General features: G+C 34.8%; 5 protein-coding genes and 1 pseudogene across 5 annotated transcripts; 4 read left to right on the forward strand and 2 right to left on the reverse strand.

Moving 5' to 3' along the window:
• Positions 1–12,647: 12,647 nt before the first annotated feature.
• On the forward strand, positions 12,648–14,343 carry LOC143591160 (endochitinase EP3-like). Its single transcript, XM_077071454.1, has 2 exons — positions 12,648–13,087; positions 13,825–14,343. Exons 1-2 carry the CDS (start codon positions 12,682–12,684, stop codon positions 14,232–14,234), a joined length of 816 nt encoding a protein of 271 aa, XP_076927569.1. The 5' UTR covers positions 12,648–12,681; the 3' UTR covers positions 14,235–14,343.
• Positions 14,344–19,665: 5,322 nt separating this feature from the next.
• On the forward strand, positions 19,666–21,559 carry LOC143591158 (endochitinase EP3-like). Its single transcript, XM_077071452.1, has 2 exons — positions 19,666–20,074; positions 20,952–21,559. Exons 1-2 carry the CDS (start codon positions 19,666–19,668, stop codon positions 21,359–21,361), a joined length of 819 nt encoding a protein of 272 aa, XP_076927567.1. The 3' UTR covers positions 21,362–21,559.
• Positions 21,560–34,279: 12,720 nt separating this feature from the next.
• LOC143591161 (metalloendoproteinase 5-MMP-like) lies at positions 34,280–35,415 on the reverse strand (annotated as a pseudogene).
• A 1,026-nt stretch (positions 35,416–36,441) lies between these two features.
• On the reverse strand, positions 36,442–38,366 carry LOC143591162 (F-box protein SKIP16-like). The gene is made up of 4 exons (XM_077071456.1): positions 37,620–38,366; positions 36,865–37,083; positions 36,673–36,779; positions 36,442–36,582 (listed from the first exon to the last, which is right to left on the reverse strand). Exons 1-4 carry the CDS (start codon positions 37,926–37,928, stop codon positions 36,504–36,506), a joined length of 714 nt encoding a protein of 237 aa, XP_076927571.1. The 5' UTR covers positions 37,929–38,366; the 3' UTR covers positions 36,442–36,503.
• Positions 38,367–53,535: 15,169 nt separating this feature from the next.
• Positions 53,536–59,199, forward strand: LOC143591169 (5'-3' exoribonuclease 3-like). Its single transcript, XM_077071461.1, has 23 exons — positions 53,536–53,718; positions 54,475–54,580; positions 54,965–55,041; positions 55,118–55,309; positions 55,421–55,540; positions 55,623–55,685; positions 55,782–55,820; positions 55,909–56,016; positions 56,092–56,262; positions 56,354–56,431; positions 56,522–56,671; positions 56,732–56,800; positions 56,876–56,968; positions 57,053–57,148; positions 57,210–57,409; positions 57,486–57,562; positions 57,641–57,681; positions 57,773–57,847; positions 57,937–58,076; positions 58,153–58,212; positions 58,284–58,359; positions 58,440–58,516; positions 58,813–59,199. Exons 1-23 carry the CDS (start codon positions 53,536–53,538, stop codon positions 59,186–59,188), a joined length of 2,667 nt encoding a protein of 888 aa, XP_076927576.1. The 3' UTR covers positions 59,189–59,199.
• Positions 59,200–63,822: 4,623 nt separating this feature from the next.
• Positions 63,823–65,566, forward strand: LOC143591156 (endochitinase EP3-like). The gene is made up of 2 exons (XM_077071451.1): positions 63,823–64,310; positions 65,046–65,566. The coding sequence occupies exons 1-2, from the start codon at positions 63,869–63,871 to the stop codon at positions 65,453–65,455; spliced, it is 852 nt and encodes a 283-aa protein (XP_076927566.1). The 5' UTR covers positions 63,823–63,868; the 3' UTR covers positions 65,456–65,566.
• Positions 65,567–68,762: the final 3,196 nt, after the last annotated feature.

Genomic DNA, 68,762 nt, shown 5'->3' on the forward strand with positions numbered 1-68,762 from the left:
TTTTATTTCACTACACTGTCGTGTTTTTGTGTGAGTGTTCACAGATCCGGATTGAAATACAAGTGTATTATGATGTGGTAAATTTAGTCAGTAGCTCATTTGAATGATTGCCCATTCAAAAAACATAAATAATAATAAAACAACCACGTCCACGACCGTTATGCACGGTAGGGCAAAGTCTCGAGGTGAATATGCGAGTATGCGCTAATAAGATTGGTTAGCAGACCGCTATGTTGTTTGGTTTAACATGTTATCTTGTTTTACCTTTTGTGACTATTGAAATGTTTGGTGTTTATATATAGGTTAGTTATTGATGCAAGAAGAGATCTATGTGCATATGTACACAAAACTTAGTAAATGGGATTTGTTATGAGTTCACATATGAACTTAAATGTGTGCATTTAAAGCCAATAGTGCCTTTGAATGGCGTGAGACACATGTGATGAGACTCATCATGAATGTTAACTCAAATTTGCATTAGATGCATTTGGCGAAACTCTAATGTGTGTTCATATGAAACTTAAGTTTTCTCAATGGTAGGTTACCAGGAAACTCAATACTTTTATCTGTTTTATTGTTTATAGTATTCGTTTTTGATTCAACAATACCTTAAATATGATATGCAATTCTCCATTCACCATTTGCTTTATAGTGATTTGAATATTAATATTCACCTAATTATGATGTTAAGTTAGCCATATTAGTTAAATAAAAATTTTCGTTAAATTTAAATAAGCATCACTCGTTTTCTTTTGTACATCATGTTGTTAAACAATCGTGTTATGATTCGGATACAATTCTTTAGTTCCTTGAAATCATTGATAACTCACCGAGCAATGCAATCTTGTTAGGTGATTCTACATATGTTGCTTCATTTTATCGTAATGATTCGCCATGAAACCCTTTGCACAACGTCTGATTAATCAATGAGATCGAAACTGATCATAATACAAGGATCACTAATTTTGAAGCAATAAGTGTTATGAACCCAAAACGCACAAAGGTGTATAAGGAAAGATGGCATGAGTTGTAGGCTTGTTATGCCCTCAGTGTTTCTGATTCCAGTCGGGTTTGAGCTACAGACAACCCTCTTAGTGTTGTCACATCATCTCGGTCTAAAGTAAAGATTTTTATCCGAAGACTTAACGTTATTCCGTCATCATGAAGAATGGAACCCAACCACTTCATGGGAGACCCAACATTATACTTCTTAAAGAGATGTGGGAGTGTGTATGGGTTAGATATGGGAGAGAATGGGAGGTTAAATCCCGTATGAGTTCCCCATCATATAGTGTTAATTTGATCATCTAAATAGAGGAGTTGTTGCTAATTTTATAAACATGGACTGGTTAAACAAAACCATTTATAAACAAAAAGACAAAGTAAGTTGAGTATCATAAAATTATCCCAATTTTCAACTTTTTTTATATATTTTTTTAAAAATATATGGCCACTAATATAATAATGGAACGTGTACCATGTTCTTGTTTTTATAGTAGATATTTTTTTGTCACACAAGAAAACAAAAACCAGAGACGTCATAAAAAGAATATATAATTAACTATTGTGACTATTTATTTATGAAAAAAAAACAAAAAGAAAGTCTCTCCTGCCATTAATATCTTATTTTCGTGTACTTTTGATCAACCAAAAAGCAATTGTATGTAAGCAAGTAATTCAACTAAATCACCTAACTTCAACTCTTAATTATTCTCTATTATATATTTTAGTAATGAGAATGGCTTCATAGACAACTCTCATGTCTTGTTTTACGGTTAAGAAACCTTTTATAATTACTTTATCTAATACTTTTTTAAGAGTTTTATTAGGTTAGCACTCTTTCTATCTAACTTTTTATCATCCATTTGGTTTTAGACTTTTAGTCATTCATGGAACATATAGTTATCTTACTATAGCATTTGATCTATGTGTTTATACTTTTAACATTATTAAAATAAGTAACATATACTTATGCTTATGTTTGTATGCACCAGCATGCTTCAATAAGATATACTAAACGTAAACTTTGTGAATGTATTGACTTATACAAGTCGAATTCAAATCAATGTATTTTAAAATTAGGTTCTTACTAGATCTCGGGCTTATCTACCTACATATATACATACCTACCTACTTTTATATTATGACATATGTACACACCTATGTATAAGTGTCTAATTGAGTTATTTCAACTAGCATTATGAATTTTTTTCTCTTACCGATTCAAGTTGATTTGATGTTTGTTTAGCTCATGGTGAGTTTAATAAATGTCTTTTTCCATTTAAAGCTATATACATCTATTATTGCAATGGCAATTAGCCAATTAGGTAACAAAAAATAAGTAACATTGATGATCCCACATGATTGAAGTTACCTACATATATAATGTTGGTTCAAGCTCAACTGGCTTATAAGCCGAACATATATCAAACGGGATTTGAACAATCAATTACTTGAGCAGTGCTACTTGTAAAGGTAGGAATCGATAAGCTTATATACTTAATGATAATATCATGTCATACATAGTCTTAAACTACACAATTTGTTTTATCAATTTGAACCTATTATATATATAGTTATCCGTGGAATATAAGGACATTCTCTTCTTGACAATAGACTACCAATGCAACCTTTATTAAAAATAAAGTTGTGCTAGTGGATACCCTTTTGAATTAATTAACCAATAAGTACCTTTTTTCTCTAAATACCCAACATTTTATAACAAACAAAACTGTTTTGATGACCACACTATGAGGAAACAATTTTTGGACCCTTGAATTGACTTATCATAGGGTCAAGAATACTAATTAATAATAATCCGTGTTTCAATACCTGAGTATGTCTTTCTAATACATGATGTCAATTATCCATGTAGATTCTGACGTTCTAGGTTTCACTCTTTCAAGAGCATCATCAAGAAGGAGATCCATCACTATAGAAAAACACTCATAAGTCAGGTTTCGAATATGAGACATTTCAAGTCTTAACAATCATCCTCATGTCATTAGATTAATAGGTCAATGACAATAATCCGCCCATTTAAAATTCACTAGATTAATCAAAGTCTAGGATAGCATATACCAACTTACGCCGAAAAAGATATATATATATATATATATATATATATATATATTATGATTATTTTATAGTTTTAGTTTGGATGAGTTTTCAAATAAAGAGTTGATGATGATGACATAAAGTTTTTGATATATGATGGGTTTTGTCTTTGTCTCACTCTTTCCCCCACACCACACCAAAACTTTAGTCATTGTAATTTACTACTTGGGTCCCCTTTTCTATTTTGCAACTATATACCATATACATACTACAAATAAATGACATTTTGGGTTCAAATTATGGTTAATTCAATATGATGTAATAGCATAAATATAAACAATGTAATTTGATTCAAGAGATAGTTGATATGCAATTTAGGGTTCAACACTTTGAGTGTACAATACAAATATGAAATCCCTTGTTTAATTTAAGTAGTTTGGATTATTAATGAGCGATGGGTCGAATGTTCTCTATTTTTTCTTTCCGTCATATTCTACACTGGCCAACGCCCAAATTTCCAAATAAATTTCACGCTGTCTTCTCTCTTTCCTCTACCTAGATGCCAACTAGTTTATAATGACCAAACTATCACATTAAAGGTGTTCTTACGTATATGCTAAAGCTATTAATCGTTCAAAATGTACAACTCGTCATCAAATTGATACATTCACAAACTAACGAGCACATGTCACAACAACATCTCTATCACACTAGATAGAGCCATAGAGGAAAGATTTGCTCTCGTTTCACATTTTTCATACATGCATACCCTACTAATAGATATGCTATAAGTAAGATTCTACTGTGTACGTTTGTTTATATTTTTTGGTAAATGAATTAAATTGAAATAATAAGTTGATAAAAAGTTGTAAGATATGATGAAAAAGGACTAAAATGTCAAATTTTAAAATTAATATAAAGTATGAGAATTTTAATTACTTTAAGAGAAAAAAATGTATTCCTTTTTGCATAAATAAAACTTTTGCAATATGTTATTTTAGGGAAAAGCTTCTTTTCCATTAAAAACGGAAAAGAATACTGTACAAGCTATCATAGTCTTAAACTTCATTGAAAACGTCAAAACTTTAATACAAATATTACTTTATCATTTAACTAGTCTATATAAAAAATAGATGAATAATTTAACATGTTTACTTTATTCTCGTTAAATTGGCATAGTCCTTCTAAAGTACATTAGTACAATATACCCTTACTAGGTGGTCCATTGGTATTTGATTGTCTTTAAACACCGTGAGTCGTGAGGGTTTGAATGCTCGTCATTTATAAAAAGAGAAAAAACAATTATTTAAGAAAAATTGATTAAAAAAATCATTTGTGTGTATGATTTTAAATTAGTTAAGAACTAAATAGTTTGTAATAACACCATAATATATTTTTTTCTATAATAGTTCATTAGTTACATAATTGAATTATATATTTAGCATCGCTAGCTCCTTTTAAATTATAAAACCGAATATTTTAGAAACTACATTGTAAATCTTGTAGTTATAACATTACCATACATGATTCTTTAAACTCAGCTAGGTAACTTCACAACTTCATGCGTGAGAAATCTAGAACTATCAAAGGTTGTCAAATGTCAAGACTGGCTCTTAAAGTAGACTCCAATACTTACAAAGGTTACATATTTTAACGGATTATGGCAACAAGCGGTAAACTTTTTTTTAAGTATACTAGTTATGTTTATTTGTTTATTACTATTGTATTAATTCTTACTTTTTAACTATATAGGATCTTGTGAGAAAGAGTGTGTGTAATGATCTTCAAGTAATGCAAAATGCTATGAATGAATTCAAAAACATAATAATATAAGGGTGAATTTAAACGTGTCGAAGCATGGGAGGTTATGAGAAGGCATCCTAAATGGCTTCAAGTCCCATTGATAGGTGAATTGCCTGATACTCGCTCCGACAAAATAAAACGGTCATCCGAAGTCGGCACCTACACCCTAAGTTCATCCAACAAGGATTCAGTGCTCATATGTTGGACATCAATGATGATCCCTCGCTTTCAAGACCAGCCCTAAAAACAAAGAAAAAAAATCCGATTCATCAAAAACTATTTTCGTTGACACACTTGATTCCTACACATCGATGAGGAGCGAACAACACAAGGTGGTCATGGAAATGAGATGGAAACAAGGAGATGAAACTTTGCGCTTAATTGAGAAGCAACGTGAGACGGTGGCGCGACTAGAGTTTGACAACGACATGAAGGCGTATGGGAGTCACACGAAGATTTGACCGGTATACTGTTGGAATTAATTCTTAAGCGTAAACGTGAAATGTCAGAAAAGTACGGTTTGCCTTGTGATTTTTAGATTAGTTTTTTTATGTTTATCTTTGTTTTTTTAGTTTGAATGTAATTAATTTTAATAAAAGTTTTATTTTATTGTGATCAAATTATTAAAAATTAAATTCTTTAGGATAGTTTAGGGCAAAAATGAGATGAAAGTTCAGAATTGATCGAGACTTAGTATACTTTATACTTTAGGTATCTTTAGGGTTACAACCCTCTATCCTTAAGCTATGTGTAGTGGGGGGCAACAAAAATGAGGCGATTTGTATCATTTGACGCCTAGTCAACAAATGAAGAGTTTTTGTTTTAGGGATGTAATGTTGTTGTAGTCTTTATATATGTGTGTGTATATATTTAACACACACATTTAATATAATAATAAACATACAACACACGCCGGCGATAAAAACTCGTTGCCCTCCCCGCTTGTCGCCCCACATATCGGCCCAGGAGAGGGGGGGGGGGGCTGTTGGGTTGAATATCACCCATTTATTGGGTTATCGCCCGAGTACTTATACCCTTAGACCACTTGTTTAAACATTGAATTATTTGTTGAAACTTGTGGGTCGTTGCGTAGGACCAACATGGCATGATTATGGGCAATATCTCAATATCAATGATGCATAAAGCCCATCAAAATTATTACTACTTATTAATATTTTCAATTTCATCTTGAGGTTTGTAAAGTTTTGGGACCATTGGAGTGGTTAAGTGGGGACGAAATTATGTCATTGCCCTTCAATAACTTTTTTTTTCCAAATGTACCACAAAAACTTTATTTATTAAAAATATATATCTTTTTTGGGTTTATATCAAATTATATGGTTTATATTCACATAAACATACCTTATAATTGATGTTTTGGTTTTTAAATTTGGCGCGTTTAGTTACTTTAGTCATTAAAAAAGATGATTCGATTACTATTGTTAATCATCAGTTAACCGAGTGCCTTTATACGTAGATGGACTCTAGTTAATATCAATTGATAAATTGACTAAAAAAGATGATTCGATTACTATTGTTAATCATCAGTTAACCGAGTGCCTTTATACGTAGATGGACTCTAGTTAATATCAATTGATAAATCAATTTTTTTTAATGAAATAGCAACCATTATTTAAGTTTATAAAAACGACTACTATATTGTTAAATTTAAAAATTATAATACATTTTCCAAACATTATATATTATTTATAACAATAAATTATATAAATGTTGGTTTTAATATAGGTTAGGTTAATCCGGGTATTCATATATGTATAATCAAATACGAATAGTATCATAACCGGAACATCAACTTCTTAATATGTGACGTTATTTTATTATTTGATTTTTTTGTTTGATTATGATTTAATTATTGGGTTTTTTATTTACACCTAAAACAAGTAAACAACCAAGGGGCGATTATGACATTTGTGATTTTTATTTGATATTTTTAAGGCTATGATAAAATTTATATTTAGCCAAACTATTTGATGATAGACAACACATATATTGTGTCCACTACTTTTAAAAAGATAACATTATTATTTATTTATTTATTATTTACGTGACATAACTTATAGATAAGTCCTTAGGTGAAAACTGAAAAGAATAGATGAAAGTGACACTTCATTTTCTTAGTGTGAAGCGTGATCACCAATACAACTTATATTATTTTCTATATTAGCGAGACTGAGTTTTACCGTAGTAGGTTTCGGACTCCTCGACAGTCGGTTTTCATTAAAATTGATGGTGGGCCGGGTATATGCAATCGTTGGTATGGGTGGCTCTTTACCAATGGATGTACGTTTACGACGTACCTAAGTGGTCATGCTTTGTTGGTGATTCGGATATAACAAAAGATATTTTGGGTGTTTTCATGATTTTATGTGTTAAGGCTTATTTACAAAATTTATGTTTCTTGCAAGATTTTTAGCATTGAATATTTAAGAAGAACTCAGATAAAGAAAAAATGATTGCGTTGAATTGATTATTATATTTTAGAATTAGTATTTTAGGGATATTAAATTTTAAAGACCACTTGCATTTAAATTACAAGTGTGATAATAAAAATAATGACATAGTATCAAACAACTTAGTAGAAGGGGATTGTAGGTTCACTCTTGATCATTTTATTTCTTGAATGTGAACATGAAGATATAAAAAATGTTATGTATTGATATTTTCATTTTTCCATCCCATATAATACACGAGTTTTAATCTAGAAACATTAAAGATACTTGTATAGATGCAATACATTTTTTATACATACATTTTGTACTTATTACTTAAATTTATTTACATTTTTATTATTTATATCATTCCGTCTATTACATGAATTCTAAAGCAAGTGCTTTTATAAACACGAACTAATAGGTTCTTTTAAGGGCTTAAATTATTACAAGTAGAAAGATATAATATTACCCTAATATATATTTGATAGTCCCATATGTATTACAAACTAAAATATAGTCCCATTTGATAGTCCCATAAATTATTACAAGTAGAAAGATATAATATTACCCTAATATATATTTGATAGTCCCATGTCTTTATATGCAACTTGCATGTCTTCTTGCATCATCAATAATGGTTGTTCATTGTTATGTTTCTGATGGATTTTGTTGATCTTGATAAAATAAAAAAAATGCAATTAAGATAATGATTATAAATATTAAAGTTAATTACAATTATTACCCTGTTTTTAATTTCTTTTCATAAGTTCTTAACATTAACATTGTTTTTTTTTCTGTTGTTAACTCTAAGAGTACAAATATAATTTATTTTTTTAAGTACAAGTTCTTAGTGTACTTGGTTCTTGGTGGTTAGTTATATTTTCAAAACAAAATTTTACTTTTGTCAATTCATATAAAATTGTTAACCATATATACAAACTAACTTAATCTCAAAAACTGAAATGACAAGAATCGAAAACCTCATAGTGTCATAAACAACACGTCGTATATAGACTGTAATGAGAGTTTTGTCGTTTCTTTGAAGCTTATGAATAATCATAATTAACTCTAAATATTAACTAAATTGACTTTAACATAAAACACTTAAACAAAGTAAGGTTAATAAAATTTGAAAGCTAGGTTATGATTTAAGTAATGATGAAATTTATAAGATTTTATTGAGGATAAATTCTTTCACTAAAATCCAAGCACGCCAAAAGGACTTGACCAAGCCAAGATGATTACCAAAGACTTTGAACCTTTCATCCAATTATTTGGTTTCAAGAAAATGATGTGGGTTGAATTGGGACTATATTAAAATATAATGAAATAATTTAGAATCATATATTAAAAAGTTTGTGATACCAATTTGAAAATTATAAAGGTAATGCAAAATAAAAATAAAATTAAAAAAAAGAAAGAAAAAATCTATCAAAATTATTAATTATTACGTTGTAATATACTATGGTTGTTAAATAATTGTATAGGAAGTTAATGTTTGTATAATAAAATATTAAGTACTCTAACCTAACATACGTTTTAAAACATGTTTCTATTGACTTCATTTAAGTGTAGCATAGCAACTGTTGTATTTTTTAAACTTAATAATAATAATAATAACAACAACAGCAACAACGAAAAAAATTAAAAGAAAAATCACCTTAAAAGAAAAAAAAAAGAAATTATAACCACTTAGTTGGGCTTTGCTGGTTTCCAAAATTTCATTGTATAGGGTCCAGCCCATTTTCTTGAGACCACAAAGGACAAATGGGCTAACCTGTTCACCAATGAAAATAACAAATGGGCTGAAACGAATATTACCAAAAAAGGCAAAAACTGGTTATCCATAAGTTCAAGCCCGGGCACCACATAGGTATGAGTAGGCATGTTCAAAACGGTTTGGGACTAGGAACCGGAACCGGTTCCTAACCGGTTCCTATATTCAAAACCCCCTTTTAAACCGGTTCCAGGCTCGAACCGGTTAGGGAACCGAACCGGTTCTCCCACCCTCGGACCCCTAACCTATCTAACCGATTCTTACCGGTTCCTTACCCGGTTCCTGTTCGATCCAACGGCTATTTTTGACCCCAACGGTCAAAAAAACGGCCAAAAAAAACGATTTCCAACGGCTATATTCGATCCAACGGCTAGAACCGGTTAGGAACCGGTTCCGGTTCCTACCCGCCCCCACTCAGAAATGCAAGAACCGGTCACGGATCATCGGGTTGAATCAGATAGGGTCCGGTTCCTACAAAAAACGGGTAGGAACCGGTTCGGGTCCGGTTCGGGTCCACCGGTTCGGTTCCAGGAACCGGTTTTGTTGAACATCTCTGGGTATGAGATCGGGACCGTACTTGAACCTGTACCCATCTTGAAAGTACCCGTATCCAAAATCAGTAAATCTTGGTACCCATACCCGTACCCGAATTTTATGGTACGGGTCGAGTACCGGTACCGGTACGAGTACATGTACTTTGGGTACGATACTTGCTTTGGTACCCCTTTGTTCTTATTTTGTAAAAAAAAAAAAATCTTCACTAAACTAGGTACCGGTTTGGTTTGGTACTGACAATCAATTATCTATAATGCCAAAACCGTAATACCACAACCAAAACCATAGTATCGCAACCAAAACATAATACCAAAACTAAAAATGAAACAAATCAACCATAATATAAAATCCATTCAAAATCAAGTAAAGAATACCAAAACATACAAAGTATTCAAAAAAAAATAACAAAATGTTTAAAACAAAAGTAACTTGTACAAAGAAAGTCAACATTCGTTTAATCTTCGCTAGTCATCTTTCCATTTTTCCTTTTAATTTTATTTTGTTTATTGATTCCTCAATTTCTATAAAAAAAACAAAAGAGAAAGTTAATACATGTTATTTAATAATATACACAATTACACATAGACCGTGACTAGCTAACTTAAAGACTAATTAAAAGTCGTCCACCACTTAGTGGTCATTTATTTGTGACATCAGTATACGGGTTTTTAAAGTCTTCAGTGGGTTGTGAAGAAAACATAAAATTGGTGGAGTTAATAATGACTTATTAGAATGTTTATTCAAGAAAATATAATTCGTTGTAGTCGGGCTTTAAAAGTCAAGTTAAAACGTCACGTTGTTGCCGTATAAGCAGCGGGGGCTTTAACTAACACACATCTTTAATACCGTGTTGTGGTTTAAAGCCCCACCATTTTCTTGTAAAATCATTTGGGCCCCACGATTTTATTGTTAAAGCCCCGTTATCACATTTAATATCTGGGCCGTCTCCGAGAATTTAAATACCTCGGCCGAGCTAATATAAAATGGCCTGTAGGCCTTAACAGAAAATTTTTATTCGCTAATGTACATGGATAAACTTTTATCGACTGATTTATTATAAGCAGAAATCATTCTGTGCATGTATTTATCTTATTAACCATTGCAATAAATCTTATTTTAACACCAAAAAACATATATATGTAATATGTATAAAAAAGTTTATGCCCCCCGAACCTTATGTGCCCCGGCCGATGTTGCGGCTCGTACACCCTCCGAGCCTCCCCTGTTTCAGATACCTCTTTACAGCCGAGACCTTAAGGTCCTGATACAGTATTAAAACCCTGTTACCACATCGCACCACTTTTGTCACCCATGTTGAAGTCCCACAAGAAGTAGACTTATATATAAGTCAAGTCTTTCAAAAAGTATAAGAAGGATATTACTAGGTGGGTTTTGGCTAGGGCTGTTCACGAACCGAACCGAACCGAATCGAACGTGGACATGCTCATACTTGGTTTGGTTTGAAAGCGAGCCGAACCAAGCAGATTGAATTTAAAGAAACGAGCGATATCTTAATGCTTGAACTTGATTCGATTTGAAACCGAGCGGCTTGGTTCGGCTTGGTTTTGCTTGGTTTCGTATTAAGTTTCCAATTTTAAATTTCTTAAGCTTCAAAATATCATTAATTCAAGACTTTCAACTCTAAATTGTCTAAAGTTTCACCTTTAAAATGTATAAAACTCAAAGTTAACAACAAAACATATATAAAACGAGCGCCTATGGTTTGAATTTGAACTTTGAATTCAACACAAAAAGATTTAAATTTTAAAAACTTTTAAAAAATGTTATACTTTTATATATATATTCATTAAGTTTATATATAAAACTAATAAATAAAAAATAATTCGAGCAAAACAAACCGAGCGAGGCTTTGCTCGTGCTTGGATTGTTTTTAAACCGAACCGAGCATAACGGCTCACTTCCAAACCGATCCGAAATCAAACGAGCATTTTTTGAGCAGTTTGAGCGAACGACGAACGAGCGGCGAGCATTTTGAACAGCCCTAGTTTCGGCCAAACGATATAGCCAGTAATTTTTTATTATATAAATAAGTTACATTCAAATGACAACTTCACACACAAGATAATAAACAAGTTTCTCAAGTTTTACTAAAGTTATTTTAATCTTTTCTTTACCTTTAAAATCATTGGATTTCATTAGATGTGCTATGATTTTGTTTTTAAAATGTTACTTATTCAAAATAAAGTAAGCTGAATAAAACATACGAATCCTAGTTACTATTTAGTGATTATACTGTTTAAATTAATTTGAAGTAAAAGATAACAATGAATAAAACATGCAAATTCAACAAGTATAATAACCAAATTTTATTATTATTCATTTTAAGTTAAATATGAGTAAATAAATCACTAAATATTAACTGCTGTAAATGTATGCTACGTTTAGGTCCTTAACTGAAGTTCACGTCATCGTACTTCGTAATCCCATCAATAGCAAAGTTATGATAGGGTCTGCGGAGGGTAAGATGTAGATAACCTTACCTTTACCCTGTAGGAATAGAGAGGGCGCTTCTGGTGAGACCCCCCCCCAACCGACTCGATAGTAGTTTTACATCAAGCCTTGGACATAAGTCACATAGCACTCAACCATATGGACACTGATCGATTGGTGCATGTACCCTTGTCTTTCGGCCATCAATGCCACTACATGATGCATGATTAATCTTCCGTCACTTTTAACGTTATTTTCACGAAATTAGTAAAATAACGTCGAAGTTAGTGTAATTTCACTTTACACCCCCCCCCCCTCACGGTTATATATACAAATATGTGCACATATACAATATATGTGCATACAGCAAGCATAACATGCCTTAAATGAATTGTTTTTTATAACGTCATAAAACATATGAATAACTTAGTATTGTATGAAATCTTTCTATCAAATGTTCTATATATATATCATTTCCAACCCATAAAATAAAAAATAAAAAAATGTGCATAATGGGAGACTTTCACCTTATAAATAATACACCTCTCAATGTCCAAATGTCTACCTTCAAACCCACACAACAAAATGAAACCAAACCTATCAACTCTTCTATTTAGTGGGATGTTACTTGTGGGACTCTTTCTTGAGCCAGTTACATCCCAAAAGTGTAAATGTGCTCCAAACATGTGTTGTAGCAAGTATGGTTATTGTGGCACTTCTAGTGCTTATTGCGGAAAAGACTGTCGAGGGGGGCCGTGTTCTTTGCCCGCTCCAAATAATAATGCCAACGTCGCTAGTATAGTGACCGTTTCCTTTTTTAACGCGATTATTGGCAGGACTGCTAGAAATTGTCCCGGAAGACGTTTTTACACACGAGATGCGTTTCTTAGAGGTATCAAGAACTACCCGCATTTTGGTAGATCTGGTTCGATTGCGGACTCGAAGCGTGAAATCGCAGCTTTCTTTGCTCATGTTACTCATGAGACAGGACGTAAGTAATGAACTTAATTTCTTACCTTTGAAATTATTTAACTTTTCGTTGTTATAATTAATTTTAATATAGAAATGATAGGTTAGCAATTTTTATTCGTCTTTCAAAAGGCAAATTTTGTTTATGTACATAACCGATACACGAACGCATACAAAATTAATATTGCATTACTCTCGAGAAAATATGACTTAAAAACCCTATCACGCATAACTTGTGCTTTCAACCCTAACTGGCTAACTCGGTTGCATCTCATGTGTTCTAGTGTCTAACCATAACTCGATTTTTACAGAATAACCTAACTTGCTAGCCAAACATATTTTAATTAGGAAACATAACCAACTACGACCTACTTGTCAATATTGGTCTCTCAAATTCACCGAATTAATTATGACATGGATTCTGAAACTACCAACAATGAAACATATAAGTGTAAAGCTAGGTTTTTTTTTTTATTTTCATAAATATACACATGTTTATGTAAGTTTGAAACTTTAAAAGATATAAAGTATGGATGATAAAAATTAAATAGTTTGGTTTGGTTTTACATTTTCTGTAATAAAATTTATCGTAATGGATATAGTAAAAAAAAATATATTTGTATGTTACATGTGCTATTTCTAACAACCCTAACTCCTTAAAAAATAATAACAATTTTTATTAAACATATATAAGTTAATAAATATGCATTACTAGTTTGATTTTTTTGACATTATATTATTTTATCTATGCATACACAGACTTATGTTACATAGAAGAAAAAAATGGTCATTCAAGAAACTATTGTGACAAGACCAAGACCCAATATCCATGCAACCCTAAGAAGAGTTACTACGGGAGAGGCCCGATTCAACTCGCGTGGAACTACAACTATGGTGAAGCCGGAAAGAGCCTAGGGTTCGATGGGCTTAACAACCCGGATATTGTGGCTAGAGACCCAGTGGTTTCGTTCAAGACCGCCTTGTGGTTTTGGATGGAAAATGTTCATTGGGATTTTGCTTCGGGTAAAGGGTTTGGAGCTACGATTAAGGTTGTTAATGGAAATGAATGCAACGGTAAGAACCAAGCCGCTGTAAGCTCTCGTGTCGCATACTACACGGGTTATTGTAAGCAGTTTGGTGTTCAAGCTGGGACGAACCTTAGGTGTTAATGTTGGTTTTTAAGACTTTTAGTTACAATGAGAATTCGGTATTGGCATAAAATAATGGTTACAAGAGTGTAAGTTAACCTAATCAAATAAAAGTTATAAACATAACGTTGTGAGTTACCGCTTTAACACCGGTAGTGAAAAATACTGATGTGTATTACATAATCAAAAAGTTTATTTACAAGTTTGATTACACGGAACTTGCCTTGCTCATCCAAGAAAATAAAGTCGTAATATGCCCAAAAGGATACCGATACGTGTTTTATGTACATTGATCAGAATTATAAAATAAATACCGATAGTGATAATACTGACACCAGTAACGACGTTGTTTTATAGAATTAATATCAACATATTGAAAAAAAAAATTAATCACAGTCACGTATTTGGATCTTTTCCCAACTATTTATAGTGTTAAGAGCTTAAACTGAAACTTTGCAGTAAATGACTCGTGGTAACACAAGAAGAGCTAAGTTAATATTCATTAATCATAAGTTACATTTTGTAATATATATCATATAACTTTGCTTGAAAATAGTTTGCTATGTATCTCATTGTGACATGTATGCTATAAAAGTATTACTTAATGAAACACAAATATCACTATCTAAATACGAATTTTTTGGTAATGATAAAATTCACTGGTGAAACTATTCAAAGTAATGATTCGGCGGTTTAATGTCGTGTGATGTCTATTTAGAAGCTGATTTAAGAATTAGCATAGGACCAGCTGGACAGAGAGAAACATGATACAAATGACTAAACCTTTTAACAAATATTACTTGGTATACGACTAGAGTTACATGGTCCACAAGCAGCGTATAAGGGTTTCCACAAGCCCATTCATGTGATAAACGTTATACGCAGTTTGACCCAACTATCACCCTCTCTAGGAGCTCCACATTCGTCGATTTCCCTTATTTTTTAGTCGTTTTGAAGTATTTCCTTATCAGTGTGACATGCATAAATCACATGTAACCTTAATTTACACGTCTATTTAAGTCTTTAATTTCAACATTTAATTACATGTAAATTCGTTAATTTGGTGTACATGTCTAATTTAGGATTATATATACACCGGTACAGGGTGGTACCTCGTGTAAATGGTTTACATAATAAATATGCTCTCACTTTTTTTTCTTAAGAATTGCATCTTAGTTTATTCTATGTTTTCGCTCGTCGTCACACTACTAGAAAAAATGCCTTTAACGACATACAATGCGTGTCATTAAAGGGTACATATGACACGCAAATGCGCGTCGTTGATGGCCCAGTCATAAATTGAATATGACATGCATGTGCGTGTCATGTTTGATGACACACATTTATGACATATGTTTATGACATACATGTATGACATACATTGCGTGTCATCATATAGTTTTTTAATGTACTTTTTTTCTTGCATAATTACTAATTTTACATTAATTACAATTAAATTCTCATAATACAAATAAAATACATAATAGCAAAATTATCCATTTCATAAATTAGCATCTTTAGTCAAATATTACAAATATACTCAAGTTAATACAAATATTGTTTGTCAATACAATATATCACCAGAAAACAACCTATGCGGCAAAACTTGACCATTTTTCGCGAACTCCGTCAATATCCGCATCCGCGTATTCATCTTTGCCTCCCACAACCTGAGAAGAAAAGTAAACAAAGAAAATGTTAGTACTCATGGCAAACATTAAATTCTTTATTTTAATAAGGTCATGGCAGTTAAAGAAGATGAAGCAAAAGTCAAAGTTTATACCTAAAAATCTAACATTCAAGCAATACCACATTGTATTCGCCTTATTAATCCCTGTTTACAATATCCTTGAGACTCTTTACCATCTTCCTAAAACCACTGCAGTAGCAAGCTCGAATAAGCAAAACATTATTGTGGTTTTGACCAAACCAACTTAAATATATACATGGGTAATATAACTGAAACTAAAAACGTATATTGTGGTTTTTAAAAAAGCAAACTTAGGTGTCAGCTCAATCTAAATTCAAAACAAACAATATTATAACTTTTGGCTTTATCATGTTTTAGTGAAAATAAAACAAATTGTAATATATTATAATAAAAAGAACAACTTACCTTAGTGATTAATAGTAGGCACCAAGCTTTTCTTCTGCTCAAAATTTAGTGCAAGGTGAAAATGGTACATCAAAAGCATGGCATATTCTTCTGTAAGTGTTGTTGTGGAAGATGTAGCGCTTTCTAATGCTACAACCCTCATTTGCTGTTGCACATGGGATAACCAAACTCAAAATCTAACTGGTCACTTGTGCTAGGTTTATCCATTATGAAATTATTTCAAATCGCCAACACTACACTCAGTTGCCACATGTGCAGCCCAACCGAGCAAAATAATTCACCAAGGAGTTGACACTAAACAAAACAAATATACCAAGAACAAAGCTACCAAGTTAAACACCAAAATATATGCCTATTTTACAGAAAACCGCAACAGATGACCGCTGAATTTAACAAAGATACAACTGTAGATGAACCTGCGTATCTTCTTTGATGACTCCTGCATAGTATATTATTGGAGGCCTTACTATGAAAACACCTAAGGCCAGCTACAACACACGAGCATGAACATGAAACTTGTATTTGCACGTTGACATAAACACACTCGTTTAACCTGAAAACAATATTCGTATGTATGAAATTGAGGATTCAAAAAATAAAATATCAGCGAGGATTCCATAAAAGGTTAATCTTTCGTTTATGTATTGTATTTGGAACACAATACCTGTTGACATGCTCTTGAATTGTTGGGAACATTGGATTGACAAAGACGTTTGTCGCATACGCGGATTCCAACTGTGTTAAACCTGATTTTATACTTTACTCCTTCATTTGATGTATAAATATAAAAAAAAGTGTTATCGTTTTACTTATTTTATTTTCAACTTATTATTTGTAATTATAGCTATTAATAATTATCCCTACATATGCAAGAGGCACATGATTCCCATACAAATCCAAATCACAAAATCTTAAAAGTGAACACTGATAAAATAATATTTAGTAACGTTTTCTTTCAAATGGGTTATAAAGGTGATTCAAAATCAAGCCATATATTTTTAATTGTGCATCCAAATGTATACAAATACACCTTAACATATCAGAACACACGTAATCCAATTGCAACCCTAAACCCTCTTGGTTAAGATCGAAATGCAGAACCCTAACTAAACAAATCAAAAAAATTATGCAGTAGATAAGTTATCTTTAACTATATTTGCAAGAGACCCAGCCCCAAATCAAACCCAATAAAGACCTAATACAACAAAAAAAAAAAGTGAAACAACCAAGAGCTTATAATAACAATCGTAGTACCTTAGTAATTATCCTAATTTCAATTGCAGTCGGCCTTAATTATAACCTGCAACAATAGTCGAAAAGATCTATAAGATTATAAAAAAACCCTAATTAGAATGAAACCCTAATAGCGGGAGATGAAGATGAAGAAGGAAGAAAGCGTGATTACCTGGAACCAAATGATGGAGGAGGTTATACAGGGAGGTAAAGTGGTTGTGCTGATTCAAGGTTTAAATTTTAGAATAACCTAGGCGCGATTTTGAAAATTGGGCAGGTTTATAGATTTTATTGGTAGATGACGTGCTCTTTTTTTTAATTGCAACTTTTTTTCACGACACTAAATCGATGACACACAAAAATAAGTGTCGTAAATCTTATAAATTTTAAAATATATGACATATTTTCAATGACACGCACATTTGCAGGTCATAAATCATCGCATGTCATAGCGCGCATGTCATTAAATGCATTATTTCTACTAGTGTCAAGTTATAAGTGACGGGCATGTATTCTTATGGGGGATTTAGAGGTTACCGTTAGCTTGTATGATTTTTATGCATATATGTTATTCTCTTAAAAGTTTACAAAGAACACAAGTACATGAAAACTAAATTAAGATTAATGTAGTTCATCAAACTATATACACATCAAGTTCTATAATAGAAAATATGTAGACTTAAAAGGTCAAATTATTGGGTGGATGACTTATAACAAATATGTGGACTTAAAAAGTCAAATTATTGAGTGGATGACTTAAGATTAATAGTCTTTTGACTAGTTTAAAGGTATAGTCTTCTTCTACCACCAATTGGTGGTGACTTTTGACAAATTCAAATTTCAAGTGATAGCCATTAACATGGTCATTAAAGTCTAAGTGGGTGGTAAAACATTCATAAGACTAGTGTAGTTTAATAGTTTTTTTGAAGCGCGCTGTATAATATTTGCGCAAGATCTAGGAAGGAGTCGGATTGCGTCGCGATCTGATGTACGTCACCTTACCCTACTCTTTATGCATAAGGCTGTTTCCTGTGGCTAGTAAAATAACAAAAAAAAATTGTAACGATTTGTAAAAAATAGACGGTTTTGAGTTGATTCAACCTAAAGTAACAAGAAATTATACGTTACAACATCTAACACGTTCATTTTATATCTCAACTAAAGTGCGTAACTATCATATGTAATTACAATGCGTAATTATTATAACGACGAATAAAGCCATATACCCCTTGTCATACTGCATGTGTAATGTGTGATATCCTGATGGCGTCCTACACTTCTAAGGTTAAAACACATATGTACTATTTATCTTAACTCTCAAGTAATAACTTTAACAAGTTACTTAACAAACCCATGGATAGTTACTTCTAATTCTAGCCCTGCATTAACACGGTACAAAATATATATTTCACTTTTTTTCATAAGTATGCCCTATGAATAAAACTATATTTATAGCGAGGACCAATAAAGGTTTGGAGGTGATCGACGACTGAGATTTGAGATCTTTATGGTCTTAAATGCTGTTTGTTTATATCTGAATGGAACCATTCAGATGGAAACATCTGATTCATTCGGACTTCAGTCTCTGAATAGTTAAAATTAGGTATGAATTAGTTAGACTCTTGTTGTTGAATAAGACAGAGGCTTATTCAGATCTGAATGAACCAAACAGTCCCTTAAGTTTTAAAATCTGACTCAATGGGGTTTTCCCATTGATGATGTTCCTGAGTGAGTCGTGCCGGGAGTGTCAAAATTTTTATGAACAGTTAAAATCTCATTTATGGAATACTTGAGGGTAGTTCCAAACACTATTAAAAAAACTATGACCAATTAAGGTGGAGGAAAGTTATGGCTTTAATCAAAGGGTCCGTATGTTAGTTTAATCTATTGGCATGATATACACTTGGTTCATTTTGTTTGGGAGGCAGTGAAATTTATTTATTTTTACTTATAAATCAGTAAACAAATACCAACCAATGTAACTCTATATACCTGCTTTGCACCACCTTTTAAATGTACTATTGTACGTAGTGGGAGACTTTGTAGTAGACTTTCACCTTATAAATATTCCTTTTCACCCTTTAATTAATCAAAAAAAAAAAAATGAAAACAAAGCTCTCAACCCTGGTATTCCTTGGAGTGTTCCTGACGGGAACACTCCTTTCCGAGCCAGTTACATCTCAGAAGTGTAACTGTGCTAGGGGCTTGTGTTGTAGCAAGTACGGTTACTGTGGCACTGATGATGCTCATTGTGGAAGAGATTGTCGAGGCGGCCCATGTTCTCTACCGGCCCCTCAAAATAATGTTGATGTCTCTGGTATTGTGACACAAGCGTTTTTTAACCAAATTTTTTCCGGGGCTGCAAGCAATTGTCCCGGAAGAGGTTTTTACACACGAGAGGTGTTTCTTAAAGTCATTAGAGACTACCAACATTTTGGTAGATCTGGTTCGGTTGCGGATTCAAAGCGTGAAATTGCGGCTTTCTTTGCTCATGTTACTCATGAGACAGGACGTAAGTTACTGAGTCATATATTTATCTTAACATGCTTGTTGTTATTGTAATCGTTTGGTACTTATAACGTGGGATTATAACGAAGATTTGGTCTAAAGGACTTATGGACTAATCCCCTAAAGGAAGCCTATAATTGGGCCTAACAATGGGCCTAATAAGCCCGAACCAGTTATATATAACTTGGGCCCAATACAAATAGGTAAGCTTTTCAAAAATCTAAAAATCCACAAACGAGTCATTGAGCAATACAGGACAGCACATTTATACCATTTTCAAATTGAGCCGAGCCGAGCCCGAGCTTGAGCTTGTTTGGGCTTGAGCTCAGATAGCTAGAATTTAAGAGGGTTTGAACTTGAGATTGGCTCATTTAAATTTATAACTTTAAAGCTTGAGCTCGGCTCGTTTATTAATTACCAACTATTTAAATTTTTTGATGTGTATTTTATAACTATTTTCTCATATAGTCATGGTTATAAATTTTGTATATAATATAATATACAGTATGTATATATTTTTATCATATTAATATACATAATAATAGTTATTACATAAATACATTAAATAAAAATTATACAAATAAAAAGCTCTTTTAGGCCCGAGAGCCAGTTCGAGCTGGGCTTGAGCTTGTTTATTAAACAAACATTAATAAAAACCGCAAACTTGTTTAAACGCGACTTTATTCAATTTTTTTAACTAACTGAACTCGAGTAGCTCAAAAGTGGCTCGACTCATTGACAATTTGCACCCCGAATCCAAAGGACCAAAATACTTCTATGGTCCTATATACACATTTATTAAAATGAATACAACACAAGTATAATAATATACATACAATAACATTTTACTTTTGATTTTGAATGTATGCATGCATACATAGACTTGTGTTACATAGAAGAGATTAATGGTCACTCAAAAGACTATTGTGACAAGTCGAAAACCGACTATCCATGTAACCCGAGGAAGAGTTACCACGGTAGAGGCCCGATTCAACTCTCGTGGAACTACAACTATGGTTCAGCGGGTGAGAGCCTAGGGTTCGATGGGCTTAACAACCCGGATATTGTGGCCACAGACTCAATTGTTTCATTTAAGACCGCGTTGTGGTTTTGGATGGAAAATGCTCATTGGGACTTTGCTTCTGGTACCGGATTTGGTGACACAATCCGAGCCGTTAACAAGATAGAATGTGATGGTGGGAACCGAGGCGCTGTGAACTCTCGGGTTAGGTACTATACCGATTATTGTAGGCAGTTTGGTGTCGCGACAGGAAATAATCTTATGTGCTAGACTTATGTTGTAACTTGTATCGTGTCATATGAAAATGGTCTTGTGTAAGTCTAGCTAATTACTAATTATGTAATATATGTATTGTATGGAATAAGTGTTCTCATGGTGACAAATATTGTAATAAATAGACATATAGTTGCTTCAAACTCGATTGGTATCAGTTCGGTATGTTATGATATCGGTTCGTACTATGTAACTTAATGGTACTTGAATGTTAGCCAAATTAAAAATGTTAAATTAGACTAGAACGTAAAACATAGAAAAAAATAAATAAGTCGAATAGTTAAAGAATGTTACACATATAAAAATAATTAAGTTGAAACGATAAATAACATTATTCAAGCGGGTTTGACTTAATAAAAGTATATAATAATAAACAAATTTATAAAGTATATGATTTATTAATTGAAATCAAATGTATAAAGTAGAGTCATAAGTGTTCTCGTGGTGACGAATATATTGCTTTAAACATGTGCGTTGCAACATAATCTCAGTTGGTATTAGTTCGGTTTGTTAGGATACATGTTCGTGTCATAAGGTTCTTTGTGTAACTTAAGAAACCCGAGGGTTACCAGATTAAAAGGTTAAGAAATTAATTAATTATATTATATTATAGGAAACTGTTCTAAAATATTATGAATAGGGTTACAAAATATTTACAAAATAGGAAATGATACAACCTTGTCTCATTTACAGAAAATAAACTATACAACGCTAGATTTGCACAAAATAAACAAGGGCATTTTTGTAATTTCAGTATACCAGCTTATATTTATGTCATCATTCTGCTTGTTTTTCTATTTATTTTCCTGTTTATTTAAGAAGGCCAGCTAGCTTGTTCTTTCTTATTCTTCATTACTAATTTACTATTCAAAGAGTTTAATATCATTATGTTCCAAATGCATACAATCTTGCTGGATTCACCGCTTCGTAAACGTCATAAATCATCGGTTTTACAAGAAACTAATGAGGTTTTTGTTTATGTTTTTGTTCAGCAATTTATATTACTGTGTATATTGTTTCTCGGAATGATAAAGAGTACTAGGGTTTATTGTTATTATTATTATATCCAATTAATGTTTCTTTGATTTTTAATTCAAAACCCAACTATTTGAATTTTTTTTCTTTTTTTTTATCATTAATTAGGTTTCTGATGTAGTACTTAAAATCTAAAAACTTGGATTTTATTTATTTATTATTATTATTATTATTATTATTATTATTATTATTATTATTATTATTATTATTATTATTATATATTATTTTTTTTGGTATCTCACATAGTTGGGTTTGGGCCAAAATGGGTTCAGGTTAAAACCGCTATTTCACGAAAATTATCAATTTAGTTCGGGTCATAACGGGTTCACCTTGAAAAAGATCTTTATCTTAGTTCAATAAAAAGTATCAAAATTGTGTTAGTAAATTTTATAATAGCGACTCAATTTGACCCGTTTAGAGTTTAGACTAAAGTTGACCCGTTGTATAACTTGAGTTGACCCAAACTGACCCGTTATAAATGCTATAAGTGTAGTTATATCTTTTGATTTAATATTTGCAGTGGAGCAATGAGTCCTCGGACTCAAACCATCCGCTTAACGAGCCCGGTCCTTTGGGCTTAAAGCTAAAGAAGACTCCATCAGAATTGGAGATATATAAAGCACATCTTTGTGCAGCCAGTACTGAGCAAAGCAAGAAGAAACGAAAGCCAAGAGCCCGAGCCTCGGGCCCTGCTGATAAAAAGGCATCCCATTTTCGACCTCTACTTTTAAGAATTGGGAAATGGGAGGTACACGTTCTTTTATACTTTGCATATTGTTTTGCGTAGCTGAGCGGGTTAGAATGGGTACGGGTCAAGGGTCAAATATTGTGACCAAATTTGAAATTATATAAATATATAAAAAAAAAAGTTGAAACATTGGACAGAAAAGTATGGATGGGCTGGTTCAGGAAAGTAGCTGGTCAGAATGCTGCAGTGGCGAAGCTTAGACTAAGACACCGGGGGGGGGGGGGGGGGGGCTCAAATGTATACAAAACTTCACAAACGAAGGGGGCCGGACTCAAAATTTCGGCCAAAAACAGCTAAATTTTACACTACGTATAAAAAAATTCGGGCGGAAAACGGTTAAATTTTACACTACGTATAGAAAATTTCGGTCGAAAACGGCTAAATTTTACACTGTGTACAAAAATTTCCGGACGAAAACAACTAAATTTACACTATGTATAAATAATTTCGGACGAAAACGGGAAAATTCACACTTCTACGTAAAAAAACAGGGGGGCGGGGCCCCCTGGACCCTAAGAAACCTTCACCCTTGTCAGAATGGGTAGGCTCAAAACATGTCATTTTTTAAAAAATATGTCAAATTTGTTTGGGTCGAAACTAGCTATGATCAAATTTGAAATTATGAAAAAGATGTTGAGAATTTGGACATAAAAGTTTAGGTGGGCCAAGTCGGGCCAAGTAACGGGTCATTAAAAAAATATCAAACTGGTTCGGGTTAAAACCTGTTACCGAATCTAGAACTATAAAAACCAGTTAAAACTTTTAACTTTTAACTTTTAACGTGTTGTTTGTGGCAGTATAAGTCGAATAAAGCGGACAATTTAGTTGCAAAATTTTACTTTGGACAGCATAAGATTGTATGGGAAGTTCTTTACGGCGGACTTAAGAAAAAAATAGAATTCGAATGGGAAAATATCGTGGGCCTCAAGGCCCACTGTCCAGTTAATGGGCCTGGCACCTTGTCTATTGTGGTATTCACTATTCACCTTCTTCCATTTATATATTTATTATAGGGGTGTGCGTGATGCGGTTCGATTCGTTTTTCCAGCTAAAACCAAATCGAAAACCATAACTTTGGTTTTCAGAGTTTTAAAAATTAAAACTGTTCGGTTTTGGTTTTTTTCGGTTCCGGTTTTTCGGTTTGGTTTCGGTTTTTTCAGTTACTGCCATTTGAGCTTGAAAATTTTAGGCCGAAAAAAAAGCTGGCAAAAAATAATGAATTTAGGTACAAATATTTTGTTAATTGTAAAATAATTGACTATTATATATATGACCAAAAATATTTGAGTTACATGTTTATTAAATTCTTATAAATTACTTAATATAAAATATAAAAGAACAAAAATTTAGGAATCCGGTTCGGTTTTATCGTTTTTTATTATATGCAAAACCAAAACCGAACCGTTAGTTCAGTTTTTACAAAAACGTAACCCAAACCATCGTTTTTGTTACGGTTCGGTTTATTCAGTTTGGATTTTTCGGTTTTTTTGTTTCGGATCGGTTTTTCCGGTTTCTAGCACACCCCTAATTTATTATGCTATTTCTAAACATATTATTAGTTCTTAAATGAACGTGTTGTATACCCTATTATTATTATTATTGTTGTTGTTGTTGTTTATTGATATGGTAATTTTTAATTTATAGCTTAATAAAAAACCAAAATTCTTCGGAGAGACCAATTCGGAACCTAGAAAACACACGGTTTGGGAAGAGATTTATGATTTTACTAATGAAGAAGCAAGTCGAAACATGTATGTATGTGTACTTTTAAATTGTATATATAGAGCCCTTACGTAACCTTATTGACGCGCGTAGGGAGCATTATCTACTATGTGAACCAGGGGTGCTAAATCAACATTATGAAAAGTTGATGTATAACGATACACGACTTAACTTACTTAGCCAACAGGCGTCAAAAGAATCAGTTAAAGATTCAAATGCGTTAAACGATAATGGTTCTAGTTCGGCCCATGGTGATATTTCGAAAAATGATGGGCTTGTAGAAGGTTGGAGTATCGTGCAGTCAAAGGATACCGCGTTGGTCAACACAACTATGTCTATGCTTAATATTGTAGCTTTGGCAGAAATACCCGCTCGGGTCAATGAAGTCAACCAAAATGAGTTAGTCGAGGATATTTCTCCGATTGTGTTGACCGACACAGGGTTGACCGCACCTTCGGGTGAGAGGAATCCTGTGTTGGGAGTCAACTCACTATGTGGTATTGTTTTGGATGGAAATGACGGTCTCACCCCTTGGTGTAACCCGACACCAGTGAATGAGAATGTTGGGATGCCAAAGGCCGACTCGCATAGTGATTTTCTAACTTATCAGCCTCCATCGTTCGAGTCCATCGAGGAATGGCTTGGTGGAAATGACGGTTTTACCCCTGGGTGTAACCCGACACCTGAGAATGAGAATGTTGGGATGTCGAAATCCGACTCGTGTAGTGATTTGCTAAATATGCTTTTCGTCGACACCTCTCAAGGGTACGATATCATGGGGTTCTAACACGACTCGGGTGTTAGGGGTAAATATGGAACTAGATATTTGCATATATATATTTTGTTTATTATGTTTGGAACATTTCCAACCATAATTGATTATTTAAGAACTAATCATAAGCTTGTTTTATTTTTTATTTTCCTATTATGACTAAGTTATGAATATTTGAATTCATTTTGGATTTTACTAATGATGTATAATACATGATAATATTGTTGGGTTTTATACAAGATTATCAAAGTTCAAGTTAACCATATTTAACAAGAAAACGCAACGGAAGCTTAGATTTTAAAACTTGTTAATGAACATACCATTATGTTAAAACTAAAACCCAAAGCCAAGGATCAAAATTACAAGAACAAGATGCTCACAAAATGTAAATTGTACCTTCTTCTACCTTTAGAAGAACAAGTGGGTTGTTGAAGGGGATGGTGGATGAATGACAAGCCTCCAAAGAAGAAGACCTCAAGAGTATGATACCCCAAGCTATTTGTGACAACACCAAGTTGTTTTGCTAGGATTTATGAACACAAAACAAGCTCACCAAGCTCTCTTTTTTCCTGCTGCTGCTGCCGTGAGTTTATTAGAGAGGAAGAGAGAGATATTGAAGCTTGAATACACTTGAAAGGATTCAAAACAAGACACAAATGCATGTGTTGTGAATGGAGGTTTATCAAGTGGTCAACTTAAGAAGACAAGGCTTTTGATTGGACCAAAAACCTCCACCCACATGGGGTGGACGGTTATTATTATTATTATTATTATTATTTTTTTTTTTGTTTTGTTTTAACCATTAAAACATCTCCATTCATTTTATAAAACTCATTTTTATAAAATGTACATACATTTATATAATTATTTAACCAATTAAATAATTAATTTATATAAACAAATTATCTAGATAATTTATTTAAATCCTCAAGTGTGTTTGTTTAGAAAACCAATTTTCTAAATACTTAGTGTTCGGTATTCGTTTAAATGATCAAATCATTAAAAGAATACATTTGGTGTTGTCTAGCTTGTTATTGGGTATGACCCGACTTGGATCAAACACAGTTAGCCACATTAATATAAATATGTGTCTCGGGCATATGAAATTCCAACAACCTCCCACTTGCACGAGATACATAGAAAATTAATGCAAGTGCTGAATACCGCCTAACAACGGTTCACCACCCTTAATGTGTTTGACGAAGTGCCATTCAATAACATCATCCCTTCAAGTTCCTTACTTGATATGATTTAGGTGAATCTATCATTATATCCCTTTGTTACTAGATGTCATGTTGGATCTAAGAGACATAGGCGATCATTCTCTTTACAATTCAACTTTATCAGGCCTTAGACATCTAAACTCTCAACACATAAGAGGAACAAATTCCGTCTTGACTGTATACGCCTCTCACTATCACTTTATACTCCACCCGAGCTCATCCTTATGTACCATCTTTTACGAATAGCGAAGGGGAGAGTCAAAGTGTAATACTCGGTGAAAATCAAGACCCAGTATACATCTCAGGTCTAAGGATAATATGAAATTCTCCTTTACTCAAAATTACTAATGATCAGGTCCAACGACTCCATGTAGTAATATTGAGAGCGGGTCAGTCCAATATTTGTATCCCACAAATATCTATGAACCTTGGCAGCAAACCTATGCTCCATATTCATTCCTTATGAATATCCACCAATCTTAGTTCATAATAGTCTTGCTTCATATTTGTTCCCACAAATGTGATCGACTACGGACTTTTAGAATAAGATAACTTATTCATGGATTAAACATGCAAAATTAGAATTTAACTCAAGATTCCATAATCATATAAAAGAGTTAAATTACAAAAGTCTTTTAAACGTAAATACAAAATAGATCAAATCCAATTACTAGAATATCGGAGTCCTAAGCCACTCGCATGACGCTCATGTTTCGGTCTTTCTAGGAGCTTCGTGAATGGATCCGCAAGATTTTGATCAGTTCCAACTTTGCGAATACATATCTTTCCTTTTTCAACTTCATCCCTTATGTAGTTGAATCTCCGCTCTATGTGCCTTGTCTTTTGGTGCGAACGAGGTTCCTTGATTTGTGCAATCGCACCCTCGTTGTCACAAAAGATTTCTAGGGGGTCTTGAATGGTAGGGACCACCCCTAGATCAGTAATGAATTTCTTCAACCATGCAGCTTCCTGAGCTGCCAATGAAGCGGCGATGTATTCTGATTCTGTAGTGGACAATGCTACCACTTCCTGTTTTGAGCTCTTCCAAGAGACAGCTCCTCCATTAAGAGTGAACACATACCCAGACTGTGATCGAGAATCATCTCGATCAGTTTGGAAGCTCGCATCCGTGTAACCTTTTATAGCGAGTTCCTCCTCACCAGATCCATATATCAGAAACATATCCTTAGTTCTCCTAAGGTATTTCAATATGTTCTTAACAGCCATCCAATGACTGTTTCCTGGATTCTGTTGGTATCTGCTTGTCATGCTCAAAGCGCATGACACATCCGGTCTAGTACATATCATCGCATACATAATGGATCCTATAGCAGAAGCATATGGGATTTGTTTCATCATCTCTTGCTCATCCTTTGAGCTTGGACATTGAGCTAAACTCAATATGGTCCCTCTTTGAATAGGTACAAAACCTTTCTTGGAGTTTTCCATCTTGAACCTTTTCAAGATCTTATCAATGTATGTACTTTGGTTCAAACCTATCAAGCGCCTTGACCTATCCCTATAGATCTTTATTCCCAAAATATAGGCAGCTTCACCAAGATCCTTGATGGAAAATCTACTTCCAAGCCAAGCCTTAACGCTTTCCATGGTTGGAATGTCATTTCCAAATAGTAGGATGTCATCGACATACAATACTAAGAAGGTAATTATACTCCCACTAGCTTTCTTATACACACAAGCCTCATCAGCATTCTTGATGAATCCAAAATTTTTGATTTCTTCATCAAAACGATGATTCCAAGTTCTAGATGCTTGTTTCAATCCATAGATTGATTTCTTTAACTTGCATACTTTCTTAGGATGTTTCGGATCGACAAAACCTTCAGGCTGAACCATATAGACATCTTCTTCAAGATATCCATTTAGGAAAGCGGTCTTGACATCCATTTGCCAGATTTCATAATCATAATGTGCAGCTATGGCAAATAATATCCTAATAGACTTTAGCATTGCCACAGGCGAAAAAGTTTCATCATAATCAACCCCTTGAGTTTGAGTGAAACCTTTAGCTACAAGTCTCGCTTTATAAGTATCCAAGTTTCCATGCATATCAGTTTTTCTTTTGAAAACCCACTTACTTCCAACAGCTTTGGAATTGAGTGGTGGTTCAACCAATTCCCAAACTTGGTTGTCATACATGGATTGCATCTCAACGTTCATGGCTTCAAGCCATTTGTCACAATCATTCTTGGACATTGCATCACGGTATGTGGTTGGTTCATCCGAATCTACCACGTAGCAACCTTCTACAAAAAATCCATATCTTTCAGGTGGATTGCTAACTCTACCAGATCTGCGAACGTTTTGTGTGTTTTGATCAACCACTTGATCACTTTCAACAACCTCTTGTTGAGTGCTAGTATCAACCAATTGTGTATCATCTTGTGATTCTTGATCCTCATCAAATTTCACTGTTCTACTATTAGTTCCTTCCTCAAGGAACTTAGTTTCCAAGAACTTACCCTTTCGAGCAATAATAACATTTTGCTCACTAGGATCATAAAAGTAATATCCTAAATCATCTTTAGGATAACCTATAAAGATACACTTAGTGGATCGGACTTCTAATTTGTTTGGGGTGTATTGCTTTACATAAGCTACACAACCCCAAACTCTTAAGAATGATAGCGATGGAGCCTTTCCATGCCATATTTCAAAAGGTGTCTTCTCCACTTTCTTGGTTGGAGCCATATTCAATATGCGAACAGCGGAAAGTAAAGCATAGCCCCAAAATGATAGAGGTAAAGTGCTTCTAGCCATCATCGATCGAACCATATCTAATAGGGTACGATTTCTCCTTTCAGACACACCATTATGTTGTGGTGTTCCAGGTGGAGTAAGTTGTGAAATAATTCCACAACTCTTAAGATGATCTTGAAAAACACCACTTAGGTATTCACCTCCTCTATCACTACGAAGTACTTTGATTGTGGTTTTGAGTTGTCTTTCTACTTCAGTTTTGAAGTCTTTGAACATTTCAAAAGCTTCATCTTTGTGTTTCATTAAGTACACATAACCATATCGACTATAATCGTCAATAAAGGTAATGAAGTATCTTTCACCATTCCTAGTCATTGGTCTAAAAGGACCACATACATCCGAATGTATGATACCCAATAATTCTTTTGACCTTTCAAAAGTTTTATTAAAGGGTTGCTTTGTCATTTTGCCTTGTAAACAAGATTCACATACATCAAATGAATCATACTCATTTGTTTCTAGAATACCACTCTTGCGAAGAGTTTGCATGCGATTCTTGCTTATGTGTCCAAGGCGACAATGCCAAAGATAGGAATCACCCAAGTCCTTCTTGAGTTTCTTGGTGTTGACATTGTACATTGAACTACTATGTGACGTACCAATTTGATCTATTTCATATATACCATTCATGGGTATAGCTTTAAAATAAAATATGCCATTCATCAAAACATGAATATCATAATCTATAAATTTAAGATCAAAGCCACATTGTTTTAAAAGAGACACGGAAATAATGTTTCTCCTTAACTTAGGAGCATACAAAACATTCTTCAAAATTACTTCCAAACCACTTGGAAGCTTTAACAAGTAGTCTCCTTGGGCTTGGACTTCAACTCTTGCTCCATTGCCCATAAAGAGACTAATGTCCCCTTTGTTGAGTTGTTTACTTCTTTTGAACCCCTGCAACAAATTGCAAATGTGAGTTCCACATCCGGTATCAAGTACCCATGTATTTGAAGAAATAACATTTAGTTCAATATGTATAGTAAAGATAATACCTGAGGTATGCCCCGCATCCCTCTTATCTTTTAACGCATTGAGATAGGTCGGACAATTCCTTTTCCAATGACCTATCTCTCCACACTCAAAGCATGGATCTTGCGCCGCAACCTTTTGCTTCTTTTCCTTCGGTTTGATGGGCGTGATGGCTTTCCTCTTTCCCTTTCTTTGGACGTGGCCCTTGCCCTTAGCAACACTTGCTTTGGGGTTGGAGTTATGTCCCCTTTTTCCTTCATTGATTGTTAGAACGGGTAAAACCCTTTTACCCATTCCCGCTTCGGCCGTTCTTAGCATTGCGTGAAGCTCACCAATGCTTTTGTCCCACCCATTCATGTTATAATTCATGACAAAGGTTTCAAACCTTTTGGTCAAAGAGTTGAGGATCAAATCCGTAGCCAACTCATTAGACACGGGACAATTCAACCTACGAAGCTTTTTGATGTAGCTTTTCATCTTTAGGACATAAGATGAGACGCTTTGGGTTTCCTCCATACGACATGCATGAAACGCTCGAACCGTTTCGAAACGTTCCGCTCTAGCTTGTTGAAGGAACATTTCCTTCAATTGAGTTATCATGTCGTATGCCCCATGATGCTCGAAATCCTTTTGGATTTCGGGAATCATAGTCCCTAACATGAGGCAAGAGGCTTGCGCCGAATCTTTGGTGTACTTGACCCAATTGTTATACGCCTCCTCATCTTCCACGTTAGGCTCATCGGGAATGGGATCGTCTAAGACATATGATATCTCTTCTTGCTTGAGAACTATTCTCAAGTTGCGATACCAATCCATAAAGTTATTATGGTTTAGACGATCCTTTTCAAGGATGGTTCTTAAGGATAGGTTCCGGGTGTTATGGGTAGAGGTGTTTGCATTGTTAGCGGCCATCTACAAAATTTAACAAAGTTCTATTTAGTATTATAATTAATTTAATTATTAATACCCTTTTATTCCAGATTTTAAAATAATAATTAAATTCTAGAATCCAACGATAAATCAAACTTCGGTTAGGTGACCTTTATCCCGTTATTTGATTTAACAAGGTAGTCAACCTTGACAATTGCAACCCTTTGCAACTTCTAGAGGTATGGGACCATTCGAAATCCTTATTTCGTGTTGGCATGTTTATCCCATCAACACCATTGGATCTCATGCTTAGGTGACCTTTATCACATGGTTTCCAATTCAAGTCGTCCTACTTGTATAAACATGTAAGATTATCATACAAGTGGTTAGGTGACCTTTATCCCACAAATATGTTAATATTACCCTAAGTATATTAGTTTGCTCAAAATGGTTAGGTGACCTTTATCCCATTTAAAGTTCCCTAATACGTTAAGTGTCATACAAAAGGATGGTGTTAGACTTGTTTCCTTGGTAATAATGAAAAATTTTTTAAACATTCTAGTTGAAAAATATTATGCCATATCCTAACATGCATTTAGAAATATGGCGATTTTGAAAACCAATTTTCAAGGTTCTAGTTATAATAAAACCAATTTTATTATAAGTGAGTGATCGCTTAGTTTTAATAAACCCATTTAATTAAACTAATTGACGCGATATTACCAAGTATATATTAGAACCCGTTTTATGCTTGTTGTCGTTCCTATGTGACGGTTTGGATATCCTAATATCTATCAACCACACATTACATTAAGTAAAACAAACAACCAAGCATACACATGCAAAATATAGTCATAACCGAAACCCGCTAAATTTGACCATACTTGTTAGCCGAAACAAGTATAGGTCATAAGTCACACCTAAGGGACAAAACATGACACAAGGATGGAATGTTGACTCCCACTTGACCTTGCATCCAAATGCTTCAAGTATCCTCTCCAAGTTGTTGTGTTCTTGTTGGGCTTGTTAATGGGCTCCAAACTTCCAAAAGTCTTCTTGGGCCCAAGAGTGAAATTTATGGGCCTAATGGGCTTGAATCCCATGATGGGCCGGTGAGGCCCAACAAGCCCAAAATTTCGGTCCAAGGCCCAAATCCACCAATTCTTGCATCTTCAATTTTTACAAAATGTATCCTAATACATATTTTTCTAAAAAAAAGGAAAATGCAACTAATCTATTTATTACATACCAATTTATGAATAAATAAATTACACAAGCCTAAGATTATGAATTATTACAACCATATTGAATAATAAACATAATCAACATACACAAACAACAATCAACACATCCAAGGTCTAGGTTTCGGTTATGACACATCCAAACATACCAAATGTTCTAAGCATGCAACCTAAGCAACCAATGCCCAAAATATCACAAAGACAAAAGGTGCCCCCCCCCCCAAGAGGCTACGGCCACCCCCCCCCCCCCCCCCAAAAAAAAAAATTTACAATTTTGATATTTCAACATCCAAATGTTAAATGGTTTCCTAAGATCTTTCCATGCATGTCAAGATCTTACAAAACCATGAGGGGTAAAATCCACCAAATTTTCGGACCCCTTTTTTCACCCATGAAAAAACCCGAAATTTAGGAACATGTAAGGAGCATAAGTCCTTGTAACCGGCTCTGATACCATTGTTGGGTTTTATACAAGATTATCAAAGTTCAAGTTAACCATATTTAACAAGAAAACGCAACGGAAGCTTAGATTTTAAAACTTGTTAATGAACATACCATTATGTTAAAACTAAAACCCAAAGCCAAGGATCAAAATTACAAGAACAAGATGCTCACAAAATGTAAATTGTACCTTCTTCTACCTTTAGAAGAACAAGTGGGTTGTTGAAGGGGATGGTGGATGAATGACAAGCCTCCAAAGAAGAAGACCTCAAGAGTATGATACCCCAAGCTATTTGTGACAACACCAAGTTGTTTTGCTAGGATTTATGAACACAAAACAAGCTCACCAAGCTCTCTTTTTTCCTGCTGCTGCTGCTGCCGTGAGTTTATTAGAGAGGAAGAGAGAGATATTGAAGCTTGAATACACTTGAAAGGATTCAAAACAAAACACAAATGCATGTGTTGTGAATGGAGGTTTATCAAGTGGTCAACTTAAGAAGACAAGGCTTTTGATTGGACCAAAAACCTCCACCCACATGGGGTGGACGGTTATTATTATTATTATTATTATTTTTTTTTTTTGTTTTGTTTTAACCATTAAAACATCTCCATTCATTTTATAAAACTCATTTTTATAAAATGTACATACATTTATATAATTATTTAACCAATTAAATAATTAATTTATATAAACAAATTATCTAGATAATTTATTTAAATCCTCAAGTGTGTTTGTTTAGAAAACCAATTTTCTAAATACTTAGTGTTCGGTATTCGTTTAAATGATCAAATCATTAAAAGAATACATTTGGTGTTGTCTAGCTTGTTATTGGGTATGACCCGACTTGGATCAAACACAGTTAGCCACATTAATATAAATATGTGTCTCGGGCATATGAAATTCCAACAAATATATGTTATACACATTGCTACATATAAACCACCGTATTATATGATATACTAGACGATTGTTCATGTGATAAAACAGGAAACATAGACCATGATAATAACGTAATAATATATATGGTTCATGTGTTTTAACACAAACAAATGTATATTAAGAGCACTACACAACAAATCACAAACATCAAACATGTCATTTTGTTTTATTTTATGAAGGTACAATGATAGAAAACAAACATTATTACATAGTTCCACTTTTAGTTATAAGCAAACTAATAGCAAGAAATCACCTTTTTATTATTCCACTCTTAGAACAATTTAACTAGTAACTACCATAAAGAGCTCGAAGCCCTCGGATGTCGTCTAACGTCAACTCTTTCGATACTCCCGTGCTAATAGTAGCCCACATTATCGCATTTGGATATTGGCTATGACCAAGGCCAAGTAGATGCCCTATTTCGTGCAATGCCACAGTCTCAATATCATAAGCGTTAGAAACTGTTCCAATCGACCAACGTTCGTCCACGTCAAAGTGGAGCCTTCCATCCGTGGGGGCAAACGCATGGGCCATAACTCCACCAAACCCGTCAAATGAGGTCACATCTCCATGGGCTCGACGTGCAAAACTAAACTTTAAGTCAGCACTTTGACGATTCCTGGCTCTTGAAAATGTGAAATATTGAAAAGTAGTAGCCCATCGGGTAAAAGCTCGTGCGACCAGAGGCATGAATCGGGTAGGGAAACGTGAACCAAAATCGTAAGTTAGATGACGTTTTCCTTTAGGCCATTTTGTTCAACTTGTAGATAATCGATAATGGGAGACAATACGTAAAGATTTATCATCTTTGTCGGGAAAGCCACAACGAGGCTTGACCATCATGGACATTGTTGGTGTGTCAAGTCTTCCGGTGACGTTGAGATGGTAATAGACTTGGTACGATTTGATGGCGGCCTCAAGAACGTCGTCAAAATAATCTTCTTTAGGGTTTGTGACATTGGTTTGATAGTTTAGGTATCCAAAACGACTAAGATAGAGTTTGAGACCGCTTAAGCCTTTAGTGTTCTTACCTTTTCGACACCCTTTCAAGGTTTTAAGAAACCCGAAAGGCGATGTATATGTGATGTTATCCGATAACTTGTTTTGTTGAACATGAGAGTATTGGAAACATGATATTGCAGGTAGAAGAAAACAGAAGAAAAGAAAGAAAATGCATGAAAATGAAGAGTGTTTTGATACCATTTCAAAGACTAATCTTCAAATGTTGGAACAAGTTGTAAAGCTTTCTGAGGTTTATTTATAGCATTAACACCAAAGGTATTGAGTTCCTTATGTCCATCTAAAATCTTGCTAGTGAAAACGTGTAAATCTTTTCTATATTCAGTTTTTGAATTTGTGAATACCGTTCAGTTTCGGTTTTTCAGTTTGTCTTCGTTCGGTTTTGGCTTTTTCACGTTTCCACTTTTCCTGAATCCACAGTTCTCTTTTACATTTTAACTAGGGTTGTAAATGAACCGGACGAAACCTTGTTTGTGGTCGTTCGTTATACTTTTGTCAGACAAACGGACGGTTCACAAACGCTACCGAACATATATTCATGTATATGTCCGCCCATTAAGGAATTGAGTTTGTCAGTGTCCATTTGTGTCCTTTAGTTAATATTGTAAACTAGGGATGAGCAAATTCGGTACAGGTGCCGGTACCGAAATCGATACCAATTTGGTACCGTCGGTATCGAATTGGTACCAAAGTTTTGAGTTTCGGTATCCGTACCCCTAGCTACCGGTATTTCCCATTTTTTTTACCTTCAATACCGGTACCGAAAATTTGCGATTTTCGGGACCAAGATCGGTCGGTTCCGGTACTGTACCGATCTCATTCCTATTGTAAACTAATGTTAAAAGACAAACAAGCACTAACAGACCCTAACAGACACTAATGAACATTAATGGACAAACATACAAAAACAACTCTAATGAACAAAAGAACATAAACGATTACATATTAATTTCAAAAATATAATCATTATTGGACGGATGTTACCGGACTCTCACAAACACCATTGAACAAACACGGTTTTTGTCCACTTACCGAACGAACTTTTATTGTTCAAGTTCGGTTCATTTATTAAACGGACGAACATTAACGAACTTCTCGTCAAACAGACGCCTGGTTCGTTTACAGCCCTATTTTTAACCAACTCTATAAATCAACCCATGTAAAATTAAAACCAAACAACCCTTCTATATATATATATTTCAAAAGTCTTGGATGTTACTTAGCACACAAGCACCAAGTGATATCTGTCATCAGACTCATCACACCATATTTATCAACATCCTTATTATAAACTAGACAGAAAAACAGCAAGCAAACAAACAAATGGTTTTAAGCTAAAGATAGTTGACCATGAAGAACAAAACAGTTTCATCAGAAGATGTAATCTGGTAACACCAGAGGAAACCTAGGAACTTCAACCTCAAAGGGGGCTCCTTTTGATTCAGTCAAACTACAAACATGTTATGCAAACATATTACTTTCTACCGTAACGAATCTTAACCAAAACAAACGTTGAAAAAAAAAAGATAACGCAACATACCTGCCCGGTATAAACGTGAAATAACCCTCAATTGATCCTGGTGAAGCAGGTGACGGTGTGCAACTTTCATACACAAACTCCTTCTGCCCCGGTCGTAACAATGGATACTGTAAAAAAAAAAACTAAACTTTATTTTCTTGAAAATTACATAGTATCATCAAGATAGATTGAACTGAGATAAAATAATGTTACCTGGCCTATCACAACTTCACCATTAGGATCTGCCACAACATTATCACCGGATTTAATAATCCAATGTCTCCAGTAGAGCTGGCACGAATCAAACTTCATACCGTGGACAAAACACCCCTCGGGTTTAAGCGACATACGGATCGAGTAAGCAAACATATATTTCCTAGCTTCATCCATAAGGTCACTAAACTCGGGTATAAACACAGCCGAAGCACGAACCTGCGACAATATAAGCGAATTATTATAACGTTAAGAGTAAACTGCGGTTTTCGTCCTTATGGTTTTTCACATACGCAGTTTTAGTCCAATAGTTTCAAATTTGCGATTTTCGTCCATGTGGTTTCATTTCACTTGCAATTAACCCCGAACTTACTAACCCTGTTAAGTCTAGTCGTTGAAAAACCCGTCAGCGGGCAGTTTTGTCCTTTTTCTACCCACATAAAACCACGCCCTAATTCGCAAGCACCCTCACGTGAGGGGCTGGGTGTATTTGGCGGAAAAAGGACAAAACTACCCCTCACGTGAAGAGCACGTTGATGGGTTTAACGACCAGACTTGACGGGGTTAGTTGGGTAAGGTTTAATTGCAAGTGAAATGAAACCACAGGGACGAAAATCACAAATTTAAAACTATTTGACTAAAACCGCAGATTTGGACAAACCACAGGGACGAAAACCGAAAACCACAGTTCACTCTAACGTTAAAGTTAAATTATTAGAACTAGAAATTGTATTGTTTTTATAATTTAACAACACCTGAACACCACATGTTGTAGCCTCTGAACACACTGGTGGTTGTTCGTGAAACAAACTGATGCTTCGTATATTTTCTTCTTCGCATAATTTAATAATCCCATTTTCAAGGCGGCGAACATGTTCTTCTAGCCATAACAACATCGCATCTTGCTGGGGGGCGTTTCTTGAATCATGCACCGAGGTTATTAATTCATTCGGTACACACGGCATCATTTCACGATTAAGTAACAGGTTCTTAGTCCCGACATAGAGTTGACCAACCTCACAGTCAAGAAAAAACATCTTCTCGGTGTAATAAGAAGCCGCCATTACAATATACTTCGGTCTGGTAAACTTAACTCGGCGTGTGATATCTCTCGTCTCGTTAATTATAACGTTTAATGGTAACAAGTAAACGTTTACAAGAAAGTTGTAGTAAGAGTAACCACCAATCAACCCGCATAGATTTCGTGCTATTGTTTCACTTGATTCATCTATATCACAGCATGGGTTTTGACCGTCACAGAACCGATAGAGGACTCGAGTCGGAAGAGGTAGTTTGACTTTCAAAGACTTCTCTAGCTCGTTTAGTTCGGCCTCTGATGCACCTTTACGAAGGGTGGGCAAAACCTCTGGGAAATTAGCGGTTAACCATGTTTTAATTCGGTCCCAAACGTGTTTCACTCGTTTAACTTACGGCCATGGATACATACCATAAGCTTCCCTCCATGCTCCATAAGCTGCCTGGAATGTTAAAATACGCATCAATTTGTGATTTTTTGCACGAAATTATGTAACCAGATAATATTTAGAAGAAGAAAACATACACACAAGTTATAGATTCAAAGCTTCAATTGACTAATTATCTGAACATTCAGATAAACTACAAATTACCTAAGCATTCACAAGTTCAATTGATTAATTATCCTAACAATCACTTCTAAATAGGGCTGTAAATTTCTAAAACGAACCAGATAACATGACACGAAACTATATGGAGTTAAACAAGTTTGGGTTTTAGCTTAATATGTTGTGTCGTGTACCCTGTTCCTAACAGGTTCGTGTTCGTGTTCGTGCTTGGAAAAAATGACACGATTAGTTATCGTGTCATGTTCATGTCTCGCACCACAAACAATCGTGTCTTGTCGTGTTGTGTATGTCTTATTATGCCAGCCCTACTTCTAAATACACTGACTCTAAACAGGTCGTGTCATGTGACCTGTTTCTAAACAGGTTAATGTACGTGTTTAGCACCACAGGCAATCGTGTCATGTTATCGTGTTGTTTGACCAGGTATGCCAGCTCTAAAGATCTAATTTAGTGGTGACCAATAACCAAAGTTACCGAACCATAATTAACCAAAAATTGGTAATGGTTATTTTTTGTACCCTCAGTTAACCAAAATTAACCAAACCGAACCGTTCATATATATATATTCTAGCTTTTATACCTCCATTTCATGTATTTACACCAACATTTCATGTATATATGCATCAATTTCATGTAAATTTGAATTTGGTTATTAACTAAACCAAACGAAAACCGAAAATTTAGCCAAGTAAACCGATTAACCAAACGGTGCACACTACAATTCTTCGGTTTCCCCCCTTTGAATCTCAAATTGATGTCTAAATTCATTACCAATTCAAAATCAGTTAGGGTTGTTCACAAGTCGAGCCCGAGTCGAGCTTGAGCTCGAAACTAAACAAGGCAGCTCGGCTAGGCTCGTACTTGATCTCGAAGTTAAATAAGCCTAAGATCTGGCCAACAAGCCGAGCCATGAGCCGAGTCGAGAGTCGAGCTTCGCTCGGTTACAAAAATGAGCCAACTCAGCTCAGGTCGTTTCAAATCAAGTTTTCTTTAGCTAGTTTTACTTGAGCCATGAGATATGTATTACGTATACCGCAAATCCCCAAATTCACCGGTTATTTTTTATAACCCTCGGTTAACCGAAATTAACCAAACCGAACCATTCATATTTTTTTGTAACCCTCGCATGCGACTGCAGCTACTTCCGATGGTGAGAGCTTTGATATTATTGTGTGTAAAGCCAATCCGCCTATGGCTTCTAACTCCATTGATGCTGTTGTCGCCATTGGTATCGTTATTATTGATCATGAAAATGATTTGTTATTAACTTATTATTGTTGTTATGTTCGGTGGAGTTGTGGACCGGGACTTTATTGTTACATTGTCGTGTCTTCGGACGAGTGTTTATCGGCGTTGACATTAGGTGAGGTCTTCGGGCGAATGTTCATCGGCATTGACATTAGGTGAGAGATTTTAATAGGATCCTATTGTTTTTATTCTTATTCTTCTTATTATTATTATTAGACAAAATGGCAAAACATGTCCTTTATGTTTATAACCCACCATTACCATTAATATCACAACCAGCCACCATCCCATCTAACCTCCCACAAGCACATACCCACGGGTAAAAACCCCTCTTCTATAAACCCTAGTCCCATCAGGAAAATTCACATACAAATTCACCTTGATCATAATAATTACCACCACCACCACCCGATTTCCACCCGTCCGATGCGATTTGAAAGAACATCGCGTCGCGAATCGAGCTTCCGACTCCAATTTCGCCTCTTGGTATTTTGAATCCAACCGTTCTCCTGCGAAGTCTTGGCGAGTCACCGGCGGTAACCCGATTAAATTCAAGAAATTGGTGAATTCTGGGTGCTTGAGGCTCGAAAAGGGAACCGACCCACCGTGTCCGTACACTCAATCGGATAATAACTCCAGTGATGAATCAATTTGGCGTTTTGTTAGGGTTTGATAAGATAACAATTTAGGGCTTTTAAGCTTTTTAACACTATCTTCAAACATAGCTAAAGCACCCAGATCCTCCTTCCCGCCGGATAACATATACGGCATTGCCGGAACTGCAATCGCCGGTTCGATCATGATCACCGTAGAAGGGTGTTCTCCGCCTGCTGGTGATGAACGGTGGACGACGGTGTGCCGGTGATGAACGGTCGGGTGGAGGGGATCAACTGGGTCTGGTGGTGGTTGATTGGTGTGATGGTGGTGGCGATTAACTGGGTCTCCGGTGGAGGATAGTGGTGGTGGTTTAAACACAGAGAGAGAGAGAGAAAAAAAGAATGGAGGGAGAGAGAGAAAGAGAGAGAGAGAGTCTTTTATATATATATATTATGTTTTATTTTTAGTTATTAAATCTATTTATAAATTTACAAATATACTCTCATGTGCACATGACCAAATTTAACGAGATTATTTAATTGAGTTAGAGTTAAAGGACAAAACGTGATAGAGTTTTCAAATATAAAGGATGTTTTCTGCCATTAAGTTTGCTAAATGACGTCTATTAAAAACCGTGCAAACATAAAGGACCTGTTTTGCCATTTTGTCTTATTATTAACTTTTATTTAGTTTTTTATTATAATCAAATAATGTTTTATTATTGTTTTATCTTTTTTTATATTTATGTTTTTTTTCTATATATGGTATTCTCGTTTAAGAAAAATAAAAGAAATAATTATTATTATTTTGGGTTATTTTCTCTTATTCTCTTGTGTTATAGGGAGATTGACGGTTGTCTCGAATAAACCGTTTCAGTTTTCCTTGGACCGAAATGCGGGTGTATTCCGATGCAGTGAATTTAGCTAGTATCTCTTTTGGATGATTCATTAGTCGTTCAATATATATGCACACGCACACACACACATATCGAACTCATGTATTTTAGCTCAAATGTATAATCGTTGATTATTTATTGAGAAACCCCATAAAAGTAAAACTGAATGGTTTTCATAAACCAAAAAACAAAGTTTCAGGTTTTTATCGGTGTTAGCTCAGCACCGACTCAAATCTGATTTTCTTTATATCCATTGTGTTTCTAGGACTCTCTCAAATGCACATTTTATGACCTCCTGACCTAAGTGGCAACCAAATGTTTTAGCAAGCAGTGTCTTTTTCTTCTATTTCTTGTCATAATTGCATCACATTCACACCAACAACTTATTTACTTATGCAAGATTATGTTAGGATTCCTAATTATGTTGTTTCATCTTACAAATTTATACATATTTCGATCTCACCAAATATAAGTATTGGCAATCATCCGATTACGTAAGTGGAACAACCCTCAATAGTTACTCTAGATGATCAATTACCACATCCTACTACTTACAACGGGCCTCCGCCAAGGGGTCATTACTTACTTGAATCTCCAAGTTCGTTGGTGTGTGAAATGATAATAGTTTTCATAAAACGTGTATTCTACACCTTTTAACTTGTATCAACGTTTCCCTATGATTATGTAAATCTAAAAAGATTGAGCTAACAACTTTACAAATGAGTAATATAATTAGAACTTCCTATGTATTATTTTTGTGTGGAGCCTGCGCCTGCTTCCGCTGGTTCAGTTGCTCACTCCTTTGAGCCGACTGTTCCAGCTGTGATGACGTCACCGCCGGCTGTGAGTGCTGTTTTTACCGCATCTTTCACCGAGCCGGCGGTTACTTTTGCTGCGGATTCCGCGGCGGCGACCGCGGCGGCTTCTACCATGCCTCCGTCATCGGCAACGACGGCCGAACCTTCAGGTATGCATGGGGTTTATCGCCAACCTCTGCCTCCTTCCCATCTGCCTGACCTTTTGGATGGATTTCCCTTGGGTTCAGGTGATGGGTTTGGCGGCTATCGGCCTGTTATTGACCCTACAGGTGCGTAGGGTTGTTTTGGCCCATTTTATATATATTTTTATCATCTTTTCCTAACTGCTTTATGTTTTTTGCAGTGTCGGATTCCAATGAAGTGTATGTTCCACGATGGAACATTCGCCGAGGAACAACCCTTCGCACCCCTGTGGAGTGCGTGGAGTGGGCTCGTCACGCTGCTCCCAGTGGTGCGTTGGGGGAAGCCATGGCTAGCTACCAGGAGGGTAGGCTAACCAATGAGCTTCGGGTTCTCCTGGCCCGGATGCAGCCGCGCGTCGAGCTGCTTTGTCGTGAAAACGACAAGTTAAAAGCAGCTCGCATTAAAGAAGTAGCTCAGGCGCGGGCTGTCCGGGAGGAGAACCAAAGGCTTACCGCAGTGGCTGCGGAAAAGGAGAAGGCCTTCAAGGCCCGGCTCCAGGCCCGTTCCAAGGTTGAAGTTCAGGCCCGGCGAGGCCCGTTCCAAGGCTGCCCAAGCTGTTAATGAACAGCTTCGGCTGGCTAAGGAAACTGCAAGGAACGCAACCGAGAGGGCCACCAAGGCTGAAGTTGTTGCTGAGCCTCTACGCGTGGAGAATGAAGAGCTTAAAGCCAAATTAGAGGCTCTCCAGCAGGCTCATGATGCCTTGGCGATGGAAGACGCCAAAAAGCTCCAGGATATCTTGGACCAGAGGGGGGTGCTTGACCATACTGAGCGGAAGCTAAAGGGCGTCGAAGAGGCTGCGGCTAAAGAAGTGTTGCTTGCCAACCTTAACAAGAGTGAAGCCGAACGCGCCCGTAACGAAGCTCAAGCTGCCCTCCAAGAAGCTCTGGTTGCCAAGGAATGGCTTCTTCGAGAAGCGTTGTCTCAGGTATGCTTTTTATTTCTTTACGCTTTTCTTTGTAAATAGAAAAGGTTCTGATACTTGTATATTTTCTTGTAGGTTGTGCATCGAGTCTTTGCTGATACGTCTTATGACGATGCTATGAGCGCAGCCCTCAACGCTTCTCACGAGGATGGGGAAAAGGCCGGCTTCCTGCTTGGTCTAGGGTTCGTTGAGAAAGGCATCCCGCCTTCCAACTTCCCTTTGTATAATGTAGATAATGAAGCTGTATACGACCAAGCAGTGAATCAGTACGCCGCCTTCCCGCATCCGGTGGTGGAGAAGGTGAATCAAGTTGCTGCTGCGGATGATGGGTTAGCTATCCTTAAAGCTTTCCTTGAACTGCCACGATCTACTGATGGTGCTGGTCCAAGTGGAAGTGGCCCTGAAGCTTGATCCTGAAGATCCCTTCCCACTGCTATGATAGATTTATCTTGTATAGATTTATTTTCTTGTAGGCGGGTAGTTACCCGGCCATTCTTGTAATGAATCATTGTGAAATATAAATCTTTGTGCGGGTAAGACCGCTACTTTCTCTGGATTCCTTGCTTTATAAACGTTATATGACTTGCATACTTTAGTTTAAATTAGCAATTTTCCAAGTGTAGAATAAGTTAACCTTTGAACGTGGTAGATAATAGGTTGAAGTTTTGCTTCCTCTTTCGTGATTGTGCGGGTAGGACCGTCACTTGCACTTAGTAGGATGGCTAAACTTTACCTACATCTGACCTGCGTGGAGGTTTTCCTCATCTTTTTGAAATTTCTAAGTATTTAGGATAAGTTAACCTTTGAACGTGGTAGATAATAGGTTGAAGTTTTGCTTCCTCTTTCGTGATTGTGCGGGTAGGACCGTCACTTGCACTTAGTAGGATGGCTAAACTTTACCTATATCTGACCTGCGTGTAGGTTTTCCTCATCTTTTTGAAATTTCTAAGTATTTAGGATAAGTTAACCTTTGAACGTGGTAGATAATAGGTTGAAGTTTTGCTTCCTCTTTCGTGATTGTGCGGGTAGGACCGTCACTTGCACTTAGTAGGATGGCTAAACTTTACCTATATCTGACCTGCGTGTAGGTTTTCCTCATCCTTTTGTTAGAAATTCTCTTGAATAAGTTAACCGTTCGACGCGCGGTTGTCAATAGGTTAGTGTTCAGTTTCCTCTATCATGATTCATGCGGATAGACCGGCACTTTCATTTAGTGGAATGACTGAACTTTTCCTCTTCAACTGACCTGCGTGAAGGTTTGCCGTTTTTTGGGTTTATGCGGGTTTTGCCGCCTTCCCCAACCAACGACTTTCCACGTAATTATGCGGTGAAAACCGGCATATTTGTTGAATAAATTAACCGTTCGACGCGCGGTTGTTAATAGGTTAGTGTTCAGTTTCCTCTATCATGATTCATGCGGATAGACCGGCACTTTCATTTAATGGGATGACTGAACTTTTCCCCTTCAACTGACCTGCGTGAAGGTTTGCCGTTTTTTGGGTATATGCGGGTTTTGCCGCCTTCCTCATACAACGACTCACACTTATGTATGCGGTGAAAACCGGCATCAGTGTTGATAGTTCATAAATTATAAATGTAAAATCATCAGCGTCGATGTTCTAAGGAGAATCATTTCCATTAGAAGTGGCTCTTGGCCTTTTCTTTACAAATTTGGAATTGATCTACATGCAAACTGTGTAATTAAGCTCCCTTCCATGTTGTTGGGATGGGAGTGCCATCGAGCCGATACGCACCTGGTTCGGGATCTCGTTCTTTACGCAGCATGTAGTCTCCACATTGAAGCTGGAATTTTTATTCGTGTTTTCCCCAGCTGGGGTTCTACACGCATCAGCCTGCTCAGCGTTCATTGCGCCATGAGGTGCGCGAGCGTCCCATCTCTGACAAATGCTTCGATCATGTCTTTTACGTCTATGCATTCTTCAGTATTGTGGCCTTTTGTCCTGTGAAAGTCACAGTATTTGCTCCGATCGGCATTGTGACGATGTCGGATTATTGGAGGCTTTGGCCATGGGAGCTCCTCAGTGGCGAATATCTCGGTGACGCTTTTGGTGAGCGGCGTCCATCTGGAGTTCTGGTTTGACTGTACATTATCCCTTCCGCCTAACCGATGTTGCAAGCCGGATGAGGTGTCAAAGTTTACCCTTGACTGCAAAATGCCTAGCTTCCGCTTTTTGTTTAATCGGGCGGTAAGGACGTTGTCTTATCTTGTTTTCTGGGTGTAGAGGTTTGTGCTCTGTGGGAGATCTCTACCCAGTTGCTTCTCCGTTTCCGCAAAGCGTTTAGCTGCTGTCATGATGGCGTCCCATGTGGATGGCATGCCATCTTTACCTGTTAAGGTTCGGATGTGCTCTGGGTCGTTCGCGCCCTGAATAAAAGCAGCGCGAACAAGATATTCGCTAATGTTACCCAGACTTAGCTTCTTCGAGTTGAAGCGGGTGATGAAGTCTAGCAAAGATTCATCTTCCTCTCGAATGCATTTGAGGATTGTCCATTGCTCCTCGGTATACTTTCTTTGCTGGCTGAAGTGTTGGCTAAACTTCTGTTGGAAGTCTGCCCAGTCGTAGATGTGGTTGACCGGTAGACGATCGAACCACGCTCTAGCAGCCCCAACAAGCGTCATTTGGAACATGTAACACCACGTAGGTTCCGTCCAACTACTGACGGTTGCCCCCGCTATGAATCTGTTCAAATGATCATCTGGGTCAGATATACCATCATATGTGCCTATGCTGGACATTTGTTTAGCACTTTTTGGGGCAATTGCTTCCGCAATGTCCCTTGCAAATTTGGACGTTCCCGCATTTGCAACGTTTGGTCTGAATGTTTTGGAGAAGTCACGTGGACTTCCACCTGTGTTTTTTGGTTTGAAGGCTTCTCCAAAATGCCTTCTCGGTTGGGAGTCCGTTTCCTTACGCTTCCCTTTTGCCCTATGGCGAGGGTTCGCGTCGGAGTCGGATTCCTCCGAGTCATCGTCCAAGTATTCTTCGAATTCGTCAGCCTGTTGGACGGAACGCAAACGTTCGTCCAACTCAGCTCGGAATTCCCTCTGACGTGCCTCCGCCCATGCCTTAACTTCATCGAGTGTTTGGCGGGGGAGTCTTGTTCGTTTCTCTAACTGGGTATCGGTGAATCCCAGTGAGCGATTATTTACTGCACTTGCCCCAGCTTGGGTAACTGGGGTAGTGTTCGTAAAATTTACTTCACTTGCCCCGGCTTGGGTAACCGGGGTAGTGTTTGTAAAAACTGTGTAGCCGGTATTCCCCCCAGTAGCTGGGGTTGTGGTTACCGGAGTTTCTTTAACCATCTTTCCAGAAGTTTGAAAAAACTGGAGAACAATGAAGTTCTAGCTTTATGCACGGATGGCGCCAATGAAGAAACACTAACCGGACCCCGGGCAGATTACGGGTAACCTGGGGGTTAGATAGATGTTTCCCACGAGGGGTTAGACCCGGTAAAGATGGTTCTTCTGATAACCTGCCAAACAGACACCGTGAGCTTGTCACTGAGAAGGGGGGGGGGTTCCTCCTTGTGACCACCCTCCGGCGTGAGAATCATACTAGATTGCTCTTTAAATATAAATGTATATTAAGAGATTGCTAGAGCAGATATCAGGTATAATATGATAAGATATGTTGAGATATGTTTTGATGAGATGATCATACCATTTGTGGTATTTATAGCCGAAGGTAGGTTTCCAAGGAGGTGTGGCCGGCTGCAATAGTGTTCCTGTTCCACCAACAGTGGCCTACGCACGTGCCCTGCTGGTAGTTGGTGGGTAGGCAGCGGCTGATAGTGACCAGGCCTACTGTGTACTATTCCTTTTCCACCAACTGCCGGCTATGCACGTGGTATGACAGGAGTTGGTGAGTAGGCGGCGGTTAATAGTGACATACAGTACAGGAGCATGCTGCTCGCCATACTATTGTCAATAAGCTGTCGTATCTTTAGTCAGATCTTTTGCCCATACCTCGTCAGGTACAGTACAGAAGATCTTCCCGTATCGTACGGACTGGCTTATTTGGGCGGGAGTATTCCCCCTCCCGCCCTTGTGCGGGATTGTTCCCGGCTTTGCTCATTCCTTCAGGTGACACTGAGTGATTGAGAGCTAAGTGCCTTGTGCGTGTAGCCTTGCTGCGCGGGTGGCCTTCCCTAATGGCTTGTATCCGCAACTGCGGGAACAGGCAGAGTCCTTCACCATTGGGAGGCATTTCCTGCGGGAACAGCTTGCGTACTGCGCGTAAGGACGTCACGTCTCTGAGCATGGTTGGTCCTGCGGATCCAGTTGGTTTCTGCGCAGACGTCCCTTTTCAAGGTGAGTCTTGCGGGTCCAACTGGGCTCTGCTGAGACCTACCTCTTCAATCACATTCACACCAACAACTTATTTACTTATGCAAGATTATGTTAGGATTCCTAATTATGTTGTTTCATCTTACAAATTTATACATATTTCGATCTCACCAAATATAAGTATTGGCAATCATCCGATTACGTAAGTGGAACAACCCTCAATAGTTACTCTAGATGATCAATTACCACATCCTACTACTTACAACGGGCCTCCGCCAAGGGGTCATTACTTACTTGAATCTCCAAGTTCGTTGGTGTGTGAAATGATAATAGTTTTCATAAAACGTGTATTCTACACCTTTTAACTTGTATCAACGTTTCCCTATGATTATGTAAATCTAAAAAGATTGAGCTAACAACTTTACAAATGAATAATATAATTAAACTTCCTATGTATTATTTTTGTGTGGATAGGTGACATGAATTAACAACTTTTTAGATTATTCCAAGTTGGTGCCATCTCTATGGATGAACAAGTTTCATGAAGACAACAAGTTCTTAAGGATATCCATCAATAACTAATGGAAGTTATAAACTTTCAATAATAGTGATCAATTTAAGGTGGACCAACACTATCCATTTACCCAACCCTCTTGTCATATGTTGTCGTCACAATGTCCTATGAACGTCATACGAGGATGTTGAGCTGTCGTCTATAGTCCGATCACCATAAGGGCTTGCAACAGTGAGAAACAATTAAAAAAATTCAGGTGAAAGTGCGAAGATCTGTACCAGAGATGAAATTGTAATGATAAATGAACGATGGAGACTAGAGCTTTAATTCTAAAACGCAATAACGAAAGCTAAAATGACAATCTATATAGGGACGATTCACATAATTTACTCTCATTCTTTTTCTTTCTTTCTTTTTTTTCGCAAGGTAATTTACTATCGCTCTAATATATAAAATAAAAAATAGATTACTAAAGCAACTATATATATATATATATTTATATATTGCAAGTATAAAACTAATGTATGCTTATTTAAAGCAGAAAAAAGAAGTCCAATATTCATTGGAGAGCACGGAGTGGCCTGGGGAACACCCGTGAAATACCAACCCGGCAACTCCAGGCACCCACCTATCCAAGGGTCGACCTTTCAACGGATTTCGTGAAATCACCACCGATCCTCAAGGTAGGGAATGTGTGAATGTGCCGTTGGTAACGATAACCAGACCATTAAAAAAATTAACCCTATATATATCACTTAATTCACTCAACATCTTGCGCAACAAAATCCAGTTTCCTAACCGATAATTAATAGAACGCCACTAACGTGGAGCTATGAAGAAGACGTGATGTTGGCAAAGGCTTGAGTCCATGTTTCGGAAGACTTGGATCTCGTGGGCATTTTGACAACGAGTTTTCAACTATTTTGTACAAATTAACGCTCGTGACAAGCACGCGTTGGAAGTGAAAACGAAAGTTAAAAACCGATGGAATTAGGAATATTATTTTCATGTATTTTTTTATTAATGAATAAGTGTTGTTTAATTGTTTATGTAATTTTTTTCAATGAATTTTAAAAATAAATCGATACAGATAACACTAGGACAAAATGAGATGACACCGCGTTATTTGGAAAATAAAAGACTTACATAAATTGGAAAAAAACTGATGTGGTATGTGAGATGAAATCGAGAAAATAGAGAAAACCGAAAGGATCCCTATGTTCTTATGGTAGATTGATAATGTTGTGTAACCGTATGCATGTGATTAGGAATAGTTTTTTTTTTCATATTGAATAAATTAAAGAGCCATTTATATAGCTATACTAGCTTTTATCTCCCGTATTACGGGAGTTTTACATTATACGTTTATAATATTTATATATATTTTTATTTTAATTTTATTTATATACATACTTAGTATTTGATGATGAAAGGGTTTCACAAATAAATGAGATATGTATTTCTGTTTAAAAGCTACTCCGTATTTGAGTTTGATGAGACACATGACCCGTTTATTTTTTACTTTAATTTTATTATAAATAATACATATATTTTTTTTAAAGAAATCATGTATTAGTTTTTAGTATATCTCTATTTTATAGGATTTTCATATCAAATATTTGTTGAGATTATTTATTTTTTAATTTAATGAGATGTTATAACCCGTCTAAGAAATATCTGGGTTTGGTGAGACCCATACCCATAAATTCGGGTCAAATGCATAGGGTGTTTCCATTTACAAATAAAACAATCCGGTGACTCCATAAGAGATTGGGAGCACCAGAGCGGCACACATAAGATTTTAGAGGTTTCGTTTATATATATTATAGATAAATCGTTATCAAAACGATCACCATGATCACAAAAAATAAACCAATTAAAAACAGACCTATCTTCAAATTACGTAAATTACTCTGTAGACCAATATCACGTAATATCAAATCTCCATTAATCCATTATTACCTTTTTAAAATTCAAAATATCAAAGGATCGATGCATACCTTAAACATTCAGTCACACTGTTATAAAAATCCTTTCTAGGCATTACGGGTGCAAACGAGCCCAGTCAAGCCCAAGCTCGGCTCGTTTAACTTACATATATAGCTCGAGCACGAGCTCGGCTCGTTTCGAGCTTCTCGTGAGTAGATTCTCAAGCTCGAGCTCGACTCATTTACTATTTGTCAATTATTTTTATATGATTTTAATTATTTTTATATATCTTTTTCTATTATAATTTTCTGTATAAAAATATATATTATTTAGTTATTTATATTTGTTTTTTCATAGCATTAAATATAATAATTAATAATTATTAAATATATATTTTAAGATATTATATAAAAGACAGGCTCGTTTAGGCTCGCGAGCCGGCTTAAACTCGACAAGTGAAGCACAGGCACGATCGAGCTTTTTTAACAACTAGATCTCAAGTAGCTTGCGAGTAGCTCGGCTCGTTTGCACCCATACTAGGCACTGATTAATCCTCGATTAGTCGCTAGTCGTCATCCTACCGTCTTGTCACCAATTAATCCATATTTGTCAAAAATCGGTCAAAATTAAGGATTTTATACATAAAATTTTGAATATATATATATATATGTATATTTGAAAATTTACAAATATATATATTTCTACTAATCTCTAGTAGTCCGATTAATCGTTAGTCTCTACCCCACCGTCCAACCAACGCCTATGATTTTTACATCAACACAAGATACATATAATACATTTGTTATAAGGGTTCTGTTAAATATACCAAAAAATATACCAAAGTCAAACACTTTTAAGAAAATTTACTTAAATTTAATATCACTGCCTTCACCTTTTTTTAAATTGATGAATCCGAGGCAAAAAGATGAACATATAAGCACAGAAATGACACAAACCACACTCCAAATCATACAACAATTATTTAATTCAAATCTATATCAAAAACTGTCATCATATCAAATTTCAAAATAAAATAATAATAATAATAGGGGGGCTTTATTATATCAATCCGGTGACTCCATAAGAGATTGGGAGCACCAGAGCGGCACACATAAGATTTTAGAGGTTTCGTTTATATATATTATAGATAAATCGTTATCAAAACGATCACCATGATCACAAAAAATAAACCAATTAAAAACAGACCTATCTTCAAATTACGTAAATTACTCTGTAGACCAATATCACGTAATATCAAATCTCCATTAATCCATTATTACCTTTTTAAAATTCAAAATATCAAAGGATCGATGCATACCTTAAACATTCAGTCACACTGTTATAAAAATCCTTTCTAGGCATTACGGGTGCAAACGAGCCCAGTCAAGCCCAAGCTCGGCTCGTTTAACTTACATATATAGCTCGAGCACGAGCTCGGCTCGTTTCGAGCTTCTCGTGAGTAGATTCTCAAGCTCGAGCTCGACTCATTTACTATTTGTCAATTATTTTTATATGATTTTAATTATTTTTATATATCTTTTTCTATTATAATTTTCTGTATAAAAATATATATTATTTAGTTATTTATATTTGTTTTTTCATAGCATTAAATATAATAATTAATAATTATTAAATATATATTTTAAGATATTATATAAAAGACAGGCTCGTTTAGGCTCGCGAGCCGGCTTAAACTCGACAAGTGAAGCACAGGCACGATCGAGCTTTTTAACAACTAGATCTCAAGTAGCTTGCGAGTAGCTCGGCTCGTTTGCACCCATACTAGGCACTGATTAATCCTCGATTAGTCGCTAGTCGTCATCCTACCGTCTTGTCACCAATTAATCCATATTTGTCAAAAATCGGTCAAAATTAAGGATTTTATACATAAAATTTTGAATATATATATATATATGTATATTTGAAAATTTACAAATATATATATTTCTACTAATCTCTAGTAGTCCGATTAATCGTTAGTCTCTACCCCACCGTCCAACCAACGCCTATGATTTTTACATCAACACAAGATACATATAATACATTTGTTATAAGGGTTCTGTTAAATATACCAAAAAATATACCAAAGTCAAACACTTTTAAGAAAATTTACTTAAATTTAATATCACTGCCTTCACCTTTTTTTAAATTGATGAATCCGAGGCAAAAAGATGAACATATAAGCACAGAAATGACACAAACCACACTCCAAATCATACAACAATTATTTAATTCAAATCTATATCAAAAACTGTCATCATATCAAATTTCAAAATAAAATAATAATAATAATAGGGGGGCTTTATTATATCAATCCGGTGACTCCATAAGAGATTGGGAGCACCAGAGCGGCACACATAAGATTTTAGAGGTTTCGTTTATATATATTATAGATAAATCGTTATCAAAACGATCACCATGATCACAAAAAATAAACCAATTAAAAACAGACCTATCTTCAAATTACGTAAATTACTCTGTAGACCAATATCACGTAATATCAAATCTCCATTAATCCATTATTACCTTTTTAAAATTCAAAATATCAAAGGATCGATGCATACCTTAAACATTCAGTCACACTGTTATAAAAATCCTTTCTAGGCATTACGGGTGCAAACGAGCCCAGTCAAGCCCAAGCTCGGCTCGTTTAACTTACATATATAGCTCGAGCACGAGCTCGGCTCGTTTCGAGCTTCTCGTGAGTAGATTCTCAAGCTCGAGCTCGACTCATTTACTATTTGTCAATTATTTTTATATGATTTTAATTATTTTTATATATCTTTTTCTATTATAATTTTCTGTATAAAAATATATATTATTTAGTTATTTATATTTGTTTTTTCATAGCATTAAATATAATAATTAATAATTATTAAATATATATTTTAAGATATTATATAAAAGACAGGCTCGTTTAGGCTCGCGAGCCGGCTTAAACTCGACAAGTGAAGCACAGGCACGATCGAGCTTTTTAACAACTAGATCTCAAGTAGCTTGCGAGTAGCTCGGCTCGTTTGCACCCATACTAGGCACTGATTAATCCTCGATTAGTCGCTAGTCGTCATCCTACCGTCTTGTCACCAATTAATCCATATTTGTCAAAAATCGGTCAAAATTAAGGATTTTATACATAAAATTTTGAATATATATATATATATGTATATTTGAAAATTTACAAATATATATATTTCTACTAATCTCTAGTAGTCCGATTAATCGTTAGTCTCTACCCCACCGTCCAACCAACGCCTATGATTTTTACATCAACACAAGATACATATAATACATTTGTTATAATTCCATTAAAAAATTTTCAACCATTCAATTATTAAAGTGATTAATTAATAGTTAACTAATTAATTTTGGCATTAATTAATTATCAATGAAATGAATGAATGAAATATACTCTTTCAACATCATATACTCTTTCAACATCTCGAGGTGTCGCTTTGGAAACTGCAACCCATCACTTCAAACCGCTGCTTAAATTAACATTAACAATAATATTATTATTACTAATAAACCTCCACATAAACATACAGTTACTCAGAAAAACAAAACAATAACATTTTGTGTGTTTCTTGAAGAGATTATAATATTAAGCTCTAGATCAAATAATATAATATATTTCTATATCAAATAATACATGGGTGTCCCGTCATTTTACCGGTGGCTTGCTAACAGGTACCCTAAAACGGTGGTGAATGCCGTTGAGTACGATGGAAGTCCGGTGAAGGATCCTAAAATTGTTGAGTTTGATAATCTTTATTTGGATATGAATGGGATTATTCATCCATGTTTTCATCCTGAAGATTTAGATGATGATCAGGTTTATTATTATTATTATTATTATTATTATTATTATTCAGCATGCATGTCTATGCTTCTTTCTTTGCAACATATTATTATTATTATTATTATTATTATTATTATTATTATGATTATTATTATCATCTTTTCTTCTTCTTTCTTTGCAATATTATTGTAATCTTGTAATTTACTTATAGCATCAATGGAATATTTATCCATCCATGCGTGCTTTCATGCATCATGGAGATGATATTAAGCTTTTGTTATTATTATTATTTGGATATGAATGGGATTATTCATCCATGTTTTCATCCTGAAGATCTAGATGATGATCAGGTTTATTATTATTATTATTATTATTATTATTATTATTATTACTAATAAACCTCAGACCCTACCATAGCATTGCTATTGGTGGGATATACTGAGTACGATTATTATTATTATTATTATTATTATTCAGCATGCATGTCTATGCTTCTTTCTTTGCAACATATTATTATTATTATTATTATTATTATTATTATCATCTTTTCTTCTTCTTTCTTTGCAATATTATTGTAATCTTGTAATTTACTAATAGCATCAATGGAATATTTATCCATCCATGCGTGCTTTCATGCATCATGGAGATGATATTAAGCTTTTGTTGTTATTATTATTATTATTATTATTATTATTATTATTATTCAGCTAACATGCATGTCTCTTGGTCTTCTTTCTTTTCTATATCATTTTTTATGCAATTAAATTTAATTATTTTATTTTTTTACAGGAGAACAGTCCCAAAACTTATGATGAAGTGTTTAATAATATCTTTGAATACATTGATAGAATCATGAACATTGTGAGACCCAATAAGATTTTGTATATGGCAATTGGTAATTCATTTCAAATACCTTTTAATATCCAAATTATTATTTATAGGGTCATACTATAACTATACTATAGCTACATCACCCCATCTGATATCACACCATCGAACGCGTATACTCGGTTTTAGAAAAAAAACAAAAGGTCAAAACTTTGAAATTTATTGGTTGTTTAGACTAATTTAGACCGTAAACGGTCTATTTATGGTCAAAACAGTGTTGTTGACGGTCAAACTTTGAAAACTTTTAACCTAAAACGGTCGTCTGACCTTCATCTAGATGGTATCTAGACCGTTGTATGAAACAGTGTGGGATGTCAGATGGTGTGTGTATAGCTGACCACTTATATTCTACTTTAGATATTTAAAGAACTAACTGGATATGTTTATACAGATGGAGTCGCACCGCGGGCGAAAATGAACCAGCAAAGGAGCAGAAGATTTCGAACAGCAAAAGACCGGAAAACCCTTGTATGTTTTTTGAATGAAAATAAATTATTAATAAAGTAAATAAATTAAGTAAATAATGGATAAATAATGTGTATAGGAAGAGGAAGAAGATCGCTTGCGAAAACAATATGAACACGAAGGTAAAGATATTCTTCCAAAAGTGGAATCAGATATTCAAGATTCAAACATAATTACTCCTGGTACCGAGTTCATGTACGAGTTATCGAACCAGCTTCAGACTTACATTCGCCTGCGTATTGCAAACCATCCCGCATGGCGATCCCTAAGGGTGAGTTCATGCTAACAAATTTCACAATATTATTAATGTCTTGAGTAAAATATTGATGTAACATTTTTCATGTTTTACGTTATTGTCATTTATATATATATATATATATAGGTGATTCTCTCTGATGCAAATTCTCCAGGAGAAGGAGAGCACAAAATCATGTCGTTTATACGGTTGCAACGCACTTGTAATGGTTATGATCCGAATACAAGCCATGTCTTGTATGGGCTGGTAATAAAGCCAACTTGTTACAAAGTTTAAATCAATCGAACTCGCATTATAATGTGTTCTAATTTTATATTTTCTATTGTAGGATGCAGATCTCATTATGCTAGCTCTTGCAACACATGAAATTCATTTTTCGATTCTACGAGAGGTAATATATTTATTGGCCATATATTTACTCTTACTCATGTTGTTAAGTTCTTACATCATTCTTTTTTAAGCCTAATTTAAATTTTGGTGTCATCAGAATGTTCTCGCCGAAGCTAAAGATACAAGTAAAGCCAAGGTAGTGAAACTTATGAGGGTGATTTAAATATAACTTCTTTTTTTGTGTTACCGAATAAAAGTTGTTTTCCTATGCATACTATACATAGTCGGATTTGAACCGAGGGGTGGAAGAGATCGATACTACTGAACAAATGAGCGGCCTTAAAATTTCAGAAGTTAGCACGAAAAAGTCGTTGAAGAAGAAGCCGTACCAGGTAATGTGTTGGAATATAGTAGTGTGCGCTTATACTAAATTTTCGTGTTTATTTGATGGTTTGTTTATATTTCAGTTTCTTCGTGTTTGGACACTACGAGAGTATCTGAAGCTGGTTTTAAAAATAATCGACATGCCGGAGAAATTTGAGCCTGATGTCGAACGACTAATTGACGATTTCATATTCATATGTTTTTTCGCGGGAAATGATTTTCTACCGCATATGCCTACTTTGGAAATTCATGAGGTTTGAAATTTTTTTTATTTTTGTACTAAATAAAGATGCAATTGTTTTACTAAAATTGCTAATATTAAAATTTAAATTATTATACTTTTAGGGTGCTATTGATCTTCTAATGCATGTATACACTAAGGAGTTTAAAAATCTTGGAGGTTATCTTGTTAATGCTGAAAAGGTTAGTAATTATGTTAAATAAATTTCATTTTTAATCAAAGTATATGTCTTATAACTTATAAGCTTTTAAAACTTTGTTGATAAACAACAGATCAATGATAGGAAAGGAGGTTATATAAAGTTGAAAAGAGTCGAGAAGTTCATTCTCGCTGTTGGCGCGTACGAGGATAGAATCTTTACGAAGAGATCTAAAATTCATGACAGTAAATTGAGACACATACTTTCCGACGTCCAGGCTGCTGTATGTTTTTTTAGTATAATAATAATTACTATAATATGTATTGATTAATTTCTTATTCAGGAATGTCAAGACGAAGAGGACTTGTTTCGTGCAACGAGTAGTGCTGATGATCAGAAGGGTGCAACTTCGGTATATAATCACCGAATCATATATTTCATCGATTTTTTTAAATTACGTAACATGTTAATTTTCTTGTTTGCTCAGACGGTTAAGAACACGAAGGCGTTGAAAGAACAGTTAAAGTCGTATACTCGTGAGAAATCTGATATTTTTAAGAATGGTCTTGTTACAGACTCGGTATAGATCTTTATCTCAACCGTTGCCATTTTTGTGTAGTACAGTTTATCGTTATTGATTCTTGTTTAAACTAAATCTTGTTAGGTGAAATTTGGTTCTCCTGGATGGAAAAACCGATACTACAAATCCAAGTTTTCTGCGGAAACTGAAGCGGATATGGAGAAAATGAGGAAGATTGTGGTATGTATATGTATTGAAGTGAATATTTTGCTTGTGTTTTTAAATCATATTTTTTTTGTAGGTTGAAAAGTACACCGAAGGTCTTTGTTGGGTTCTTTTGTATTACTTCTCAGATGTGCCATCTTGGACATGGTTTTATCCATTCCATTACGGTCCATTTGCGTCCGATCTAAAAGGTCTTTCGAGTGTAAAGATTTCATTTAACAAAGGATTACCATTCAAACCGTTCGATCAACTTATGGCTGTACTGCCTCCGACAAGGTGAGCGCATGCATTGTTCATATATATTTGTTGATATATTTGTGATTGTGGTGTTTACTAATATTTGTTCATGTAGTGCACACGCGCTTCCGGCACCTTATGAATCACTAATGACCGATGAAGAATCAAATATTCTTGATTTTTATCCATCTGGTAGTCTTATTATTTAAACATGATATGCATAATTATAAAACATTCCAACTTTGATAATTTTTTTTATTTATACTTCAGATTTCGATACCGACACAGATGGAAAAAGATTTCTTTGGCAGGTTAGACTAATTAATATTAATTTTAACAGAAGCAATGTGTTCTTTGCTTGTAATAATATCTTTACCGTGTCGTTTTAATCCATTTTTAAAGGGTGTATGCAAACTTCCGTTTATCAATGAGGATCGCCTTCTTTCGGCAACAAAGAATATTGAAAAAGAGCTAAGTGTAAGCCCGAACGAATGAACAATATTCGTAATCTACCACTTAGCCATTAAGTTGACATTATAATATTATATCAACATGTTTATACTCAGGCGGATGAAGCCAAAAGGAACACAATGAATCTTGATAAGTTATTTCTACATTCATCTGAAAATCTTGCTTCACGAATCATCTCTTCTTTAAATGACGCGGACCATGATAACTCGATAATCAAGATTGATTCGTGCCTGAGGTTGTAATGTTTATTTTTTAAATTAAGTTCATATAATGTTTATTCCTTTCTTATGTTTTCTTGTTTTTAATTTCAGCGGTGATGTAAATGGTTTTGTTCGGCCTAAGCCGGAGACAATGAAAGATCCTGACGTCGTGTAAGACCATGTTTCGTAGTCAGTTTCATCGTTTAGATTATAACTTTTTTTAAATGTTTTATATTCTGCAGATGTGTCTATTATGAGTTACCATGCTTCTGTGTGCATATACCTCGCGTGCTCGCTGGATCAACCATCCCGGAATCAGTATACCATCATTTGTTTTATACATTTATCGTGTCTTATTTTCAACTAATTCATGTGCTATTATAATTTATTATCGTTAGGTTGTAAGCGAAGCGGACATAGAAGATAGACAACTATGGCATGATAGTTATGGTTACCATAATAATCGAAACAACAGGTTTGTTTGTTAAACTTTTATAGTCATGTATATATTTTGACATCATCGCGCGTGTATATATATATATATATAGGATGAGTATCATTACAGAACTCTTAAATTATTTAAGAACTTGAAGGAACCCTAGAAAACTAACGTTTTTTATAAAATTTTTGTATGTTAGTGTTATTTGAGTGTAGTTTTATCATTATACATACACACACACACGATTACAATTTTGAAAAATTAGTTTTTATACATATCTATGTTTTTTTTACACATCTAATATATACATTTGTTCTAATTTTTTGTTTCAGATATAACAACTCTAGTGTTGGTTTTAGGAATTCGAGCCCGAACGTTATAAATGTAGGTGCGGGAAGTGGTTGGAACCCTCGAGGCCGTGGGTCTGGTACTAGTGGTTCAAGCCAGGATGCAACAAGGACTAGAGGCTGGTGGGAAAATAATAATCCTCATGGTAGAGGTACTACTACTTCACAAGGTAGCGCGAGTGGTTACTACGCGCCTAGCAATTATCATACAAGGACCAACGGCTCGAGCGGTCAATTCTGGTCAGTGAGGTCAACGGACTCGAATTTGAGTAGTAATCGCTCGCTCAATAGATGGGGTGAAACACGATCGAGGCATGATCGAAAGGATGCCAACGTTGGTGGTTGGCGAAAATCCAACTGAGGATAGTTTTGAGTTTGCTTAAAAACTAAGACATATTTTTGGTTGTTTATGGCAGTTAGAATTAGAAAAATATCCTTATAAATATTAAAGGATTGTTTTGTTTTATGAATTTGTTTTAATTTGCTTCTTTATGGTATGGAATGTTTTGTAGTTATTATTTTGTGCTCATAAGTTTAAATTTAAAAAAATTAAAATAGAATGAAAGAAAAATCAGGAATAGAAATCGATAAAACATATTTTTATAACTCGTACATAGATTTTATGTACACGTCATGCACAATAATAAATTTTATGTACACGTCATGCACAATTATACTAGAAACTTAATTGTGAAATTCGTCGTTCAAAAAAAAATGCACGCATTATTATATTCACACGTTGTTAGATTTTGATGATGTTAGTTGATATGCGCATTATGATATTCGCACAATGTCAAATTTTGACGATGCATGTTTGTCGTTGCATAATAGATATACTGTTATTATTTATATTATATTTTATAAAAACAAGTTATACGTAAAATAAGGTTTGTTTATAATTTGATTATACAATTGTTGCTTTTATAAAAACTAAATTTTGTTGTACTTTTGATGGTAAAGATAAAAATATAAACTAGTTACAACTTGGTTGTTCAAAAATATTAAAATGACGCCTTTCAAAATATAATGGGGTGTCAAAGCTGTAAAGATTTGACACATACACGTTCTATGCCATCTAAAAACACAAATGTCATGTTGTTAATGCTTGGTACGCCAACACAAAAATCTTTCTATATGGAACCGGCATATATGATACATATATATATGTCATGCATATATTTAAGTATACAACCAATTTTAAAACAAATTATTTTAAAAAAAATTATTAATTCTTTTTTTTTATACCAAAATCCAATGTTTTAAAAACTGGTATTTTGCTTGTACCGGATTGGACTAAAAAACGGTGCAACCGGTTGAACTAGGTTATACCGGAAGGTTCAACCGGTTGAATAGTTTACCTTATAATTTTCTATAAATGTACTTCAACTCCAAAAATAACCAAAAGTAAATGATTTCATAACAAAAAATAATCCAAAAATTAATCTGTATTAAAAAAATAATACAAAAGCACTCAATTTTTTAAAAAAATAGTCCTAAAGTTTACACGTTTGGATGTTAATTGTTGGGTTAAAAGTAATTTTGGAAAAATATGGGCCGCAAATATAAAAAAATTATCATACTTAAAACCGGTTTGCCGGTAAAAACCGGTATTTTAGAAAAAAATCGCCGGTACGATTTTCTAGCAAATTGACCGAATATACCAGGCTCAAAATACCAACATACTGTGCGAAATTCGGTATAACAGGTTCAACCGACCGATTTGAACCGATTTTTAGAACATTGCCAAAGTCTTCTAGCTTTTTACTTTGCACTCCAAACGGCGATTAATGAGTTTGCCGGTTGGTCTTTTCAGTGGGTCCTATATAAAACTTGTTTCATTCTCTCACATAATATGATAACAAACTATTAAACAAAGATGGACACTTACATGTGACACTTAAATGACTATATCATAAGATCTTTCAATGGCATCAATACTCCTCATGTTATTTTGTCTATCATTAACTAGGTTTAATTAGGACCCCGCGACATAACAGAAGCTTTTAACCGTAAAAAGAAACACTGGTATGTTTCAGAACATTTAAAAGTGAGGTAACAAAGTTTTGACCGAAATGTAAAACATGATCAAGTTGCAACGGTAAAAAAATCCACGTAGGAGAAATTAAAAAAATAATACTTGAAAAAACTTAAATGAGTTTTTACTTGTTATCTACACTTGGATCCTTGTATGTTATCTATCACACACGACTTTGTTTTGAATGAAACTTATGTCGAAATGTAGGTAAATAACAAGCTTGTCGTAACCGTAGATTTAGAATTATCATATTTTGTAAGTTATAAATGAATATATACATATATATATATATATATATATATATATATATATGGGAAAGTGAATACGGTGCTGTCATGCGTGTAAGCTTAGACGCAAAACTAATCAAAACTACGTCATTTTGATTAAAAATACTTAAAATTTAATTTTTTCCCCATAATTCCTACCATCCATATCCATCCCACCCACCATCTCCCCAGGCTTGGGACCTGAGAGTTAAAAGTTTTTCATTCTCGTGCAGCAATTAATGGTTAGCAATCATATTTTAAAATTGATTTATATTCTTCCCTATTTATTTAATGATATACTTCGATTACATACGAACTTTTTTGTTTAGGTAATTCAATTAAAATCATATTGTTCACCACTTAAAGACTGATTAAAAGTGGTCATTTATTTGTGACATCAGTATACGGGTTTTTAAAGTCTTGAGTGGGTTGTGAAGAAAACATAAAATTGGTGGAGTTAATAATGACTTATTAGAATGTTGATACAAGAAAATATAATTCGTTGTAGTCGGGTTAAAAGTCAAGTTAAAACGTCACGTTGTTGCCATATAAGCAGTGGGGGCTTTAACTAACACACATCTTTAATACCGTGTTGTGGTTTAAAGCCCCACCATTTCCTTGTAAAATCATTTGGGCCCCACGATTTTATTGTTAAAGCCCCGTTATCACATTTCATATCTGGGCCGTCTACGAGAATTTAAATACCTCGGCCGAGCTAATATAAAAAGGCCTGTAGGCCTTAACAGGAAATTTTTATTCCCTAATGTACATGGATAAACTTTTATCGACTGATTTATTATAAGCAGAAATCATTCTGTGCATGTATTTATCTTATTAGCCATTGCAATAAATCTTATTTTAACACCAAAAAACATATATATGTAATATGTATAAAAAAGTTTATGCCCCCCAAACCTTATGTGCCCCGGCCGATGGTGCGGCTCGTACACCCTCCGAGCCTCCCCTGTTTCAGATACCTCTTTACAGCCGAGACCTTAAGGTCCTGATACAGTATTAAAACCCTGTTACAACACCGCACCACTTTTGTCACCCATGTTGAAGTCCCACAAGAAGTAGACTTATATATAAGTCAAGTCTTTCAAAAAGTATAAGAAGGATATTACTAGGTGGGTTTTGGCTAGGGCTGTTCATGAACCGAACCGAACCGAACGTAGACATGCTCATACTTGGTTTGGTTTGAAAGCGAGCCGAACCAAGCAGATTGAATTTAAAGAAACGAGCGATATCTTAATGCTTGAACTTGGTTCGATTTGAAACCGAGCGGCTTGGTTCGGCTTGGTTTTGCTTGGTTTCGTATTAAGTTTCCAATTTTAAATTTCTTAAGCTTCAAAATATCATTAATTCAAGACTTTCAACTCTAAACTGTCTAAAGTTTCACCTTTAAAATGTATAAAACTCAAAGTTAACAACAAAACATATATAAAACGAGCGCCTATGGTTTGAATTTGAACTTTGAATTCAACACAAAAAGATTTAAATTTTAAAAACTTTTAAAAAATGTTATACTTTTATATATATATTCATTACGTTTATATATAAAACTAATAAATAAAAAATAATTCGAGCAAAACAAACCGAGCGAGGCTTTGCTCGTGCTTGGATTGTTTTTAAACCGAACCGAGCATAACGGCTCACTTCCAAACCGATCCGAAATCAAACGAGCATTTTTTGAGCAGTTCGAGCGAACGACGAACGAGCGGCGAGCATTTTGAACAGCCCTAGTTTCGGCCAAACAATATAGCCAGTAATTTTTTATTATATAAATAAGTTACATTCAAATGACAACTTCACACACAAGATAATAAACAAGTTTCTCAAGTTTTACTAAAGTTATTTTAATCTTTTCTTTACCTTTAAAATCATTGGATTTCATTAGATGTGCTATGATTTTGTTTTTAAAATGTTACTTATTCAAAATAAAGTAAGCTGAATAAAACATACGAATCCTAGTTACTATTTAGTGATTATACTGTTTAAATTAATTTGAAGTAAAAGATAACAATGAATAAAACATGCAAATTCAACAAGTAAAATAACCAAATTTTATTATTATTCATTTTAGTTAAATATTGAGTAAATAAATCACTAAATATTAACTGCTGCAAATGTATGCTACGTTTAGGTCCTTAACTGAAGTTCACGTCATCGTACTTCGTAATCCCATCAATAGCAAAGTTATGATAGGGTCTGCGGAGGGTAAGATGTAGATAACCTTACCTTTACCCTGTAGGAATAGAGAGGGCGCTTCTGGTGAGACCCCCCCCCCCAACCGACTCGATAGTAGTTTTACATCAAGCCTTGGACATAAGTCATATAGCACTCAACCATCTGGACACTGATCGATTGGTGCATGTACCCTTGTCTTTCGGCCATCAACGCCACTACATGATGCATGATTAATCTTCCGTCACTTTTAACGTTATTTTCACGAAATTAGTAAAATAACGTCGAAGTTAGTGTAATTTCACTTTACACCCCCCCCCCTCACGGTTATATATACAAATATGTGCACATATACAATATATGTGCATACAGCAAGCATAACATGCCTTAAATGAATTGTTTTTTATAACGTCATAAAACATATGAATAACTTAGTATTGTATGAAATCTTTCTGTCTATCAAATGTTCTATATATATCATTTCCAACCCATAAAATAAAAAATAAAAAAATGTGCATAATGGGAGACTTTCACCTTATAAATAATACACCTCTCAATGTCCAAATGTCTACCTTCAAACCCACACAACAAAATGAAACCAAACCTATCAACTCTTCTATTTAGTGGTATGTTACTTGTGGGACTCTTTCTTGAGCCAGTTACATCCCAAAAGTGTAAATGTGCTCCAAACATGTGTTGTAGCAAGTATGGTTATTGTGGCACTTCTAGTGCTTATTGCGGAAAAGACTGTCGAGGGGGGCCGTGTTCTTTGCCCGCTCCAAATAATAATGCCAACGTCGCTAGTATAGTGACCGTTTCCTTTTTTAACGCGATTATTGGCAGGACTGCTAGAAATTGTCCCGGAAGACATTTTTACACACGAGATGCGTTTCTTAGAGGTATCAAGAACTACCCGCATTTTGGTAGATCTGGTTCGATTGCGGACTCGAAGCGTGAAATCGCAGCTTTCTTTGCTCATGTTACTCATGAGACAGGACGTAAGTAATGAACTTAATTTCTTACCTTTGAAATTATTTAACTTTTCGTTGTTATAATTAATTTTAATATAGAAATGATAGGTTAGCAATTTTTATTCGTCTTTCAAAGGCAAATTTTGTTTATGTACATAACCGATACACGAACGCATACAAAATTAATATTGCATTACTCTCGAGAAAATATGACTTAAAAACCCTATCACGCATAACTTGTGCTTTCAACCCTAACTGGCTAACTCGGTTGCATCTCATGTGTTCTAGTGTCTAACCATAACTCGATTTTTACAGAATAACCTAACTTGCTAGCCAAACATATTTTAATTAGGAAACATAACCAACTACGACATACTTGTCAATATTGGTCTCTCAAATTCACCGAATTAATTATGACATGGATTCTGAAACTACCAACAATGAAACATATAAGTGTAAAGCTAGGTTTTTTTTTTATTTTCATAAATATACACATGTTTATGTAAGTTCGAAACTTTAAAAGATATAAAGTATGGATGATAAAAATTAAATAGTTTGGTTTGGTTTTACATTTTCTGTAATAAAATTTATCGTAATGGATATAGTAAAAAAAAATATATTTGTATGTTACATGTGCTATTTCTAACAACCCTAACTCCTTAACAAATAATAAAAATTTTTATTAAACATATATAAGTTAATAAATGTGCATTACTAGTTTGATTTTTTTGACATCATATTATTTTATCTATGCATACACAGACTTATGTTACATAGAAGAAAAAAATGGTCATTCAAGAAACTATTGTGACAAGACCAAGACCCAATATCCATGCAACCCTAAGAAGAGTTACTACGGGAGAGGCCCGATTCAACTCGCGTGGAACTACAACTATGGTGAAGCCGGAAAGAGCCTAGGGTTCGATGGGCTTAACAACCCGGATATTGTGGCTAGAGACCCAGTGGTTTCGTTCAAGACCGCCTTGTGGTTTTGGATGGAAAATGTTCATTGGGATTTTGCTTCGGGTAAAGGGTTTGGAGCTACGATTAAGGTTGTTAATGGAAATGAATGCAACGGTAAGAACCAAGCCGCTGTAAGCTCTCGTGTCGCATACTACACGGGTTATTGTAAGCAGTTTGGTGTTCAAGCTGGGACGAACCTTAGGTGTTAATGTTGGTTTTTAAGACTTTTAGTTACAATGAGAATTCGGTATTGGCATAAAATAATGGTTACAAGAGTGTAAGTTAACCTAATCAAATAAAAGTTATAAACATAACGTTGTGAGTTACCGCTTTAACACCGGTAGTGAAAAATACTGATGTGTATTACATAATCAAAAAGTTTATTTACAAGTTTGATTACACGGAACTTGCCTTGCTCATCCAAGAAAATAAAGTCGTAATATGCCCAAAAGGATACCGATACGTGTTTTATGTACATTGATCAGAATTATAAAAATAAATACCGATAGTGATAATACTGACACCAGTAACGACGTTGTTTTATAGAATTAATATCAACATATTGAAAAAAAAAAATTAATCACAGTCACGTATTTGGATCTTTTCCCAACTATTTATAGTGTTAAGAGCTTAAACTGAAACTTTGCAGTAAATGACTCGTTGTAACACAAGAAGAGCTAAGTTAATATTCATTAATCATAAGTTACATTTTGTAATATATATCATATAACTTTGCTTGAAAATAGTTTGCTATGTATCTCATTGTGACATGTATGCTATAAAAGTATTACTTAATGAAACACAAATATCACTATCTAAATACGAATTTTTTGGTAATGATAAAATTCACTGGTGAAACTATTCAAAGTAATGATTCGGCGGTTTAATGTCGTGTGATGTCTATTTAGAAGCTGATTTAAGAATTAGCATAGGACCAGCTGGACAGAGAGAAACATGATACAAATGACTAAACCTTTTAACAAATATTACTTGGTATACGACTAGAGTTACATGGTCCACAAGCAGCGTATAAGGGTTTCCACAAGCCCATTCATGTGATAAACGTTATACGCAGTTTGACCCAACTATCATACCTAAAATCCCTCTCTAGGAGCTCCACATTCGTCGATTTCCCTTATTTTTTAGTCGTTTTGAAGTATTTCCTTATCAGTGTGACATGCATAAATCACATGTAACCTTAATTTACACGTCTATTTAAGTCTTTAATTTCAACATTTAATTACATGTAAATTCGTTAATTTGGTGTACATGTCTAATTTAGGATTATATATACACCGGTACAGGGTGGTACCTCGTGTAAATGGTTTACATAATAAATATGCTCTCACTTTTTTTTCTTAAGAATTGCATCTTAGTTTATTCTATGTTTTCGCTCGTCGTCACACTACTAGAAAAAATGCCTTTAACGACATACAATGCGTGTCATTAAAGGGTACATATGACACGCAAATGCGCGTCGTTGACGGCCCAGTCATAAATTGAATATGACATGCATGTGCGTGTCATGTTTGATGACACACATTTATGACATATGTTTATGACATACATGTATGACATACATTGCGTGTCATCATATAGTTTTTTTAATGTACTTTTTTTCTTGCATAATTACTAATTTTACATTAATTACAATTAAATTCTCATAATACAAATAAAATACATAATAGCAAAATTATCCATTTCATAAATTAGCATCTTTAGTCAAATATTACAAATATACTCAAGTTAATACAAATATTGTTTGTCAATACAATATATCACCAGAAAACAACCTATGCGGCAAAACTTGACCATTTTTCGCGAACTCCGTCAACATCCGCATCCGCGTATTCATCTTTGCCTCCCACAACCTGAGAAGAAAAGTAAACAAAGAAAATGTTAGTACTCATGGCAAACATTAAATTCTTTATTTTAATAAGGTCATGGCAGTTAAAGAAGATGAAGCAAAAGTCAAAGTTTATACCTAAAAATCTAACATTCAAGCAATACCACATTGTATTCGCCTTATTAATCCCTGTTTACAATATCCTTGAGACTCTTTACCATCTTCCTAAAACCACTGCAGTAGCAAGCTCGAATAAGCAAAACATTATTGTGGTTTTGACCAAACCAACTTAAATATATACATGGGTAATATAACTGAAACTAAAAACGTATATTGTGGTTTTTAAAAAAACAAACTTAGGTGTCAGCTCAATCTAAATTCAAAACAAACAATATTATAACTTTTGGCTTTATCATGTTTTAGTGAAAATAAAACAAATTGTAATATATTGTAATAAAAAGAACAACTTACCTTAGTGATTAATAGTAGGCACCAAGCTTTTCTTCTGCTCAAAATTTAGTGCAAGGTGAAAATGGTACATCAAAAGCATGGCATATTCTTCTGTAAGTGTTGTTGTGGAAGATGTAGCGCTCTCTAATGCTACAACCCTCATTTGCTGTTGCACATGGGATAACCAAACTCAAAATCTAACTGGTCACTTGTGCTAGGTTTATCCATTATGAAATTATTTCAAATCGCCAACACTACACTCAGTTGCCACATGTGCAGCCCAACCGAGCAAAATAATTCACCAAGGAGTTGACACTAAACAAAACAAATATACCAAGAACAAAGCTACCAAGTTAAACACCAAAATATATGCCTATTTTACAGAAAACCACAACAGATGACCGCTGAATTTAACAAAGATACAACTGTAGATGAACCTGCGTATCTTCTTTGATGACTCCTGCATAGTATATTATTGGAGGCCTTACTATGAAAACACCTAAGGCCAGCTACAACACACGAGCATGAACATGAAACTTGTATTTGCACGTTGACATAAACACACTCGTTTAACCTGAAAACAATATTCGTATGTATGAAATTGAGGATTCAAAAAATAAAATATCAGCGAGGATTCCATAAAAGGTTAATCTTTCGTTTATGTATAGTATTTGGAACACAATACCTGTTGACATGCTCTTGAATTGTTGGGAACATTGGATTGACAAAGACGTTTGTCGCATACGCGGATTCCAACTGTGTTAAACCTGATTTTATACTTTACTCCTTCATTTGATGTATAAATATAAAAAAAAGTGTTATCGTTTTACTTATTTTATTTTCAACTTATTATTTGTAATTATAGCTATTAATAATTATCCCTACATATGCAAGAGGCACATGATTCCCATACAAATCCAAATCACAAAATCTTAAAAGTGAACACTGATAAAATAATATTTAGTAACGTTTTCTTTCAAATGGGTTATAAAGGTGATTCAAAATCAAGCCATATGTTTTTAATTGTGCATCCAAATGTATACAAATACACCTTAACATATCAGAACACACATAATCCAATTGCAACCCTAAACCCTTTTGGTTAAGATCGAAATGCAGAACCCTAACTAAACAAATCAAAAAAGTTATGCAGTAGATAAGTTATCTTTAACTATATTTGCAAGAGACCCAGCCCCAAATCAAACCCAATAAAGACCTAA

Source organism: Bidens hawaiensis, unplaced genomic scaffold, assembly GCF_021521415.1.
Source record: "Bidens hawaiensis isolate Kalapana, Puna unplaced genomic scaffold, B.hawaiensis_p1.1 tig00039350_1, whole genome shotgun sequence".
NCBI lineage: Eukaryota > Viridiplantae > Streptophyta > Magnoliopsida > Asterales > Asteraceae > Bidens > Bidens hawaiensis.

Excerpts from the sequence above, each read along its gene's own strand:
- LOC143591160 (XM_077071454.1), top strand. The coding sequence starts at position 12,682 with ATGAAACCAAACCTATCAACTCTTCTATTTAGTGGGATGTTACTTGTG. Across the intron at positions 13,088-13,824 it reads TGTTACTCATGAGACAGGAC|ACTTATGTTACATAGAAGAA; the intron begins GTAAGTAATGAA and ends ATGCATACACAG.
- LOC143591158 (XM_077071452.1), top strand. The coding sequence starts at position 19,666 with ATGAAAACAAAGCTCTCAACCCTGGTATTCCTTGGAGTGTTCCTGACG. Across the intron at positions 20,075-20,951 it reads TGTTACTCATGAGACAGGAC|ACTTGTGTTACATAGAAGAG; the intron begins GTAAGTTACTGA and ends ATGCATACATAG.
- LOC143591162 (XM_077071456.1), bottom strand. The coding sequence starts at position 37,928 with ATGGCGGCTTCTTATTACACCGAGAAGATGTTTTTTCTTGACTGTGAG. Across the intron at positions 36,780-36,864 it reads GTGAAGTTGTGATAGGCCAG|TATCCATTGTTACGACCGGG; the intron begins GTAACATTATTT and ends TTTTTTTTACAG. Across the intron at positions 36,583-36,672 it reads TTCACGTTTATACCGGGCAG|TTTGACTGAATCAAAAGGAG; the intron begins GTATGTTGCGTT and ends ACATGTTTGTAG.
- LOC143591169 (XM_077071461.1), top strand. The coding sequence starts at position 53,536 with ATGGGTGTCCCGTCATTTTACCGGTGGCTTGCTAACAGGTACCCTAAA. Across the intron at positions 57,848-57,936 it reads ATATTGAAAAAGAGCTAAGT|GCGGATGAAGCCAAAAGGAA; the intron begins GTAAGCCCGAAC and ends GTTTATACTCAG. Across the intron at positions 58,077-58,152 it reads AAGATTGATTCGTGCCTGAG|CGGTGATGTAAATGGTTTTG; the intron begins GTTGTAATGTTT and ends TTTTAATTTCAG.
- LOC143591156 (XM_077071451.1), top strand. The coding sequence starts at position 63,869 with ATGTCCAAATGTCTACCTTCAAACCCACACAACAAAATGAAACCAAAC. Across the intron at positions 64,311-65,045 it reads TGTTACTCATGAGACAGGAC|ACTTATGTTACATAGAAGAA; the intron begins GTAAGTAATGAA and ends ATGCATACACAG.